General features: G+C 36.2%; 5 protein-coding genes across 7 annotated transcripts; 2 read left to right on the top strand and 3 right to left on the bottom strand.

Moving 5' to 3' along the window:
• The first annotated feature begins 1,503 nt into the window (after window positions 1-1,503).
• On the top strand, window positions 1,504-13,387 carry LOC113054246 (serine/threonine-protein kinase 10-like). The gene is made up of 17 exons (XM_026219658.1): window positions 1,504-1,653; window positions 5,692-5,856; window positions 6,097-6,145; window positions 6,238-6,387; window positions 6,482-6,554; window positions 6,797-6,991; window positions 7,071-7,245; window positions 7,400-9,187; window positions 9,271-9,401; window positions 9,474-9,597; window positions 10,398-10,577; window positions 10,663-10,792; window positions 11,313-11,437; window positions 11,554-11,739; window positions 11,839-11,964; window positions 12,050-12,163; window positions 12,248-13,387. The coding sequence occupies exons 1-17, from the start codon at window positions 1,504-1,506 to the stop codon at window positions 12,371-12,373; spliced, it is 3,987 nt and encodes a 1,328-aa protein (XP_026075443.1). The 3' UTR covers window positions 12,374-13,387.
• prnpb (prion protein b) lies at window positions 13,134-16,376 on the top strand. Its single transcript, XM_026219683.1, has 2 exons — window positions 13,134-13,228; window positions 14,437-16,376. The coding sequence occupies exon 2, from the start codon at window positions 14,444-14,446 to the stop codon at window positions 15,983-15,985; it is 1,542 nt and encodes a 513-aa protein (XP_026075468.1). The 5' UTR covers window positions 13,134-13,228; window positions 14,437-14,443; the 3' UTR covers window positions 15,986-16,376.
• Window positions 16,377-16,784: 408 nt separating this feature from the next.
• sprn2 (shadow of prion protein 2) lies at window positions 16,785-18,824 on the bottom strand. The gene is made up of 2 exons (XM_026219722.1): window positions 18,719-18,824; window positions 16,785-17,675 (listed from the first exon to the last, which is right to left on the bottom strand). The coding sequence occupies exon 2, from the start codon at window positions 17,661-17,663 to the stop codon at window positions 17,244-17,246; it is 420 nt and encodes a 139-aa protein (XP_026075507.1). The 5' UTR covers window positions 17,664-17,675; window positions 18,719-18,824; the 3' UTR covers window positions 16,785-17,243.
• Window positions 18,825-19,402: 578 nt separating this feature from the next.
• On the bottom strand, window positions 19,403-24,948 carry rassf2b (Ras association domain family member 2b). Its single transcript, XM_026219709.1, has 10 exons — window positions 24,356-24,948; window positions 23,411-23,496; window positions 23,245-23,320; window positions 23,011-23,162; window positions 22,290-22,348; window positions 22,021-22,169; window positions 21,793-21,946; window positions 21,593-21,714; window positions 20,085-20,182; window positions 19,403-19,989 (listed from the first exon to the last, which is right to left on the bottom strand). Exons 2-10 carry the CDS (start codon window positions 23,464-23,466, stop codon window positions 19,926-19,928), a joined length of 930 nt encoding a protein of 309 aa, XP_026075494.1. The 5' UTR covers window positions 23,467-23,496; window positions 24,356-24,948; the 3' UTR covers window positions 19,403-19,925.
• An 899-nt stretch (window positions 24,949-25,847) lies between these two features.
• On the bottom strand, window positions 25,848-44,348 carry LOC113054282 (calsenilin-like). Of its 3 annotated transcripts, none has more exons than XM_026219715.1 (10): window positions 44,230-44,348; window positions 43,573-43,663; window positions 38,286-38,466; window positions 30,706-30,830; window positions 30,543-30,612; window positions 29,935-30,005; window positions 29,515-29,622; window positions 29,325-29,429; window positions 29,180-29,242; window positions 25,848-26,262 (listed from the first exon to the last, which is right to left on the bottom strand). In XM_026219715.1, the coding sequence occupies exons 2-10, from the start codon at window positions 43,576-43,578 to the stop codon at window positions 26,215-26,217; spliced, it is 777 nt and encodes a 258-aa protein (XP_026075500.1). In that variant the 5' UTR covers window positions 43,579-43,663; window positions 44,230-44,348; the 3' UTR covers window positions 25,848-26,214. The 3 variants fall into 3 exon arrangements, with proteins under 3 accessions (XP_026075500.1, XP_026075501.1, XP_026075502.1); XM_026219716.1 differs by lacking the exon at window positions 44,230-44,348 and adding an exon at window positions 44,042-44,188; XM_026219717.1 differs by lacking the exons at window positions 38,286-38,466; window positions 43,573-43,663; window positions 44,230-44,348 and adding an exon at window positions 31,892-32,210.
• Between the last annotated feature and the right edge of the window lie 17,614 nt (window positions 44,349-61,962).

Here is a 61,962-nt window from a genome sequence, read left to right as displayed (position 1 = left end):
AAATAGCAAAAACTAAGACTTTATTCATCATTGTCTTCTCTTTCTGGTCTGTTGTGAGAAAGTTCAAAACAAAGCAGTTTGTGATAACCGGTTCGCGAACGAATCATTCGATGTATCCGGATCTTTTTGAACCAGTTCACCAAATCGAACTGAATCGTTTTAAACAGTTAGCGTCTCCAATACACATTAATCCACAAATGACTTAAGCGGTTAACTTTTTTTAATGTGGCTGACACTCCCTCTGAGTTAAAACAAACCAATATCCCGGAGTAATGCAGGGACTGAGAGCTCTCGGACTAAATCTAAAATATCTTAAACTGTGTTCTGAAGATGAACGGAGGTCTCACGGGTTTGGAACGACAGGAGGGTGAGTTATTAATGACATCATTTTGATTTTTGGGTGAACTAACCCTTTAATTGGCTTTAAAACTGTTTTCTGGCGATTTTTGTTAAATACTGTACAACATGTGGCCAGATGCCTTAACTTAGATTCGATTTACAAATTAGTCATCCATTTCTGGCCAAGAAGTCTGGCCAAATCTAGTCTAAGACATAAATGTAGCTGTGTTTATGCCATCAATCCTGCTTTAACCCTGTAAATCCTACTGTATCAAATTTAATATACAGATCTCTCAGGCCTCTTAAATTATCAACTTCATGAAAACTTCACAGAAAAACCTGATGTGCACAACCTACAACCGTGATCCTCAAATCTGGCTCGCGAGATCCACTCTCCTGCAGAGTTTAGCTCCCACAATCCTGATCAAACACACAAGATGAAATATGTGAAAGTGGAACCAAAGCGACATCTAGTGGTTAAAGTATAGGACTACATCTCTCAGATCATCCGCATGCTTCAGTAAACAGAGCAAACAGTGATGGTTTGTTTCAAGACCCATTGTGGATTTTTTTTTTTCATTAATTTTTTTAAAAACTTATAAAGTGGGTGGTTTTGAGCTAGTAGGTGTACAATATGTACAATTTGGGGATCCTCTTATACACTTAAGCACTTAAACACACACATAAGTAAGAACGGGGCCATGTGCACTCAATGCATCTTACTGCACAGAGCAATCTACCTTTATATAAAACTGAACACAATATATTCACTCTTAAACCAAAAATTAATATCTGTATCAAAATCATTATGCTTTCTTACACAAATGATGGCATAATGACTGGCTGCTGTAAAACACGCCACAATAGATAACACAAACTAAATACATCTCTACAGAAGAAGAGTGCGTCCTACACATTATTGTGACACATAATTTTGCAGGATGTGGTTGTTACTTGCAGCTTCCTGTCGTGCTCTGAGGTGCGCATGAGGAGCGACGTGACAATCAAAAGCATCTGCCCTTTAGAGATTCAGACTGTTGTCTTCTGTGTTGTTTTTATTTTGGGCAGGGGTTTTAATTGTGGAATGAAACGCTGAGGACCTCTGATTAGCTGAAGGGACTGGGATTTCTTAAGGTGTTGGGGTGAATTCAAAGGGAGGGAGCCATGACCTCCCTCCTGATGCGTATCTTTCGGTTGGGTGTGGAGAAAAAGCGAATCCGGCACTTTGAAAACTTGAAGAGGGATGTGGATCCACACCAGATGTGGGAGACTCTGGGAGAACTGGGAGATGGAGCATTTGGGAAGGTGTTTAAGGTAAGGGATTTAAATCATGATTCAGAGGTTCAGTTCCCTGCGAAATAATGCAAAATAACAGAACCTACTTGTAATGTATAATATAATATATAATAATATGAAATATAATTGATCGGGTCATTTAATGCAAGCTGTTTTTAAGGGTTTATATTTAGGGTTCCTTAAAAGCAGTGAGTGTTTAAAAAAATAATAAAAACAAGTCTAGGCCTTTAAATTGGCACAGCCTGATCAAATCATAATTTCAAGGAAATCCCTTCTTCTTCAGACTGGCATGTCAGCTAAAGTGGTTATATCTTTTTTTGTATATATATATCCTATACCTCTTTCCACGTTTCATGCTCATTCTAAGTTATAACAATGAATGATTCACAATTTAAAAATAGTAACTTTTGTCAGACTGTTTGACTCCATTGACATGTTTAGGTATAAATCTAAATATAACTAAGAAATATATAAATATGCATATATATAAATATCACATGAGAAAGAGTGCTGCTGTTTACAGTATTTTATTGCGATTTACAGACATCACAGACACTCGGAACAACATCACGCGTGCAAATTTGATTTCCTGATACAGTAGTTAAATAAAAAAAAAAAAAAAAATCATTTTGAGGAACTCCCATTTTAGAAACAATCTTGCCAGTTCCCTTCCAAGGGAACTCGAACTGCGACCTCTAGCAGTCTGGGGACGCCTTCAACATGACCTGTGTCTGATACAAACATCTAAAGATAGATGCGTCAGACGCCGGCGCTCTTCAAAGCGACCGCTAGAGGACGCAGTAGTGATGTCATAGGCTTTTAAACGCTCGACGGCTGTGGACAAGAGTGAGCTGCTGGATGAGGAAGCAATTTCTCTTACATCAATTATTACATCCGTCTAGTGCTCTGTTGGCTTCTGGCCAGGAAGAGCAGGAGATCGCTGATGTGGATGAATATGTTGAGACTGAGTCCTCTCAGCCCTCCTGCCCTGCGTACGCTGAGCTGTTGGAGGTCACAGAAAGAGGCCACTGTCAGGGCTCTGCAAACAGATGCTTTTTATGGTCAAGTTTAGCAGTGCTCTCCTCACTGTGAGAAGATTATTCTTGAACCTGCTGCTTCCAGAGCAAGAATGTGAGTGAGTTCTCTTCTTGATCCACTCCCAAGGCTGTCCACATGAGCTTGGTGGTGCTCCCTTCAATGCGGGAGGGTCACTTTTGAGCCTGCCATTTCCGGATGGAGTATGTGCGATCTCTTTTAGAGCCAAGAGCCTAGGATTTGAGAGCTCTGTGTACAGTCTATAATATAGGCTGTGCCGTTCCCTGGAGCTCTGGGAGTTCTTGTGGTTGAGTTAGCTGTGCTCACTTCACTCACACACAAAGGGTCACTTATGAGGGTAGTTTATGTTGTTTCAGGGTTGGCATCATCTGAGTTACTCAGAGGGGTCTGCATCATCTCTTTTCAGGTGTTCAGTCATCACAGGGGCTTGTAAGGGCTGGATCCAGATCGAAGCTTGTGTAATTCATAGTTACCACGGGATTTCAATCCTGTGGCATAAACAGAGAAACAAATAAAGACATAATTAGTGTAGCTGCTGTTCCAACCAAGCAAAAATGATTTGTTCAACTCAAGCTAAAGAATAATAATGGGTCTGAACTCAGAACGATATCAGGAAGGCTATTCCAGAGTTTGGGAGCCAAAAGGGAATCTCCTTTAGTAGACTTTGCTGTCTTAGGAACTAAAAAAAGTCCAGAATTTTGTGACCTCAGGGAGCGTGATGGATTGTAGCATGGTAGAAGACTTGTTAGCTACGCAGGAGCTAAACCATTAAGGGCCTTGTAGGTAAGTTATTATATTTTGTAACACATACGGAGCTTACAAGACAAGACAGTGTAGCCTAAATGAAAAACATAAACCTGCACATTTTTTTATTTATAGGTTAAGGTGATAGAAGACGGGGGTTTAGGGCTACATTGTGGTTAGGCAACTTCCTGTTAAACCATCAAAGATGGCTTCCTGTTAGCGATCTCAGGCCCATTAAAATCAACCTTTCTTTCTATGGCCATTTCTGAAAATGATTTGCACCTTGCGACTTTACAACTTTCAGCGTCTTTGCAGTGTGCATGTCTTTGCGTCATAGCCTGCAGCTGTAGCTGTCAAGTTCTGCTTCGGTGGGAGACATATAAGCCTGAAAAAAGTTTTTATTTTTTACTTCAAATATTAGGCATAAAAAATATTGAGTTGTGTTGTCCTGACTCTTGCATTTCCCAAAATATATGTGGGCTTTTAGATTTTGTATTTCAAATTGGATTTATTCACCAATTTGTTGCATTCGTGCCTAAAATTGTCATATGGTGTGACATAAAAGTTATTCTATATAAAATGAAAATGGAATATACTCTGCCTAAGTAACTAATTTCAACATAAATTGTTATCATTACTATCTTAAGATGAAACATTTATTTTGTGTGGATGCATTAGATTTTGTATTGTTTTTCTAAATCATCATGCAAAGTAAGTCATCTCTTCTCAGCCTTTCCAGATATTTTAGATTAATTATGTTAAACCCGGTTATAAATCTATGAAAATGCTTGTGACTCTTGCTGATAATATTTCTCTTGTGTTCCACTGACTTTTTTATGATTTATAATTAAGAAAGTATTTTTACTGGCACAATTCTGAATGTCACACCAAATTATATAGTGTCACGCTATATGATGAACTGCGCCACTCCACAATTTGCATTCAATTAATTCAATTCAGTTAACATTAATAAGACAAAAAAAAAACAAACAAAAAAAAACATACTAACATTGTCTTAAAACTTTTTAAATTACAAGAAACTCAGAAATATGAGTAAATCTAACACCATATCATTTCAATAACATTCAACATAAACAAATTAAAATTAGAGGAGAGTGTGTGTTGTAACAACAATTCTAATTGTTTAACAATAAAAAACGAATACATTTACAATTAGTTGAATGTTTTAGATTGAAAATTCATAGATATTAGTAAAATCAGATACAGTATAAAACATACAATGTATCATTTGCCTATGAATTATACAATGCATCTTGAGACCTCCTCTCTCCTTGCATGGTCAGCATTGCGTCTTTTCCTGCATTTTTATTTTTGTCCTCTCTTTACCTGAGATTTCTGCCTGACAGACAAAACATTGCATCTTTTAATAAACAAAGCATTGCAAATATGGTAAAACATGGTTAAATGAAGTGTAAAATTGAAAAGAAATACATTAATTGTATAGGTAATTTAATGTTCACTATTACATTCATCGAATATGTTTTGAATAGTTATTTATTTATCATTAAAAAAGGTGTATGTAATATTGTGTGACAAATATATCATATGGTGTGACTTAGAAAAACAGTCACACCATATGATACAGTGTCACACCATATGACGTTTTGTTCAGTTAAGCTAATCTCTTAGATACAGAGCTTTTCAATTAAAAATGTAAAAGCCAGAACTCACTTCTTGATCTTTTAAACCCCTCCAGAGATGACACTGCAACTTCCTGGTTGAGTGTTGCTTTCTTCATCATAATGATGTCCAAATGATTGCCCGTTCAAAATATAAATTGCAGTGTCACACCATATGATGCCCATTTTACAGACAAAATGTATTTGGCCATAACTTGCTTTAAAATTATACACAGACATCAACACTTTCTGTGTCTGTTGAAATAGCCTAATTCTGTTACTTAAACTATAAATCTATAAATTATTTTTACTTTGCTGATATATAATGTCATATTAGTAAGGTCACACATAGCCCGGACAGTCACACCACATGACAAATTTGATGTTTAGATACAAATTTTAAGTAGAGGTCTTTAAACACCAACTAGAACTATGGTATGCTGTAATCATATCTTGTCAGAGAAACAACATGAAGATATATATTTTTAACAAATACTCATTTTTATTAGGTTATGACATCATGGACAGGTAGAGTTGCATGCCATGTCTCCCACCCTCTTGCACTTTTATTAGAAATGACAAAGGTAAGTATTACAGTGTTTACTGTTGATCTCAGGCACACAATCAGACTACGGGGGTCCTGGCAGCTGTTAAAGTGATTGAAGTGCGCAGTGAAGAGCAGCTGGATGACTTCATCACTGAGATCGACATCCTAGCATCCTGCCGCCATGCAAACATCATCTCGTTGATGGACGCAATCTTCTTTGAGGGCTGGCTGTGGGTAAGGAACATCTCTTTTAAGGTGTTTTTTGTTCTTTATTTCTTTCCAAACCACCTTTATGTGCCAAGAAAGTGAAGAAAGTAACATTTTTGTTATACACAACTCTTTTGGAAGGACTTTGCACAAATTTCTGCTACTTTCAAATGGCCTTTGTATATATAGTTTTACCCTTGATTTGAAAGTTTTGAAAGGGTTTTAACTTTCCTTAGAGTCTGTATGCTTTTTTTTTTTTTTTTTTAGATCCTGATCGAGTACTGTCCCGGAGGAGCTCTGGATGATATCATGTTGGGTGGGTGTGGAACAGACTTGACTCTTCACTAATCATTTCTGGTAGGATCTGTGTGGCATTTTCATACTTTATCCATTCCATGTGTGTTTCAGAACTGGAGCGTGGCCTTACAGAGCAGCAGATCAGTGAGGTGTGCTGTCAGTCTCTGCAGGCTCTGTCTTACCTGCACCAGCATCACATTATACACAGAGACCTGAAGGCGGGCAACATTCTGCTCACAATGGATGGACAGGTCAAACTAGGTACAGATATACTGTCCTCTCACATTTTTTTCTTGGCCTACATACACTCTAAATACAGTCTGTGCTGTATTTATTTATATTCTTTTTCATATAGCTGACTTTGGCGTGTCTGCAAAAAATGATAATACCTTCCAAAAACGATCAACTTTCATTGGAACTCCATACTGGTGAGACCCTTTACGTTTGGTCAAATGCTTTTTCTGTCACCATTTATACAAGTCATACATATCAACATGAGGCTGAGTAATAGAACGAATGCTAATTTTGGGTGAACTCTCTCTTGAAAGCAAAGTCTATCCTATTGGACGCCATAAAAAGAAGCATAATTTAATTACGTTAACGTTGATGCCTTTACTGAAAAGAACTCTTCTGCCAAAGAACATTAAAACTAAATATTTTGTCTTTAAAGGATGGCGCCTGAGGTGATTATGTGTGAAACGTCTAAGGACAATCCCTACACGACTAAAGCTGACATCTGGTCACTGGGCATCACTTTAATCGAGGCCGCTGAGATGGAGCCTCCTCATCATTCTCTCAACCCCATGAGGGTCTTGCTGAAGATCACCAAATCTCCACCACCCACACTCTCCAATCCTCGCCAATGGTGGGTCGCCACTTCTTCATCCCCTCGCTAGTCCTGCCGAGGTTTAGGCTTAACCTTTATCCTGATTTTTTGCCGCCAGGTCATCACATTTCCAAGATTTTCTACGGAGGACCTTGCAGAAGAACCCTGAGTCTCGTTGGGGAGCCCAACAGCTCATGTCCCACCCGTTCTCTTATGCGGGACGAGAGGGACGAGCTCTTAAAGAACTCATCGCTGAGGCCAAAGCAGAGGTTACCGAGGTCATAGAGGCTGAGGTAAATACATAGGTCAATGACATAATGTTCAAATATACTTTCTATTTCAGACAAGTGCTCTTCTTTTGAACTTTCTCTTCATCAAAGAATCCTAGTAAATGTAGCATGGTTTCATGGCTTAATGCATCTTTTTCTGTATCTTTGTCATCTGCAGTCTTTGATAGATTTCCAGTGTCCTGCAAAGGAGATGATCGCCGTAGAGTCAGAGCAAATAGTGCAACAACCTGGACAAGCAGTTGAAGAACAAGGACCAAAAGAACTCGAGAGTCCCCAGAAGACCTCAGTTCCAGATGCTGTTCCTCAATCTCCCACCAACTTAGAGCCAATAGCTGAGGTTAAAGTAACCCGCAGGGCTTCCCAGGCCACAGAAAAAGCTCAGAAGAGGGCAAGACGCCTCTCCGTTCCAGGAAATCTCCTCTCGTTTCTGACCGGTGGCGCTCGCCGCAAATCTGGATTCTGGGGCGACAGTCCGCTTGTTCAAGGAAATAAGGGCTCAGAAGTTTTAAGTGCAGCTGTGGGAACTTGCCCTTCAGATGGCAAAAAAAGAGAAAGCACTGATAAACTGAAGGAGCAAACATATGACTTAGTTGATGCTCCAAGTAATATGGCTGCTGACACCATAGATAAGGAAGCTAAAGTAGAAATTAACAAGGAGGAAGCTCAGATCTCAAACACACCACCACGAACAGAGTTACCAACAGATTCCTCTGAAAAGGAAACACTAGGTCTTACCAAAGAGGACATTGACGCTGAAGAGGAAAATATGATGATCCAGTCTGATGATTCAGGAAACAATGACCAAACATTTTGGAAATCACTCCAGAAACCTGCTATTATTGACAAAGACACAGCACACCCACTGAACACACAGGTTGTAGCTTTGTGCTTGGAGACACCAGCAGCTAAAAAAACTGAAAGGAATGAGGGAAATTATAAATATGAGTACCTTGACTTGGCTTGTCCTTTGAAAACTTGCAATTCTTCTCCAGAGAGGCCTTCTAATAATCTTCCTGATGAAGTTCTTGACCTCGAAAAAACACAACAGACAACCGAACCATCCGAAAATGATGTTGTTGACAGAAGAACTGAAGCAGAAGTAGAAGAAGCAGAAAAACTGGAGACAAAAGATGGAGGAACCGGGGATGCATCGAAAGAGGAAAGCAGTGAAAATGGCAAGGATGTTGATGTAGGGACAGAAGCACATAGAACCAGCGATGGAGATCAGGTTTCCATGAAAGCAGAGTGTGGAGATGTCAGTGAAGCCGTCAACCAAGAGCATATTACTACTGAGATAGTCTGTGAAGATGTCAACTCAAGGAATGAAAAGTCAGAAGTAACGGACAGCTGTGAAAAAGACCAAGATCGTTGGACAGAAACCGAGGACAAAAAAGATGTTACCACGGAGGCTGATCATGAAGATTTAGACTCGAGAAATGAAAACAGTGACAACACGAGAAAATCTGATGAGGAGATGGAAATACCAACCCAAGATGAGACGACCGGTGATTCAGGAATGACAGAGATACCAGAAGGAGATGAACAGATACCTGAAGGAGAAAATATCACCATTGGTAAAGAAGAAGATGCTGCAGGTGATCAAAACAGCGCAAGTCCAACAGAAATCTGTTCTAAAACGATAGAAGAGGAACCTGAACAAGAGCTTCAAACTAATATTAATCATATAGAGCATGTAACAGAAGAGCAATCGAACCATCTTGGTGAGGATACAACAGATGTTCCTGGGGCAAAGCTGAAAAAGCAAGTGATGTTTGCAGTTCAAGAGGACAAAAATGAGCAAGAAATGCCACTTGCAAGTGACTCGAAAACTTTAGACTTAATACTGCCTCATGAATCTAATGGATCCACACTGAAAGAATCTAATGAAGACATAATTGCACCCATTTCCCCTACTGAGGCTCCACTGTCTCCTGGGTTTGAAGGGGTATGTCTGAAACAGATGACTGGCTATAAACAACCAGAAAAATTCAACATGCACAAAACTGTTCTCTTTTTATATTAATTCAGGAATTGCACCCAAGCCGGCGAACCGTAAAAAGGACACGTAAATTTATGGTGGATGGCCGTGAGGTCAGTGTCACCACTTCCAAAGTGGTTAACGAGGGGGACAAGACGGAGCAACAAATGCGCTACAACAGGTAATCTTTATGCTTTATAGTGGACATAAGAAAATGGAAGTGTCACATTCATACCTTCTTGGGTGATTGCAGACGGCAGGAACTGCATGCGTTGAAACTCTTGCAGAGAGAAGAGCAGAGAGAACATGCCCAACTTGAGCAGAAGCTACAGCAGCAGCGAGAGCAGATGTTCCGCCACATAGAACAAGAGATGACTGTAAGCCACAAGCACCAAAACCCTTTACCCTCAGTTTACAACTTTAGTCATGCTATTAAAAAGATATGTTTCCATTCGGGCTCTTGTCTGAGAGCAAAACCCCCTTTGTCAACATGCTCTTTGTTTATGGATAACAATTAGTTAATTAATTTTCTTTATATTAAAAAAGAAAAAAAAAAACCTTTGCTAATATAACAAAAGGAATATTTATAAATTTTTCATACTGTACATTCATTTTGCATTGCCTAAATTAACTTTTTTTTCATTTTTAATTGTTTCTAATAAAATAATTGTTATTGTTTAATTAATATAATAATTGTCATTTTTATTTAATTTTGTCAGCATATACAAATGAAAAAATGAAAAAATGTCATTTAAAAAAAAGAATTTTTGCCTTTTTATTGTTCACAAGGCAAAAACATTGTGTTGTTATTGTAAATTAAATCGATTAAATTACTTTTTGTTAATTGAAATAAGCTGAAATAAAATAAATTATTTATATTAGAATAAAAACTAAAAATTAAAAAAATACAAGTGGTGCCTTGTCAATGAAGCTGAAGTTGAAGTACAAAAATAAGTTATTTTGAATATATTTTTTTTTATTCTTGTAAAAAAAAAAAAAAAAAAAAAAATATATATATATATATATATATATATATATATATATATATATATATATATATATATATATAATGACCACAAAATTAATCAAATAAAATATATACCGTATGAGCACTAAAAATAAAGCTGCTTGCTGAATAATAACCTGGGTCCCAGCTGAATGATTATTCCTGTTGCAGAGCAAGAAGCAATACTATGACGGTGAACTTGAGAGACTTGAGAAGCAGTACCAGCAGCAGAGCAGTCAGATGGAGGCTGAGCACACATCCCGGCTCAGGGAGGATGCACGCAGACTCAAGGCTCAGCAGGAGAAAGAGCTGAGCCGCAAGAGCAGCGCACTGAAAGCAGACCCTAAAGAGGTAAGGACTGGTGCACTAACCCACACACTTAGACAGCATTAGGCTCACATGCATGAAAACAGTTGTGTGTCTATTTGTGCTTTAGGAGCAGCAGTTCCTGCAGAAGCAGCAGCAGGAGCTGAATGAAGCTCTGCAGATGGGCGTTCAGGAGCATAAGAGGAAGGTGGCTTCCATGGAGTGGGAGATTACAGTCAAATCTCAGCAGCTCAAGCGAGGTAAATATGCTACTGCTAATACACTTATTTATTATGTTATTGGTACAAAAATGACAATTTATGGCTGTAGTAGGTCATTCTTTAAAATACACTCTTAAAAATAAAGGTTCATCCTTCCAAATCCGTGTCTAAAAATATACTTGAATTTAACAATAAATAATAAATCGAGAGATAACTTTAAAATGTAAAAAAAAAAAAAAAGCATTTATTAGTAATTTTACAAAGTGATAAAATGAAGGAATCATTAACCAAATTTGTGGTTGGATTTTGGATTTGTGGATCCTCTTTTGCGGATCTTCTGTATGCACGAACAGCTTTTAACACTCCTAAGGCAAAGGAAAACATGAAATCGCATCATGTGACCCCTTTATGTCATTCAGGTATTTCATGTGCACAATAGTTTTGCATGTACTGTGCACAGTAATAGTAAATAAATAGTGTAGATCGTATACATACAGGATACAGAAGAAGGTTTGGTTATATGTGATTCTAAACATAATCCACTTCCTTGCTTATCAAGCTCGCGAAGCAGTTATTTGGGAGTTAGAACAGCGCCATCTACAGGAGAAGTACCATCTATTCAAACAGCAGGTGAAGGAGCAGTACTCTCTACAAAGACAGCAGCTGACCAAAAGGCACAACAAGGTAAATCATGCTGTAACCTCTAAAAGCATTCTCGTTTCAGTTTTGCATTTATCTTCTGTATTTTACTGTTCTTTATCCTGACTGGTCGTCTGCGGTTCTGTTCTCTCGTACGGTAGGATAAGGAGACAGCGTCTCGGTTCCAGCAAGCTCTACTGGAGGAGCAGAAGTCATTGCAGGCCCACGAGAGAGTGTCCTTCCAGAAGGCCCAAAAAGCTGAAGCAAAGGCCCATCTGAATCAGTTCAAGCTGGGGCTCAGAAAGCAAGGTCTGAGCGGTCCTGAGCAGCGACAACGTCTCACACAGGTTTGGATTCAGAAGAAACAAAGCAACACATAGTCAATTAAACCTCTACTTGATGAAACAAAGCAGTTGCAACTGGTCTTTTCTGGTCTGCCCTCTTAGTTTTTGTCAGAGGAGGAGGCCAGACAGAAGGAAGAGAGACAGAGTCTTCAAGAGAGTCATGAGAACCAATTGAACGTGGTGCAGGAACAATGTGATGCCAGTGCAGCTGAACTACAGCAGCTTCAGGTACATCAACGTCAACTCGGGAACAGCCTTGCAGCATTTCCATGTTGAGAGAAGGTGGTTCTCAGTGTCTGTGTTTGGATTTTAGAATGAGAAGCTCCAGATTCTTGTGGACATGGAGAAGAAAAAGATCAAGACTCTGGAGGATGAACACACCCTGGAACTCAACGAATGGAGAGATAAGCTTGCATGTAGAAAAGAGGTATTGGAGTGAATAGTAAAGCTAAGAGGTTTAAAGCTTTTTAATTGGGAAAAAACTTGACGACCGTTGTATGTTTCTGTTCAGGTGTTAGAAGAAGACCTCGCTCGCAGACGTAGAGAAAAAGAGGGAAACAGGAGACGAAGCAGTGAGCCAGAAAACCGACATGCAGCTCGCCGTTTAAAGTTCTTACATAATCTAAGCTTTTCCTGACAAAGTGAAGAAATACTCTAAACCTCTAAATGTCTTCAATAACAGTAAATGTAGACTACTTTTCAAAAGTTTCATGTCACTATGATTTTGCTGTTTTGCTTTGTTTATTCTAGAAAGGGTGCATTAAATTGATCCAAAGTGACAGTAAAGACATACAATGTTCATGTAATGAAGAGTACAGAAATAAATAACATTTTAAAATATATTCAGATAGAAAACGGTTGTTAATAAAATTTCACACTATTACAGTTTTAATGCAGCCTTGGTAAGAGACTAGTGTACTTTGAACAGTCTTGTATGTGTATGTATGGGACTTCTTGTCACATGGGGAAAATACAGTTATTTTAATAATTATTTTAATAAGTTTAAGTTTGTTCAATGGTATCAGTAGTTAAAATAATGTTTTTGGCTGTTTTTAAAATTACTTCACCCTAAGAAAAAAATATTACTAGCCCTGGTAAATATATACTCAAATATGGACATTTGGGTTAAGTTGAAAAATATTTTTGTCTGGAGTTTGTATATTATTGTAAATATGTTTAACATCTGCTAAATCATAAATCCTGTGTAAGTGTATCTTATAGCCTGAAGATGAAATTCCATGTGTACATTTTTTTTTCAAACTATTTCAGACAAAGAGTCTATTCAGATTATACGAATTCTGGTTGATTTGTGAGAAGCCTTTGAACAGTCATTGTCATGCACACAAAAATAAGCCTAGGCTGTCTGTAAGGCAGTGGAGAAAATTATTACATAAAACCACACCCCAGACAAATATCTGTCTCTTGACTGGAGTCAATATGATTACTATTGGGCTGCTGGATAGACGTTTTCATCTATAGCAGCTTCTTTATGGTAAGATAAATGCTTTCATTTAACTAAACGTGTGGGTAGGTGAAAGCTTGTAATGTGACATTTGAATTGAATGCAACAAACGGGAACAATATTAAATGTAATATATACTGAAAATATTCATTTTATTTAATGCATTAAAATGTTATCCTGGTTTATGTACATATGACTCATTGTCATGTCACTTGAAGTTCATATCATTATGAATACTGTTTTATTGCCTTTTAAATTACCTTTCATTTTATTAAAAATGACAAAATCATGTAAGTCTTAACCTAAAGTCTTGAAGATAAATATATATATATATATATATATATATATTTGCCTTAAGAAAATGTTTGTTAAGAACAGAAGTAAAACCTCCTGACATGCAATTGCTAATATTACATGTTTGAGTGTTACAAACATCTAATATTAGCAATGCTAATTTATTTAGAAGTATTCTTTTGTTACTGTTGCCAGAAAAAAAAAAGAAAAAAAAAAGAGATTATAGCTGTATGCCCTATGGGAAATCTTTTGTCTGACATTAATCTCCAACAGCATCATTCACTTGGATGGCAAGTTAATAAGAAATTCCTCAATTAGCTTATCGCTTGTGGGATACATTAACTTATTTTCAAGATGTTTGATGTACAGTAGCTTGTTAATTTTTTTTTCAGTGAAATACTTTTATTTGAAGTATACCGATACACCATAGATAAAGGAGCATGCTTACTTTAGGCTTTTACAGTATGTTTCATTTCAAAATCATTTTCATGGGCTACAATCTGCTAAAGTGTAATATGGACAACAAATAAATGAGCTGAAAGTGCTGTAGGGCCATATTACTCTATGCTTTCCTGTCCATTAATCTCTTGTGTTTCACCTCTGTGCAATACCTAAACACTAAAAGGGTCCTCCATTAGTGCTGTAGTAAACACTGACTCCATTTTAATGACTTTCTTTTACAAACAATAAGATGTATCTTTTAGATCTCTTATAAATGTAGCTGAAATGTCTAAAGTGCATATATTTTCTAGCAATTACTTTCACAAGTATACATAATGTTAGAAAATATAATTCTTTCTCTCTTGTATATAGTGTCCATTAGGCTATTGTCTTGTAATATGTAAAATTGCCTTTGCATTTCAGTAAGCTTATTTCTTGAGTCCTAAACTCTGAATTGTGTGCATGTCAAGTTTATGCTAACTCAATGTGTTTCAATTTGTTAGGACTAAAATGGGGAAGTTATGCAAACTTGTACTTTTCGTTATGGTTCTGATGGCAATGCTACACAGTTCATCAGGAGGAAAGAAGTTGCTTTGGAGCAAGAACACCCCTTCCAAGAAGCCATCCGATAAGCCATCACAAGGGACCAAGACACAACTAAACTATCCCAGGCAACCCTATTATCCTGGTGCAGGAAGTAAGCCAGGCAACCCTAAACAGCAATATCCTGGTAGAGGCAGCTCTAGTCCGGGAGCAGGCAGCTATCCAGCTGGTGGCAGCAATCCTTCGGCTGGTGGCAACCCAAATCAGTATCCTGGAAGAGGGGGATCCAACCCAGGAGGATATCCCAACCAGAATCCTGGAGCAGGTGCCTATCCAGCTGGTGGCAGGCACCCTTCGGCTGGTGGCAACCCCAATCAGTATCCAGGAAGAGGGGGATCCAACACAGGAGAATATCCCAACCAGAATCCTGGAGCAGGTAGCTATCCTGCTGGTGGCACCTATCCTTTGGCTGGTGGCAACCCCAATCAGTATCCTGGAAGAGGGGGATCCAACACAGGAGGATATCCCAACCAGAATCCTGCAGGAGGGGGTTACTCTAATCAGTATCCAGGTAGAAGTGGGTACAGCCCTGGTGCGTATCCAGCAGGTGGATCTTACCCAGTAAGAACTGCAGGACAGCCTGTAGGATACCCAGGAGGACACCCTTCCATTGGAGGGGTATATCCCAACTGGAACCCCAACAATAAGATTCTCAGTCCACGCTATGGAGGCTCATTTGGAGGTGGTAGATTTGACAATGGTGGCTCCCCTTTCTCTAATACAGCGAAAAGCATGGGCTTTGGTTCTTCTCTTAAATCCAAAGGCTTTGCAAAAAAGGCAATACTAGCTGCAGGCATTGGGGCAATGGCAGGAATGGCTGTAGGCTATGGAATTGGAAACTTTCCACGCCCCAACTTCCAATTCAATAGCCCTCATGAGGAGCGTCAATACAACCACTATATGTACGAACGTCAGGGCATTCATTCTAAAGGCAGAAATAACCAAGTAGGACCAAACTACACATCAAAGCAACCACCCCAGTCATATGAGCAATTAATGAGCACATGCATGAAGCGAAATGATCTTCTAAAAGAGCAGGACACTACAGATTCTGCGGATCACAAGAACATTCAAAGAGATGAGCCACTGACTGATTATGCAGCTATGAATATAGACTACTTAGAGAAAGCTGGGCTGGAGAAGAATGACACCACATCCCCTACAACTGTCAATAATTATCCAGAGGCTGCTGTTATTAGTGAGAATGATGATGACACAGTGAGTATCATACAGATTGGTTATCCAGCTCTCATTGAGCAGATGAAAGCTCGAAAGTGTGTTGAGTTGTACTTGGGTTACTCTGAGAGCTTAATGGAGAAGCAGAAAGACGATAAGAAGGACACAAATGAAAGAAAAGTTTCCAGTCCTTCCAATAACCATAATGGACACCGTGTCTCTGAAGTGCTTCTGATACTCACTGCTTTCTTTATGCTTTTTAGTAGCACTTAGTAGAGCTGCCAACATTGACTATATACAAAGGAATACAATTGCCCATCCTTTCTAAATCTAGGAATCCAAAGGTGAAGTTACATTTTAAATGTTGTGTATAGGTCTTGACTGAAGTTTCTCTTATATGCTAAAAATGTAAAAAATAATAATATATAAATAAATAAATTTCCTCACTGGCTATTTAAACATACAGTACACGGCAAATGTATTGCATACATTTTATGAATGTATTTTGTTAAATTACAAAACTATTGTTATTATTATTCCTGGGAAATAAAATGTTAACCAATGTATTTATTCATATGAATTTAATGTTATGGATCTATTTAATCACAGTAACCATTTATATTATTTACAAAAACATCATAATCATCATCATCTACAACAGCAACCACCACCATCATAAACAATACATTTTCTTTGATACGTTTAATTAAAAAAAGTGTTAACTGATCAATTATTTTTATTGTTTTTTACATGTCTTTCTGTAGTTCTCTCTAAATGTTCTTTCCCTCATGAGTGTGTGGTGTACATTACTTTTTAATATTTCAGAGATCAAACAATTGCTGGTCTGTTCAAAAGTGCCCCCAGCAAAATGAAGACCATTGCTATGGCAACATGACAGAGCACACTGAGGCCTTCACATGATACATGTGGCATGTTGCTAGGAGACCAGCCCATTCAGAACTGAACGTCATGATTAGGAGAAAGCTATTGGAGGTTTAGCAAACAAAATGGACAGGAATAAGCAGAGTCAAATATTTATTCATGTACACTCTGGAAACAGTACAAGGAGCAAACAGTGACAGGGTTTAAAATACCTGCCAAAATACACATCAAACCCCAACAGAGGAGTATTACATGATATCACCGGAATGAAAGGAACAGCAAAAGCACTTTTTTTTATTTTGTCCATCCCATGATATTTCAGGTCACAGAGTTTGCATCAAATATTTTCAAAGAATGCGAATATTAGCCCTTAAATTAAAGCTGTTTCTGTTGTATTAAGTGTCTTATTTAAAATTTGTATTTATTCCTGATGCCAAAGCTGAATATAATTACTTTAAAGATTTACTTTTGTAGTGTGTGTGTGTGTGTGTGTGGTCTAATGTCATAACTTTCTAAAATTTCATATTTCTCCAAGTATATTGCTAAGATCACTCAGAACACTCAGTGAAAATGATTGCATCCTTTGTTTAAAATTAAGCCTTTCTGCATCTTGTCTGTCTGTGACAAGAAATGCCTCAAACCCTGAAACTCATCCCCACATAAAGATGTGTGCAAGTGCTCCGAGTATTATGAGGACGCTGGTCACGTGCTCTGAGCTGCCTGCATTCCTGTAATTCTGCCAGTCTGAGCGATTGTATCCCGGTCCATCGGGGTTGTAGCGCCTGCCCTCCTCCGAGGCGCCATCATAGCCGTAGCCATATCTCGGTCTGCCCAGAGAGCCCAGCCCATAGCCGATGGCCGCTCCACCGAGAGCCCCCGCGGCTGCAGCACCTGCCAGCTTCAGGCCCTGCCTGCCTTTGCTCTGGGAAGGAGGCGCTTTGACTGGCACACCCACTCCCTTGCCCCGTCCACCAAAACCTCCTCCACGCTTGCAGTGGGCACAAGGGCACAGCGACACCCACAATAACATCCACACCCAAATGATCAAGACCTTCTGATTACCCATCATGACTGGGGGTCCCTTCAAAAAACAAACAAAACATTTGCGTAGAAACAATTTTCACTCAGGATTGCAAGCAGATTTTACAACTAATTAGAAGGAAAGAAAACACACTGGAAGAAACACATTGAATTAAATGTGACATTTTAAAGTGGATTCAAAAGTCTTTTCTTGTAAAACATACTCCAGGAATCATTATTTACAACCTTAAAAATCATTATTTTTACAGCGAAGAAAATTAAAGAAATTTGACAAAAATGGTTTGTTGCAAATTTGAGTTTCCAATAATAATAACATTACATCAATATATCAATCGTTTTCAAATAATAAACAAGGCTCTTACTCAATATGACTCTAAAAAACATACAATATTTTATTGATCTATTTTTATTAATCTATCTTTATCTATTTGATTAATATGTATTATTTATTTAAAGTTTAAAGTTTTTTTTTATCAAAATGAAACATTTGTTTGAGCTCATTTATTATTGTTATTTTATTCAACATAACTATTCAGACACCTACAGTGCGGTGGGTGGCACAAGTCATCTGAGTCTAATTATACGCTCCATTGCATATGAAAAGACGAGTGCTGACCACTGACAACAAGCAAACGCTCTGAATGATGTATCAATTGTCAGACTCACCTAGAATGAGTGCTGTGATCTGCATTTGCTGACACACAATGACCCACTTGTTAGCATTGTTAAGTATATATATATATATATATATATATATATATATATATATATATATATATATACTACTTATATTCATTAACATAAATTTATTGAATTACACAGACATTTATGTTGATACCATAATGTTCATTTCAAACATATAATATTAAAAAAATAATAAAATGAGTGAAATAAATTACAATTAAACCAATTTAAATCTTTAGGATATAATTTACTGTATCTCAAAATACATTACATATTACATTAGATTTGATATATTAAATGCTTCATCTCAGTATTTAGTTCTAAAAACATTTGTTCTCTTCCGTATTTTTGCGAATCTCATCAAAGCCCCATCTGTTGCTAGAAACAGAAGCATCTTACCTGGTGATAGTGCTGATCACTGGCTTCTATTCACCGCTTGAACTGCTCAACCTCACTGTGAGGAGCTGCTCTGTGTTGTAAACAACCACCTTACGGATCTGTCACTCACTCAACAGCAGCGAATGACCGATCAGGGATGCTGAACAGCCCCGCCCACTTCCAGAACAAAGGCACAGCAGAGAATGAATAACAGCCTGGTACCAGTCTGGCTTTTATTCATTTTAAAGCAATTTCTATTAAAATGTACACCCCACTGCCCCTACACTCTATTTTAACCTTTTGTGTCTATTATCCTTGACCATTAAGTTTGCACATCTCAGTTGTAATAGTAACAGATCAGTGCTTAAGAATAATAAAGAAATTAATAAAATACATAATGAGATATCACAAGTTATTACAAACAGATTTATGTCATGTTGAGCAATGGGTTAATGTAGTGTAGTGCAAGAATGAACTGTTTTTTATTTATTATATTCAAATGTATATTTGTCATATAAATGTCATATATATATATATATATATATATATATATATATATATATATATATATATATCATAAGCATTAAATGCATCATACTAGGGACAACTAAAGGGATCAATAAAAGGTAATGAGAGCTTTTACTGAGGTTAATTTGCATGCAAGTTCATGGAAACAAATATTTCAGTAATTGTCTCAATGTTTTTTTATTATCAATGGTAAAAATATGCAAAAAACTCTGTGAAATACATTACAAACAAAATATATTAAATACTTTTAATACCAATAAACATCATTACAAACATTCTGCAGTAAAACAAGGCAAATACAATAGGTTTTAAAATGATTTTTCTTCATATTGTCTATTTATTCACATAATATGGGCTCTACATTAAATCAAATTTTGAATTAACATTCTTACTGATTATTATTATTGTCGTTGTGCATGCGTGAAAGTCAAACAATGTAACTTTTTTTCCCGACCCATTTGTTTTCCTTTGTGAAAAAGATGGCTAAGTAACACTCTGCTGTTTATCCAATGAAGATTATTTAGAGAAAGTCATGGTACCTTTGGACATTGCTGTATTATGATATTATATAACATGTTAAGATAATAAAAGTAATAATTTAGCTAAACATATGTTCCTTTTCCTGAGACAGCACCATTTTGTTACTGTGGGTGCTTTAAAGATGGTGTTCAGATGCATGATACATGTTTGAACAGCTTCATCATGTAGTTGAATCAGCTAAAGACCGCATGTATTTCTTGATGATACGCTGCATATCAGCATACCTGAAATAATAGGAAACAAGGGCACAGAAAAGAAATGAGGGCACATGATGATTTCAAATGCCTCTAAAATGTATAACGTGTGACTCCGTCTGTACCTCTTCTTCAGTTTCTGCATCTCTCTTTCTTCTTCCTCTTGCAGCTTAGCAATGAAGCTTTGTAAAACAGGAAGCTCAAACTTGATGTATTGTGCCACCTTGAGGATAAAACGCAAGTATTATTACAGTATATGAATACGAACTCGTACTGTGTACTTGTCACTCTGGCTGGATTCAGTACCCTAAACATACTACTCTTACTGTTTCTGTAATAAATAGTAAGAATTCAGTACACAATTTGTCTGACCTTCTACTTAAGCCAAAATGTGCAGTATACAACAAGACACATATTGTAGAATATTGCATCCCACAATGCAATATGCCTGACCTTCCATAACAAATGTAAAAAACGAGATGTAATAAAAAAGTGAATGATTTGAATATAAGTATCTTAATTTATTCTTTATACATGTATATCTGAAATATATACATAAATAGATTAAATAAATACGGCTCTAGCATCCTCTATGCGACAAAATTACTCAAAATGACATAATTTAATTAATATTTCAATAAATAAATATTGAGCTATTTGGACCTAAATAAGACAAACAGTTTGGAAGGTACTGTAGGTGGGTAGGTGAGATAGATAGATAGATAGATAGATAGATAGATAGATAGATAGATAGATAGATAGATAGATAGATAGATAGATAGATAGACAGACAGACAGATAGTTAGATAGATAGATAGATAGATAGATAGACAGACAGACAGACAGACAGACAGACAGACAGATAGTTAGATAGATAGATAGATAGATAGATAGATAGATAGATAGATAGAAACAGTCAGATAGATAGATAGATAGATAGATACCCTTATGAAACAAAAATATATTGCAGTATATTGGGAAATATCATGTAATATATTAGGCATATATTCTTATATATGGGATTTAATATTTATTTTTTCCAATATATTGCAATATATTGAAAGCGGCAATCATTTGTATATTTTGCAATATTATATAATATATGTTATGTATTATCAAAATATTAGTAAATGTATTCAAATATATAATATATTAGAAAATAAAAAGGGAAAATAATATATTACGGTTGCACTTTATTTTACAGTATGTGTACTTACATGTATTTATAGTGTACTTACAGTGTATTTATCTAAGAAAGTTCTGGTAACACAAGGTAACTACATGGGGTAGGGTTAGGTTTAGGGGTAGGTTCAGGGTTAGTACCTAGTTATTACATAGTTATTGTAATTACTATAATAAGTACATAGTATGTACACGGGGAACAGGACTGTAAAATAAAGTGCTACCTATATTACAATATATTTTAAGAAATATATTGGTAAATATATTTTACTTTCGTAAGGGTAGATAGATGGATAGATAGATAGATAGATAGAAACAGTCAGATATATAGATAGATAGATAGATAGATAGATAGATAGATAGAAACAGTCAGATAGATAGATAGATAGATAGAAACAGTCAGATAGATAGATAGATAGATAGACAAACAATGTGATATTTTGTCTCTTACATCATAGGTGACCTCTTCCACCTGGTCTGTCTCCATAAGGAACACTTTGCTGACCTGTTCACAAGGGCCTCGCAAAACTCTGAGCGCCAAAGGATGGTCATTAGGCTTCAGCCGATGTCTCTCTGAGCACAGAGACAGAAATATGAACTCACGGACAAAGAAACTGCAATATGATTCATTTCTTCTCAGTCCGGACGTACCTCCGCTCGTGTGGACGAAATAGAGGCTGAATTCATCAGGACTGTTCTCAATCTTGAACTTGTTGAGCAGCACCCTCATGACCTGTGCTGTCGTCATACAGCTGTTGACGCGGACATTGGTCACAGAGCCGAACGCTGGGGTAAAAACGGCCGTCTGATTGACAGAAACAAGTGTGAGCAAAAGTGTGACTTTAACAGCATGTTAATATCAGGAAATACAACGCCTGCCTTGAGGTTATAGAAGTGGCCGTTGAAGGAGCATCGGTTTCTCTTGACTCTCCTGATTCCAAGCCGTCGTCCGCTGATTCTCCTTCCGCCGACATCACTCCTGGTCCTGGGGAGACGATCGGAGTGTGTCGACTCCTGTTGCTCCTCACCTACCAGATGAAACGTGACAAATCCAACGAGACAGACAGTCGGACAGTTCAGATATGAAGCGTAGATAGTGAATACAGAATTCAGTCATAATATAGATAATGCAAGAATGTATTATTCACCTGCCTCTTCCTTCTCTTCGCTGAAGTCTTTTGATTGGTCGCCTGCTGTAGTGACCTCACTGGAAACAGACAGCTCATTTGTTTCAGGAATTATTGATTATCTGTAAAGTTGGCTAAATTTTCCTTTAAGCAGCACAACTGTTTTCAATATTGATAATATAACTTTATCAGCAATCTCCGTAACAAATTACGTTTTAAAATATATATTTAAACCTTAATTTATCATAATTATATTTCACCATATTATCTTCCCTTATTTTAATCAAAAAAGTGCAGCCTTTGTGAGCATAAAAAACTTAAAATTCTCACTGGCCCTCAACTTTGTAAAGTAGTATAAAAAGTTTTACGTAATTTCTATTTAGTTCAACACATAATGGTTAAGTAGGCTATATAACTGTGGTTGTGCTTTCTAAACTACAGATATAAATGTGCATTAAAGCAAAGTTAAAGCAAAACAATGAGCAAATTTTTGCTTTTTTTTACAAAGGTATTAAATTAATTCACATATATTGTCAAGGTAAACTTAAATATAGCCTAACCCAAAACATTAACCCAAAAGCACCCTTAAAAATTAATTAAAAAAAATGAAATAATTCAAAATAGTTAAACAAAAATGTATTGATAAAAGTACATATCTAATCCTTTGCATTAAAAATGTGTGACGGACTGTTTTGTATGTAACAGTTTCTACATTGTGGGTTAGTGTGGTGTAATATCTGACTTGAGTGAGTTGATGTCTGTTTCGGCACTCAGAGATGTGAGTGAGGGGCGTGGCCTGCCTGCCTCCTTCTCGTCCTCCATCTGCAGTCTGATTGGCCGCCGAACGCCCCAAAAAACATTGAGTAAACCCTCTATGATCATCTCGCCTTCCTCCTGTGAAAACCACATAACACTTATGTCATCAGTTATATGTCATTAATACAACCCGCTGTAATTTACCAACTGACCAACTAACCTCTCTGTGTCTCAACTGGAGGGCTCCTCCTTTGTAATAAAGGTTGTATGTGTTAAGGTGTGAGAGGAGAATGCTCCTGCAACCAAAAAGTAAAAAGGAAAGAACGACATATTTACGTAAACGGTGGGAGAACGAAACCTTGCAGTACACAGCAAAATGCACTCACTTGTTTACAAATTTATCTTCGCCAATCTGGACCTTGTCTGAATCCTCACTGTCCATGTCGAGTCAGCAGGAAAACACGAGGAAGGCCTGTAAAGAGTGAAGGGATAAACTGAAAAAGGTTTCCTCAGAGAAAAGAGTAAAGGAGCATCTCATGACTGTTCACCTTATATTGCAAAAGGACTCCAGGCAAGATATTCACACACACAGAAACACACACGCACAAGCTGGATAAAAGATGAGTTGAGTTGTCCTATACACACTAGTAAACTAAAGAACGTAAAAACAATTTTAGGTCTAATATTTCATATTATTCAATGATTTACTGTGCCATATTTAATCCTTTTGCTGCTGATGCAAAAGTAATGAACAAGAAATGACTAGTACATCACAACCAAGCAATAACGTACAAAAAATTGCACTAACACTTAAAAATATAGGTTCTTCATTGGCACATGGTTTGATGAAGAACACTTACAGTGATAATTCACCCCAAAAGGAAAATTCTGTTACTATTAACTCAATCTCATTTTGTTCCAAAAACTGAGAAGATATTCTTAAGAACACTGGCAACCAAACAGTTATGATTACCGTTGACTATCACGTCTACACATTGATTGGTCAACATTCTTCAAAATATCTTCATTCATGTTCTACATACAGCCATGGAAAGACATGCAGGTGAGTAAATAATGACATACATGTATTTTTTTTGGTGAACCATCCCTTTATATCAATGGAAGATTTCCATTACATTAAAGGTTCTTTCAATTTTTTAAAATGTTCTTCTTCACGCTTGTTCTTTTAAGAAATGTTCACTGAGAGGTTCTTTGAGAAACCAAAAAATGCTTCTTCTATGGCATCACTGCAAAGAAACAACAACTTTGAAATCATATAGTTATTTGGTAATGTACCTATAAAGGTCAAGATGATAAAGCAGGTGACTTACTGTACAAGCAGCACGTGGGAGAATCCAGCAAAGTCAGCGAAATCAACTCAGACTCTGGCACACACATCAGATGATGTGACTGTACCAGTCAGCAAATGTGGAAGTCTTGGAAGTCAGCTGGTCAGCATGAATACAGCTGTATCGTGGATGCAAGCGTGGCGTTGACAAGCTAAATGAGTCTCTGTCCCCTCTCTGTAAGACTCTTCCTCATTGCAAACGTTCAGTCAGGAAGTAACAGCTATTTTCAGACTTCCTCCCATATGCCGCAGATGCACACAGTGCCCCCAAAATAATTACTAGCAATGTAATAGCCAATGTTCAAATGTTTTGCTGGGCCAGACAGAAAGCACACTAGGTTGAGCACATAAACACGCCTGTGGATTGTCCATTGGGGCAGATGTTAACACACTGCCACATGAATGCAATACTAGTGAACACAATGTTCTTCACTTAAAATACACATGTGCTTACCAAATAATTCACAGAAATATGCATCTTTGTAAACATCTTTGTATATTAGTCCTTAAAATCCAACTATTGTGAGTGTTGAGTGTGCAGGAAGGCATCATTTCTACTCAATCTCAACCAAGTGCATTTCTTTCTCAAAATGAAATGCTTTCATTCTGTCTAATAAAGTGAACTGAATGGTTTCTCTGTGTTTAAGGAACAAAGTGACCCAGACAAAGGAACAATGCATAGATAAAAAAGGCTTAAACTTTCATCTGTTCCTCTGAGAGCAGGCAGGTTTGGGCGCAGTGTTACCACCTTGTGGAAGCTAATAGAATTACAAATTGATTCATGATCTCTAGCTCACTGTCATACTCTTTATACAGCGATTAACACTCTGGACGTTTAAGCCACATTGGATTTTGTAAGATGTATAATATCAAAACTATCTAATGCAAAACTCTTAAGCGATTCCTTCCAAATTAATAAATAATAAGGGTTAATAATATTATTAATAAATAGATAACAATTAATAATGCCGATTGGTGCTGGATTAATGGCAAGTAATTTCTCTCTCTTTGTTAAAATGTATATTTTATTACTTAATATTTAACATAATATACTGTGCCACACCTTTGAATATAAATAAATGTATGAATTTAAGCCCCAAATTAAATTACTTCCAAAATAAAACCAACCAAGCAAAGAAAGAAATACATCAATACAAATAAAAATACATTTATACAATTAAATAATTGTCTGGATTAATGCAAATCTCTGATAATGTTTTTGTCTCTCTTTGTTAAAATGTATATAATTAATTACTTAATATTTATTTAACATAGAAAATACTGTCACAGTGTTGAACTTGTCATGGCAAATAAATGGAAGAATTTAAGCATATTCCTTCCAAACAATCTACATCCTTGCTGTGTATTTTTATAGTAAACTTTTTGTTTCCTTATTACATTAAGTGAAATAATAAATAAATATATAGTTTTACAGAATTCCATATATACAGACATCAACACATCATGGAGTCATTCACAGATGCCTTTATTTCTTTGAAAACAAAAAGCAGGCAAACATGCAAAAGTTAATTAATCTAGGCAGAAATCAACCAGTTTTAAGAGCGCAGATTTATCTACATATATACAAATGAGCATTTACAACCGGTCTTGAATGCTTAAGGTTCAACTGAGACACTCAGACGGCCCACATCTTGTTGTTAAAGCATTCAATGCAATCAATCAAAATATTCATTCACATGCTATAGATGATGTGCAAGGCCTAGGCACAAAACACAAGTGTTTCTAGAGAGTCCCTGTGGAGCGCTCGAGGACTAATGGAGTGATGCTGAGAGTCGATGTGGAAAAAGAGCCAGAGGATCATTCTGCACTTCACGCGGCGCTCTAGATGACATTCTCAAACAGCTGCATGGAGCTCATAATGTTCTTGTCCTAATAAAACAGCAGAGAAAGAAAAAGCATCAGTCGCAGATTGTTGCTGACAGCTTCATGTTAGAGAGAGTTTAGACAACGTCTGGCTGTCACACACTGACAGTCTGTTTCAACATAAATCAGTCCAGTGTTGACATTTCTCTGACATTAACTCTGATGCTTTTGTCTAAGCATGGTGAACAACCGCAGATACTTCTAGACAAAAGATTTAAAGGGGTATTTTGTTTCTGCTTCTAAGTTTTCACTTACTATATATTGTTATACAAGATTTTTTTTGTGCCAAAACAACTCAGAATTGATTATTTCATAACCATTTCACAATGACTTTTTTATCAGGCTGTTTATTTCTGTTTTTCTGTAGAATTTCATACACATTTTCCATCCTCTTATAAAAAAATGTTGATTGTTGCTGGCCCTGTGATTAGAATTTTAAAAGTATTTCAGAATTTGTTATTTTTGTTGCTCGGTCTTTTGATAAATGTGACCCTTGACCACAAAACCATAAGTCATAAGGGTCGATTTTTCGTAATTGAGATTTATATATCATCTGAAAGCTGAAGAAATAAGCTTTGCATTGATGTATGGTTTTTTAGGATAGGACAATATTTGGAATCTAAGGGTTAAAAAAAAAAAAAAAAAATCTAAGTATTGAGAAAATCCCCTTTAAAGTTGTCCAAATTAAGTTCTTAGCAATGCATATTACTAATCAAAACTTAAAGCTGCGGTAGGGAACTTTTGACGCTCTAGCGGTTAATAAACAGAACTACTTGCGTCTTGCGGAAGAACATCGTAGCCGGAACTACTTCTCTCTGTTTATGTCTATGAAGAATCACAAAGGTACTGGGTTACTCCGCCGCGGTACCCCCGAAGCAATCTAAAATAGTCCGAATATAAACACTTATAGGCAGGGCCGTTTGAAGTAATTTGGGGGCCCCAAGCAAAATGGACATAGAGGCCCCCCGACAACAACCCCCCCCCCCCCCCCCCCACACACACACACGCAAAGCCTACAGGAACCACATCATAGCCATACAGTTTAAGTTCACCCGCACCTTATATAAATTAAAAAAAGTTTACAGTGCAAATACTGCTTGAAAAAATAGTTTGGTGGGAATTCAATAGTGATTTGCACTGTTTTTTTTTCTTCTAATAATATGACAGCACATACTTAGTTTAAACTCTGGGCTGTGCAGGATATCAGCATAGAGCTTGTGGATGCATCTGTTGATGTTGAGGATGAAGTTGATGGTGTAGCTGGGAAATTATTGAAACAAAAATCTGAAATGACCTGTGAAGTACGTTTTACCATTTCACTGTTAGCATATTGAAAGAGGTCACTATTACCAGCTCAGGGGTGCGTTAAATGAAAAACTAAGTTTCCTTTTTTAGATTTTTTTTTAATGCATAGAATGCAATGGCATACAAAAAAAAAAAAAAAAAAAAAAAAAAAAAAAAATTAATTATTAATAATTGTTTCTCTGTCTGTACTACTTGTACTTTGAACAATGACAATAAAGTTGACAGATGAATTAAGTGCATTTAAGTGCCATTCAGGTGGGTTTTTAAATAAAGCATTTTCTGATATGCACATTAAACACCAAACATTAATTTATCTTTTAATTATTGAAAATTAAGCAAACTAAAGTTTTTTTTTTAAGAGCAGTTCTGTAGATGCTGTTCATGCGTTCACATTCTTATTTAGTGAGACATCAGACGCGAGACTGAAATCACCGCGAGCGTCACGCGCGCTTCAGTGCGTCTTCAAGGAACACGCAGAACATGCAGGATTCATATTTAAACAGACTGTTCCTGCTTAATATTTACAGATATTAGTCCGTATCGTGGTTTGATGTAAGCGCAATGACCTATTTTTAATTCATTCATTAAAAATTTGGCAAATTACGTGTCATTCTGCGTTAAACTGTAAATTCCGTTTTTATGACTGGATTCCGCGATTCTTGCAATCGAAACACGCCACGACGTTCTCTTTATGTTTGCCTGAGCCCTTAAATCAAAACACTGCTGACTCCTTGCAGTCTGCGATTTCTGATCTGCGTTTTCCTTATCCCGTTAAAAAAAAAAAAAAAACATATTACAGTAACCATATTCCTTCCCTTCGAAAAAAAAAGAAGCAGAGATCACTTGACTTGGTTGGCCTGCTGCTGTCAGCAACAACTGAGTGGGGCCCCCTTGAGGGGGATCCCGATAACAGTGTCATTACACATTACTGCATTGACGATCAAAGGGGCGCTCACACAGTGTCGTTGCATTTTATTCTTAACCAGTCGTTGTCTTGGGGCCCCAGGTCAGCTCGGGGCCCCAAGCAATTGCTTGGTTTGCCTGCCTTGTTGCGACGGGCCTGCTTATAGGTGCACCCTAGTGATTCAGGACAAGCCAAAAACACGGTTTGGAAAATGGATTCATGGTGTACTCGCTTATTATATACATTTTTCTACATTTTGAACACAAACAAAGTTACGGACCGCAGCTCTGATTGGTTATTTTTTACCGGGAGCGATGGAGTTTCTGCAAATGGCAATAGGACCACTGGGAGGAGCCAGAGGAGCTTGATTTTTTTCACAGATTATCTGTCTCATATTCTACTGTCAGGACATAATGACAGGTTTAATAAATATGTAAAAAATATTTTTTTTTACAAAAGTTCCCTACAGCACCTTTAAGTTGTAATATATTTAAAGTAATAAATGTAATAAATATCTTCATGGAACATGATCTTAACTTAATTTCCTAATGATTTTTGGCATAAAAGAAAAATCTATAACTTTGACCCATACAATGTTTTTTTGGCTATTGCTACAAATATACCCCAGCGACTTGAGACTAAGGCTAAATATGAACTCTTCCATGCGAAAACATTAAGAAAAGTTTTATTATGACTTCTTTACATCTGACCTACCTTCTGACAGGTCTCTATGAATTCATCGATGGTTACAACACCATCTCGGTTTCGGTCCATTTTCTATAACAAATATTTCTTCAGAGGTCAGTGATGATCATGGCTGGCTGACATCATTTCTAAGGGATTGTTAACCGTTTGTTACCTGGAAGAATTTCTCCACGTGTTCAAATGCAGCAGCGTCTCTTACATAAGGAAAGGTGTACATGCCCATCATGTCATAGATGGACTTCATAATAGCCAGCATTTCCTGTAGAAAGTGAATGTTAATTGCGGTAACAATGCCAAATGCATATTTGTACTAATTTAACAATGTTAACACTGGTGTTTTGTACCTCTCTGGTGATGGTGCCATCTTTATTAATATCATAAAGGCTAAAGGCCCACCTCAGTTTCTCTGTCACAGAACCTCGAAGCAGGACAGACAGGCCGATTACAAAGTCCTGCCACAACACATATTTTACAACTGATTGAAGAACAAAACTAAATTTAACATTGTCAATTGTGATTGTCTGTTGGGCTAACACATGTTCTGTTGATATTGAACCCAAAGATGGAAGTTTAAAAATAATAGTTATAATTAACCTCCTTTTTGTTCCTCTGATATAAATCTAGTAGACTGATATTATTGCTAATCTGCTGATTTATATCGATATAAACATTTGACTTGAATAAAGTAATATAACATGGAGCTGCAGTCGTTCAAATTATTATTATTTTTTAAATTGCTTGAAATTTGTAATAATGTTCCTTACCTCAAAACGTATAGAACCATGCCGGTCCATGTCAAAAGCATTGAAAAGGAAGTGTGCGTATGTGGTTGCATCTAGAAAAAAGAATTGATTAACTCTATTCTTAATATTTGGATTTTATTTCTAAAAAATGGACACCTACTCATTCTTTACCATGACTTTAATAGATTTTATAACAAGAGTCAAGTCACAAATAAAAAAAAAATAGTAATGTAAATATATATATATATATATATATATATATATATATATATATATATATGTATATATATATATATATATTTAAAACACCTAATTAAACCATTTAAAACTATTTTAGTGTTAAAAATAAAGTTAAATAAATGCATTAATAAATTAAAACAAGAAGATAACAACAATTACAAATTAAATAAACAAACAATTAAATAAAAAAAATAAAAAATAGATGAATTAATTAATGAATGAGTGAGATAATTTTAATGAATGCTATTCCTTTAGAGCTATAGTGCAGAAATTCTCCTGTAGATGCCTGACACGTCCCACTTACATAATGTAGGCTACTTGAACCAAGATTATATCCACACTAATCGAGATCCACCAAATAAGAGTCAGAAATGTGATAATCACTTTACCTCCTTGAGGGAAGAACTGCGAATAGATTGATTTAAACGTCTCCTCATCCACCAATCCACTGGGACACTCCTATTAAGAAACATAAGATGACCCTAATATCCTAATCTAGCATAATATGGAAATTTCACTTGTGACAAACTTGTTTTTCTTAAGGGGTCTTACGTTTTTGAAGCCTCTGTAGAGCGACTGCAGCTCCTTCCTAGTGAACTTAGTCTGAGCCTGGAGCTGCTCCAAGCCCTTGGGCTGATGTCGCACCATGGACAACTCCAGATCCCTGTCAGCGCTGTCTGAGAGAGAGAGAGAGAGAGCATGAGGATGAGGAAGAGGAGGAGGGGAGTGACTGAAATCAGTTGGGCTGCACTAAGGACAGGACAGAAACAGATAAAGCACAGAGTACAGGTGAAAGAACAGCCACACATTTGGGTTGAAAAGAGGAAGACAAAAATAGACACTGAATAAACCACAGAAGAGGAGCTGAGGAGCTGGGACCAGGATGGATCGATATCACTGATTCTCAACTGGCTTTGCTTCAGGGCACAGAATTTTAATTGGATGTCAAGTGGCGACCCAAGACCCAAAGTACCAAAATTGGTTAACATACAAAAATGCCCTAAAAATAAAACACTAAAATCTGTCACTCTTTTAAAAGACCTACACTTGCTAAAGTAGAACATGAATTTATTGTTTTGGGACATTTACATGTTAAGAGTATATTAATAAGAATTAATATAAAAAGCAATTAACTGAAACTGAATTTCCTGAAATATGTTTCTTTGTATTTTATCTTTGTTTCCCCCGACAGCCTTATAGATAACCTGCAACCCACCATCTGACATCTACTCGCCATCTATGAGGCATGCGAGAACATAAACAGGGAAGGGAAGAGATTAAGAGAACATAGAAATAAGAGAGAAATAAAGAGGAAGCGATGCAAAAACAACAGTAGCTGGACTGTACCACAACTGCAAAATGATATTAAATGTATACATTGGCTCATATTCTGAATATAGCTGCTGTGTTCTTCTTAGATTATGTGAAGTTGTTACCACCTTGTACTTGTTTGGATTTTTTCAGTTAATTTAGATTCGTTTCCACATGCAGCAATTTTTTTTTTTTTAAGTTACCTGACTAGTGTAAAGTGTGCATATATTGCAAATAGTCACATTCAGTTTAAATCATAAAGGATTTCCATTTCAAATAAATGCTGCTCTTTTGAACTTTCTATTTATAAAAGAATCCTGAAAATATATAAAAGTTTAAGAAATGAACAGCAAATCAGCATATTGGAATAATCGACACTTTTTACAGTAAACTAGGGCCAACATCAAAACCATACGGTGGTTCTTACCATCCAGCGACTGCGCCTCCGTCATGCCAAACTGTTTGAGCACCATTACAAACATTAGAATCACTACAGCAACTGCAAACACCTCCATGCCCTGAATATCCATTGCAATGAGAGCTAACTGCGATCAGCTATGCGATTCCTTCAAGAAAACTGACTAAGGTCAAGAGGTCATGCTAGAGGAACGATTTTAGGAATAGCAACTCATCTTGTTTGATGAGAAGACAAGTTCTTATTGTCTGCAGAGCTCATTCCCGGAGCTATTCTGAATTCCTGGTGCATTAGGCTATAAACAAACCACAAATGTAAACCGTACAGTGATGCTGGCACCACGGATCATTTAAAATAAAGTCAACATTTAAATAAAGTCAACAAGTTACAAATTCCTTCACTTCCTCATCCATGTTTGTCTGTAACAACATCAAGCGTACGGGAACGTCCTGCGGCTTTGGTCTCCACGGACTAGTGTGTCGCGGTCCTCTTCAGTCTATATATTCCTTACAGAGTACTGAAAGAGTCCGATCTCAAGACACAGACACTCCCTCTTCCCTCTCCATCTCTCTAGCAATAACACACAATGATGAGCCAGCCATAATGTATGTTTAGGTGCAGTTGAACTGGTGCATTCTTCATTTATTTGCATGATACAAAACTACAGAATTGATTAATATACCTGGATATACAAGAGGGGTCTTGGATCTCTGTAAAAGGGCTTTAAAAGGGGTTTCTTTTGTGATAATGACAGGCTGACTGTACATTATCCCACTTATTACGTGGCTACTTGCCAAATAAATAAAGGAAATATGATATACAGAAGCAATATGAAATATTAATTTCAGTTTAACTTATTTGATTATGTGAGAAGGAAAGAGACCACGCAGTGATATAAGATACATGATGCTAGTAGAGATATAGGAAAATTGGTTGCCTGAAGCAATTAAGTGAGAAACCGAGCGTTTAGTTGTCATTACACCAGAATATCTGACCACTGAATCAAGATTCAGGATCAAGTATTCCAAAACATCATCTAATAAAACTTGATTTAAAGAACTTTATTATGAAGTTGTAGTGGTTTGTCAAAAGTAGACATCTATAGAGTAATATATATAAAGTAAAAAAATATATATATTTAATATGTAAAACACATAATTTATTGAAATGGCAGAAACTGACAAATACAGTAAAATATTGTAAAATAGAAAAATAAAAAATAATTATTTAAATAAAAAAAAATACATCAATCAATCAATAAATAAATTCATTTACAAATTAAATCAAATTAAATAAATAAAAGTGACATATGGCAAACACACAAACTATAAAAAGTACAAACTCTTAAGTTTTTATGCATTAGCTGAAGGACATTATGACTATTTTACATTTGTTTTAATGTGAAATCTTGACTGTGCCTCTCATCAGCTGCTGGAAACATGAAACCAAAAGCTTCATGCCTGTTCAAATTAAGGAGCAGAGTGAACTTTGAATGTTGTAAAAAAAAAAAAAAAGTGACATTCATGCCTTGAGATGCTACCTCAGACATATGGAGAAACTTGACTGCAAAATGCACTGCAAGTCAGCGATATATTTCAATGAAATTATATGAAAAAAAAAAAAACTATTTCGACCTCTATTATGTTTTATCCATTTGAATCAACTGGAAGCTTGTTTCTATTAATATGAGAATAATGCATCAGAATTTATACTTAAGGAAGCTATACTATTCACTAATAACATGGAAAACTTTACCTATCATTCAGCCTGAGTGCAGGAGGGGAAAGATGACTGCTGATGAGTTTGTACTTATTAATGCATGAGTTTAAACCGGGCGCAGGCATCAGAGAGTCAGGGGGAAATCAATACATGCCTTGGGATGTGCCAGAAACTAACTTCAAAACACTCTCAACTTCCTCTTAAATCTCTGTCTGCATTAAGTTAAAAAACAAACAAGAATCCTATGACATTTATGCAAGAGTACGAGGGCTGATATAAGAAAGCTGGGAAACTATCCATTTTGTGGCACTAAAAGCAGGCTAAAATTCACTAAATCCATTCTAAAGTTCTGCATTTATTTGACAAAAAATACAGTAAAAAACAGTAACATTGTAAAATATTATTACACTTTAAAATATCTGTTTTCTATCTGAATATATTTTCAAACGTAATTTATTTCTGTAATGTAAATCTGAACTTTCAGCATCATTCCTCAAAGTCTTCAGTGTCACGTGATCATTCAGAAATCAGTCTAATATACTGATTTGTCATTTAAAAAAAACAGTTATTACTATACATTTTGAAAACAATTGTACTGAACTGAACTTAAATTTTTAATGGATATTGTGATATATATTTTTTTACAGAATTATTTGATAAAACATTTTTTTTTAAACTGCATTTAATTAAACTTCTTAATGAATAATAGCATTCTTTTTGTGTAATTTGGAAATAGCTGTGCATGTTTTTTTTTTTTTCATAAGCAATGCATTACAGACTTTATAGTATACATGAGGGTGAATATTATCTCTGGGGATTGTCTCCATATAAGTGATTAAAACTCAGCGCAGCTCTTAATTTAATAGCCTTGTTGCTGAGACAGCATTATAGTCTTTACATCAAACATGAGGCATTATTTATAGACAACTTGGGTTCTTAGTTTGCCTGTAATTATTACTTAATGGATTCTTCCTTTATCTGATAATACTGTCAGCATTTCTCTGTGGTTGTCAAGTAATATTGCATTAATAGATCACATTTCCTACATTCCGTATAGGTGTCAGGGTATTGCATCATGGAATGTTGCACTTCAGAAGTCTCACTGCTGTGGGATTTAAAAGAAGACTCTAAATAATAGATATCCGAGATATCTATGAAAATATGGAGAAATCAGAAGCAGAAGACTGGAAGGCCTGAGGTGAGTCAAAAAGCCCGGATGGCACTGACTGAGGGTGAGCTGAGGCCTGGCCAGCGGAGGCAGAGCTGAGGAACTGCCTGTTTTTTAGGAGAGGAAGCAGGAGAGGGAAGCTGGGTTGGGAACACTGGAGAGCAGGATTTAGGAGGAACCAAGACACATGAGGTGAATGCCTAGTGTTGTTGTTTACCAGTACCTACTTCACACATGCAGCGAAATCATGTTGAGGACCACTCCCTGACAGCTTTGCTCAGGAGCATTCACTGAGGCTCGAGAGGTAATACACAGAGCGAGCGGGCTGGGAAGTGCTTCAGGTTCGCCAATTCAATGAAGTCCCTGGTGTGAATTTCCAGGGAGTCATCCATCTGCTCCAGACGGGACGGCAGGAAGGGCCATGGTGACGGAGGATATACACAAACAGAAAATGCCATAAAATAAAACAGTTTTGGTCCTTTCTTCTGTCACAGGGTGTTGCCAATCATATCTCACCGAGACGAAATAACAAAGAAAATGGTCTTTAATCTAACTTATACAAAGGATACAGAGAAACAGGCTTCCAAAACACGACATAAGATGAGACCCTGAACTCAGGAAACATAGGACTATAAAAAAAGTAAACCAAATGAATACTAATAGCCAATTTTTTTTATAGTCCCTTGTTTCCCATGTGGTTATTTTGTTATTTCGTAATAGGTTAACAGACAACAGTTGAACTAAATACAGTTATCACATGCACACACTGGGAAACTATGTCAACCGAGGCATTGAAGACAAAAATGAAACAATAAAGAGAACATACATGTGACAGAAGGGTATGACACTAACTTTGTTCGACTACTGACATGATCATGTACAGAAGTTGGATTTTTACTAGTTACAAAGTGTACACTAGTTTATATAGCATTTCACTACACTCATAGCCTAAAGGTAATAGTATTCATGAAGGCTCTCCAGTTCATATTTGCCATCTTCAAAGGCATACTGCCATCTGTTGGGCTCACACTACAAAGTACAGAGAGAAACAACTGAAGTCAGTGGAGCTCAGCTGGACTTTGACTACTTGGGATTCTGTCCTGGCTTTTCGCTCTGATCTATTCATCTCTTTCTTTTCTGAGCCACAGTTTCATGTTTGCCAGTTCTTCAAAAACAAAATATTATAATTTCTATAAAATCAGGTAGCGTTCTTCTTAGTGGTATATAGTATTTGTTCTACTGTTGTACTGCTATTGTATCAATAAAACGGATTTTTGCATATTTTTGTCTGAGAGCGCAAGAACAATAGGCTACTTCCCTCATTAGTAAAAACCAATCAGAATTAATATTTCAAGGTTCAACTGCTAATTAGATTAAGTTCAATTCTAATTATTCATTTCGTAGCATTAAAATGGAAAATTGCTGTGCTTATTTAGTTTTTAGAAGTAGCGCTTCTCACTGCTCATCATGTGCCATCAAATGCTGGGCTCACAAAAAGCACTTCATGCTCTTCTTTAAATTAAAGGGTGAAGCAATGAGAAAGTAATTGATAAACAACCTGATTTTAACAACCGGTCACACTTCATTTCACTTGCACAAAGGCAAACTTTTTGAGGCTGCCTGGAGTCCCAGATGGCTTGTTTGAAAAAGTGAAGCAGAGTCATATTTTGGCACCTGATTCAGCAGTATGTTATTTTGGTCACTGGTCCAGGGAGCCTAAAATGAACCAAAAATGTAATAATTTATGCATTTCTTATTGTAAATGCATATAAACAGACTGGAAATGACATTAAGAAAATCAGTCTGATTATTATTTTTTTTTAGTTTTTTGATAAAGAGAGCCCAGGCAAGAGCCAAAGGCTTGTCTGAATATAGAAAAAGAAAACTAGATGACTCAAGAAATGCTGATGGGACGGAGGGATGAAAGTGAACTGGGGTCTCAGCCCTGCAGATGTAAGTGCACACACATGCTACATTACTCACTGTCTGCACACACAGAAGTGCTCTGTCAATTATTTACACTGGATTTTGCAGCTCAGACACACATTGTCCCCTCACATGATCCCTGAGCGGTCTGACACAGGTTACATATTAAATGCAGGACAAACTCTGCATAACACACACTAAAACATCTCTCAGTTATTACAGAGAGATAATTAACTAACATCAGAATATTATTGTGAAAGAGATGCAAAAGTGGGAGGGTCAGTGAAAAATGATGAAAGAAAAAGTAGATGAGGAGGGAGAGAGCGATGCTGTAAGAAGAGGGAAATATGACATCAGGTTGAGTATCTAGTCAGGCAGTGTTGCTGAACAGCGTTGTGCCTTGAGCAGCATCAGCCCTTTGTTAGATAGTACACACTATGTGGTACGTATATACAGTTTAGTATCCATCAAATTAATCAAACATGACAATAAAGACATTTATAATGTTACAGAAGATCTCGTATTTCAAATACATTTTGTTTTTCAAAACTTTTCTGTTCATCAACGAATCATTAAAAATGTATCACGGTTTCCACCAAAAAATATGAAGACTGTTTTAAATAAAGAATGATTTCTGGAGGATCATGTGACACTGTAGACTAGAGTAATGATGCTGAAAATTCAGCTTTGCTTCACATAATTAAAGTACTTATTGAAATATATCAAAATAGAAATGGTTCTTGCTTTGAATTTGCTTTATTAAACCTATTAATTAAAGAATAAAATAAATTACTTGTGACTACTTTAATGATTTTTTTCCCCAGAAAAAAATAAATAATAATAATGTAAGTTTTATAACATTTTGTTGATGACAATCATGGCAGAATTTTATTGTTTTTGGTTAAGAAAACACTTTCGGAATGATTCAGTGAGACAGTCACTTGTTTCATTCCTGAATGAATCCACATATGAATCAGTGAATGAGTGAAACCCACCACTAATGACTGTATTTCTGCAACATCAACAACTACAAAAAAGTGAAAAATACAGCGGAAAACGGTGTTGGACTAAAATATAAGCACTCACAGAATGCTGCTTTACCAATCAAATGACTAAACAGTATACTGTATATTTAGTCTAATTCAACTGGTCCCTAATTCAATCATTGTATTGCTTGCTTGTGTTAACAGCACAATTGGAAACTATAATGGAGTGTTTTTTTAAATCCTGTTTTTTTTTAATCAGTTCAGGACCGCTTGGAGCTGCTTTTTGTCCACCACTGAGTAGGGAGCATGAATTGAAAAACTCGGTGTGAAGCGTATGCTATACCTTCAAGTCATGTCTTGATTTAAATGATGCTACATATGAGCCAAGCACACATAAACATGACCATAAAGTCTTTTCACTTTAAAAAAAAATTATGGCAGAAGCAAGTAAATACCATATACAGTAGATTTCTAAAAGGCCTGTATACAATTTAATGCATGCAATTTTAAACCTCTCCTGTCTAATTTATTCCCTCCACTCCTCCATCTGGATCATGGCTGGCACACAGTGTTCAAAACATTTTTCTGTTTTTTTTAGGAATCATACTTGTGCCCTGGGGCGCCGCACTGGCGATGATCCTTTTGACCAGACAGCATTTCATGAGGGACTTGCGGGAGATGTGCGGCTTCTGCCACTTCCCGTGGTTTTCCTTCTGCCCGCTGGGGTCCCTGTCCCGCCTGTTGGCATCAGGCAGCAGACCTCCATCACAGCCCTTCTGTCCGTCTGCCTGGGGGAGAAAGACAATGAGAAAACACAGAACTGCACAGAACTGAAAAGCAAGTCAAGTAGTTCACACAGAATACCATGTCTTTGAATGTCCTTTTGTAACAACACTCACTGTCTGCTTCGACATTTTATTTTTAGTTTAAAACATGATCATATAAATATCTTGCGGATGTTAGATATCAAATTAAACTAGAGAAGCCGATTCTGATTATACCAGTTCTATCATTTAACATTCATTAACATGATCATAAATCCAATTTTGAACTCAATGTAAACATTTTCTTTCTCACCTCAAACCTGAATTCTTTATATTTTAAAAAGATTCCAACAACTTCCATTGTCATGTTAGGATGGTGGGGATTTTATCCCTGTAATTCATTTTTAATTGGTTAAACTAAAGGTGTTGCAACTGGAGCCATGTTACAATGCTCCCCAGCCACCCACAGACAGTTCTACTGTCAGCAACACAGAAATTACAAACACATCAAAGATGAGTAAGGTGAGAGAGATGTGCTCAAAGAGATATAGGAGATAAAATGAGTAAAAATATAAACGTAAGAGTGAGGAAAGTTTCTAGGGAACGGCAGCTTTAAAGAAAAATATTTAACACGCCTTCAAAAATGCATTTGTCTTCATGGAAATGGACATATCTGTGAGAATTTGCTTGCATGTGCAAAGTGTTGTTCATCTTGAATGGCATGAGGAATCCTGTGAGGGGCCTTACTTATTTTCTTGTTCTTATTTGTATATGAAAAGACAGTGAGTTTTGCTCTGAACATTTACAGCATTGCTAAATAATTATACCTCCCTAAAAACAGCATCAATAAAACATCAGGGGCCGGCATCATTTTTGAGGGCCTGCATCTGTTAAATACTGCCATGAAAGATAATTTGTATTACCCACTGAGAGAAGTACAAAGAACATTTGTAATTCTCCAAAAATACACAGAATTGTAATATTTCATAGTTGTACATACCTACAAGTACTAAATTAACTTTACTACACATCTGCCCTGACATGCAGTGGGGAGCGTTACATAATCACACCAGAAAATTCACTGTAGAGGGCAAGTTTGTTTCTTTCCTAACTGTATTTGTGTGTTTTACTGGGATCTAGTTGATAACAATGCTCGAAATCATGTGGGCATGTGTGTTTTTGGGATGCACTGTCATGTGGTCACCTACAGACCTTGGCACCTGCTGCATTACTGATATGACTATAGTGAGTCAGTCGAGTATATCATGTACAGTAGGCAATGTCAACATAGCAGGCTCCAATAAATCTCTGGCTTGACCACTGTGACTGCTCAACCTGTCCCAAACAACCACATAGGGCACCTTCAACATAAACAGTCCTTGATATCCCCACAAGAACTCCAGGGTAGCTGCATCAGTGAAAACAGAGCAGCATGACATAAAAATGATTTGGGTGAGAGTGATTCTTGCCTATAAAGATTGCAGATATATTATTGCCTTTACAAACTTTAATCGGCTCAATCCATTTGTCTTTACCTCTACCTATCGTTCAATACATCAACTGCACATGAATTGAGCAAGTACACAACAATGTGACAACACAGGAAATCACAACAGAGCAAATAACCAAAGCAAGGCAAAACAAGTTTATTTTTAACACCATTCATTGTGGTCAGGGTGCTTTACAGAAAAATGATAAGATAACGATTAAAAAAAAGTGCACTACTAGTTGAGCAGGCTTGAGAACCAACACAAGTTGAGTAACAGTTTAACAGCTCTGTGTCTATTTTAGAGCATCACTATCTGAAAAGATCTCGAAAGTCAAGCAGACTTTAGAGCATCACTGAAATTATTCTAGAGCAGCATTATCCAACAGGTTCTAGAGAAAAAACTATCTGAACAGACTTTAGAACAGTGCTATCTGAAATTATTCTAGAGCAGCACTGAGCTAATTGTAGAGTGAAGCCAGCTGAGCAGACTTCAGAGAAGCACTATCTGAGAAGATTATAGTGTGACACTAGATGATCAGACTTCAGAGCAATGCTATCTGAAATTTTTCTAGAGCAGCACTTTCCGAGCAGATTTCAGAACAGTGCTTTCTGAAATTATTCCATAATTCTAGATCAGTGGTTCCCAACCAAGTTCAGCACTGATGTGCAGAGAGAGAGATGAGTTGCAGGGGACTCCTGTAGTCAACAATACTCTCTTTTGTCTTGCTGATGAAAAGAGATAAGACTGTGTCTTCTCACACGTTATGTACACTGTCTTGTTGTTGTGTGCGATAAGGCCCACCAATTGTATCACCAGCAAACTTGATGATGTTGATTGTTTTGATTGGTCAACACAGTCATGAGTGTGTAGCTGAAACAGTATGTGGCTGAGAACACAGCCCTGAGGGGCACCGGTGTTTAGAGTGAAAGAGTGCAATGTATTGTCGCAGACCACTACTGCCAGAGTTCTGTCAGTCAAGAAGTCCAGGATCCAGTTGCAGAGTGTTGAATGCCAATCACTCAAAGCATTTCATGACGATGAGTGTGAGTGCCAAAGAGGGACAGTCATTAAGGCAGGTTATTGATGATTTCTTTGGTACAGGGATAATGGTGTCAGTTTTAAACTATATTGGGACCACGGATTGTGATGGCAAGATGTTAAAGATGTCTGTAAGAACATCAGTCAGCTGGGTCAAACGTCCTTTCAGAATCCAGCCAGAGATGCCATCTGGGTCAACGGCCTTACAGAGTCCTTTTTTCTTCAGCTGCTGTGACAGACAGCATCTGGTTGTCTGATGGTGGCTCCCCAGGTGTTCTTGGATCTTCTGGGATCTCCCCCTTGAAGAGGGATCGAACCTCTCCATGGTTAAAGTGGACAGACTGTCTTTTTTATTATTTTGTACTGATCTCTGCGGTCCACTTATAATGTTTAGATTTTTACATAACATTTTCATTACTGTCTGATCTGATACAGTCTACACTGCATCATCTTTTAGTTTCAATCTTTTTTAAATTCTGTGTCGAATTGTACCTTGTTTGTAAACAAATCTGCGAACAAAAGTGAACAAAAGACCAAGTTCTTACTGATGCGGGCTTGATTCTTCATTGAAAAAATAAAGTTCATCCACTCTTTCCTAATGTTGGGACCAGAAGGAAGGCAATGCAAAGACTGTTTTCCCACAACTTGCCACTGCACAGTGTTTTGTTGTCTTCGGATCAGTCTTTAACCTGTTGTTTACACTATGCATGAATCGCTGAGCAGGGCTAAACAGGCAGAAATGTAGAAGCAGGTGTTGAACTTCTGCGGATGCGGGTTTAGCCACACTATTACATCATAAAGTAAAGTAGTTTTGCTATATACAGTATAATCTATTTTTAGACCAAAGAGAAAGTTTTGAGCTCTGAAACTTGCAGGCTGTTTTTAATAGTACAATGACCTCTTATATACGAAAAGATCAAGATAATTTTTATTTCGCAGTTCATGACCCCTGGAGTCCACTGGGGTCCACAATGTCAAATGTCTGACATCTTAAAAATGTCCACACGTTCACAGTCTAAATCCCAACAGTGACAGACAATCAGTCCACTTGTTCGCTGCCCGCCCAATGATGTTGCCTGTGGGCTGTACCTCGGGTGTTTCTCAAGACAGATTCTCTGAGACCAGAGAGTAAGAAATGTTGTCATCTAGAATTTGGCGAAATGTTTACTGAATCATTAAATACTTAGAGTTATGTTATGTTTGAATTTTAAAACAGATGCAACATTACATCAGTTTAGAAACAGAGGCACCCCAGTGCAAGCTGCATCTAATTTTTCAGGAACCAAAGAAGAACCCAATTTCCTTCCTCCTCTTCCTTGTATGATAAAATAGACAAGGATACCATGGAGTTGACCAAGATAAGCCAATTATAAAATTCATACTTATGTCATGCAAGTGTCCCATTTTGATATTCCAGCAATACAATGCTTGCTTTAAATATCTGGCTAAAGGTCAAAATAGAAACATAGGAAACACAAATCTGGCTCAATTCCAAAAATATATATATTTTGTGCATTTGAGCTGGATTTTTTAAAATAACAGTACAAAATGATTTCAAACTGTAAGCATACCTCTGGTTTCTCATTTTGAAACAATCATCAACACCAAGAGAAGAAAATATATCCACTAAGTCACCAAATACTGGTTCCTGGGTGTTCCAGGAGAACAAATTCTTCAATGGATGGCAAGCTTTAAATCAGGGCTATTCATTACTATTCCTGGAGGATAACAACTCAACAGAGTTTAACTCTAACCCTAATCTCCAAATCAAACACATCTCCATGCAATAATCAAGGATTCCTGAAAACCTTGATTGTCTTGTGGCCCTCCAGGAATGGATTTAACCAGCCCTGTTTTAAACTATCAAAGTATCAATTAAAAACAACAGTCATTTGGTCATCTGAGTCTATGCTGTTTTCTTGTCTGGCATATCTATGTTTAAGTGGATAACTTAAGTATTTGTGTATGCAACTACAGTATAAATATCACCAGATTGGTGGGAATATTCATAGCAATAATGTGTAATATTAAAAGCAAACGTGGCTAACATTTCCCAGAATTTCTTTACAGTCCTCTCACTTTGATGTTGTCTGACCTAAGATACTTACTGAAATACCATTAGTAATTTGTTATAGAAATTGAAATATTTATTTCTGGCCCTTTTCCCGGTTTCCTCCAAATCCTCTTATATTAAGTTACCCAAAGGACATGAAGGGCATGATATCAAATTCCTGACACAGGCTGTTCTAAAGTCTAAAGGAGGCACAGTGTTACATAATAATTAGTTTTATAAAAGTCACTATCCACCAAACTTTGTAGATGAAAATGGCTGAGGGCTCCTCTTAATACAATTTTAATACACTTTAAATCTCTCTCTCTCTCTCTCTCTCTCTCTCTCACACACACACACACACACATTCACACACACGCAAAGATTCCACTGCTTTCAAATTCACTAGAAAGTGTGACTGAAGACAATTTTAGTAAGCAGGTAAAAACGACTCAAATCGAAAGTTACCTGAACAAACAACAACCTTTTATCAGTTGGATCACTAACATATATTCATATTTTTTCTTTGCCTTCTCAGGAAAAGCATCTTACCTGCATAGCCTGGAGTTCAGGATGTCTGTATCGATGACTAAAAAAAATATCTGCGGAGGGATCCTTGAATACAGCAGAACAGAAGAATATGCTGCACGATGTTTTTAGTGACAGAGGATGGGACGAGAGAGAGAGAGAGAGAGAGAGAGAGAGAGAGAGGTGGATCAAATGGTGTCACTTCGATTGGATTCCAATCAGATATGAATAAAAATCTGATTTTGACTGATTTGTCTTTTTTTTTTTTTTCGGTAAATTCAACATTATCAAAAGATTCACACAAGAAGCGATGTTCACTTTATAATGTTATAGTTTTGTAATTAGGCTATTTACAATAAATGTTAGGGTTATAGCCTACTGTGCATTTGTTTTTTGATAGGCTTTAGGAAAAGAATAATCATTATTATTAACTTAGCCTATTTTTATAGTTTGTTCATTAATGGTGATTAAAATAATTATTAGCTATTATTACATTTAATAGATTAGGCCACAATATCACAGGCTACTGAATCATTCAATCAACCGATTCATTCAAACACACTGATTCTTGCAGAAATCTCTACTGTGTTGCTCGGAGACAGTTTTCCAGTCCATTTCAGCTCTTTGTTTCTCTTCTAACGAGTCGCTGAGTTAAAGCAGGTGTGTTTGAGGGAGGCATACCAAATCTGCAGTGTTGGGTGAACTCCAGGAGCAGGGCTGGGAAACACTGGATCGTTTTATGCCATGCCCAAAATTCACCGGAAGCTACTGAAATTACTCCATTTCACTTGTGCTTTGAAATTAAGTCGAAACACGGATAGTGATTAAGTCCATTAAATTAGTGGTATTCAGGTGCTCAGTAATTTTCATGCATGTTAAAAAAGGTGAAAAAGAGTATAATAAAGTGGTAGACAGCGTCTTCATTTGATTGGATAATTAACTCAGCGGAGGAGAAAGGTCCAATCGGTGTAAGGTTTCTCGTTAAACTCGTTCTGTTTTGTACAAAAGAGCTTTTACCTATGGCTCTCCACCGGTGCTTTGCGAGTTTAATGAATAATTTCCCGATGAGTTCACCACCCTGTTCTTTAATTTGACTGCAGAAGCAACCTTCTTAAATCTTGCCTCAACTGTAGTATGTGGGGTGAGTGAGAATTAGAAGATAATTTCGTATTTTTCAGTTGGTTGCTGGAGGTTTGCTTGAAGGTGAATTCCTTCTATGGGCAAAATTACTTGTTCAATTTGTATGCCTGGTAGGGTGAGTTTTAGCCTCGCACTGGGAATGCAATGGGGTTGAAGACTTGAGCGCCCTCAGATCTGCACCATTAACATTACCATTTATCACCTTTGGCTGAAACCTCTTTTCAATCTCTAAAACTGCTTCTGGCAATGTTTCACAAATTTTACGTTGGTATTTCAATGTATGATCATGTTTCAAGCCATTAAATAGATTTCTACTTCAAGTCTGATCGATAAGACAGCTTAACTGCACCCGAGTGCACTCCTAGACTGTCATTCTCTTTAGAGGAAGGTGAAGTGATATTAGAAAGCCAAATTTAGGCCTGAAAAGAAAAATTAAGACCTTCAGTCTTAAATCCATTATACATTTTTTTAAAAAGATAATAATAAAAACAAAGCCATAATAAAAAAAATAGCTTCATTAAAAAGTATTGTGTGTAAATAATGCATATACATTTTAAATTTTGAGTGTCTCTCAGTTACTGTGTCATTTTCACCAAAAAAATTTTTTCTCTTATATTATAATTTTTTCCCCCCACACGATAGTTTTAATGAAGAGCTTAAGATGAAATATGAGATAACTGAGATAAACATGAACTAAGGTAAAAAATCACTCATGAAAATCCATTTTATTTCTACAAAAAAATAAAAGTTTTACTGTGTTAAAGCATCCGTTGTAAAATACTCTATAAACTCACACCTGTGATCTCGTTACATTAGTATTACTGCACTGCGTGATGCATTGCTGAATAACTACATTGCTTGGTGGAAGAGCTATTTTTTGTTATCAATAAATTATGAAGTTTTTGTTGCTGCTTGTTTATTTTATGAAATAACACCAAGTATATGTATGTTTTATATGTGCTCCGAGTTGTCTAACAGAGCCCTCAGCACTTCTAATGTCATAGTAATTTCATCTTCTTGCAACTTATTGCTTTATCATGTTACTGTGGCTATTTACAGTCAGTGGTAAATAGTAATGAGTTTGTTTGGTAAATATCCACACAGATAGATCATATCCATAAAGATATGATGAAGGTGACAGAATGAAAGGTAAAAGAAAGATGCAAGCAGGAAGCAGAATATTATTCATACTGTACTTAGCATGATAAATATGAACTGTGTTCAGGACTCGTATTTCAGATCCGTTCAGAACAGTGACAGAATTACAGTCTGTGAATACCTGCTGAATAAAAACTGAATATGAATGAACAAAGGATAATGACTTGGGTCTGACTTAATTGAGAATATTTATGAAGTGATTTAAATCTTGTGCATACTCTGTATTTTTTGTAATCATGACTTCACATTTTAATAATTAGTGCTGAGAGGTTAATGAGGTACTATACTAAAATTACTAACTAAAACATGTACCGTAGTTATAACGAATAAACACATAGGCGCTGCTGTACATGTGCAATTTGAACACTTTTGCTTATTTTCAATTAGAATGCAATTAACACTTTACCTAGCAAACATTTATAACAAACATTCCTTTCCAAACATCCAGAGTGTCTTAATTTAGTTTTGCTTAAAACACATAATGTATATATTTACATACATATATATATATTCTCAACTGAAGTGCTGAAAATAGGATTCTAGTGGTACTTTTGCTCACTGTATGTCTGTGTTCATTCTAGGGTGAAAATCTAATGATAAGTTATGCTTCAGCGGCAGATATACAGCATTGCATTTTCCAGAAGCTGTAATGATAAAGACATATGCCAACCTTTAATTAAAATATCTGGAACTTAATTCTTACACGACATAGCTTTGCTTGTGGAAATTTATAACTATCTCATTTATTCAATAAAAAATTTATTTTCCCCCACAAATTAATTTTACATGATCAAACTGTGTTCTTTTGATTACTTTATTGTTTATTGTAATAATAATAATTAATAGGTATATTAAAATAATATTTAAAATAGGCAAATAATACATTTATCAATGCCCGGGCAAGTACGGAGGCTCATAAGAAAACTATATTTAGTTTATTATTATTTTATTATTATTATTATTGTGTCACAAATACATAGCTTGTGTTTGTAAAAATAAGAAATTGATGTATACTCATTAAATGATCTGCGCAGCACTGCCCTCTTCTGGACTCGAGCGATGAATCTTTAAAAGCTAATGATTTCAACAGGATGATTATACCGAGGGTATACCAAAGTGAACACAAAATATCATAAATAAATTATGATAAAAATCATTATCAATTTAACGTAGCAGTTAGCAGTTCAGATAAGAGCAGACTGCTGGAAAGAAAAGCTGTTCAAATGAACACGACTGAGTCACAATTAAAAGAACCAGTTTAAATAAGTAGTGAGATGAAACATTGGAATCAACATCTGACAGCTATAGCGCAAAGAACTTTGTTGGCTTTAAAAGTAATGTATTTCATTCAAATAAAACCGGCAGCTTAAGTGGAAAGACAAGCTACATTTTTAGAGTATAAATTGATTTTTAACTCATTATAAAGGTGAATCTGAGGTAAAAAGATCTCACCCTGATACATTCAGTGAGGTTAATATTTAAATGTTGTGAGAATCACTTGCTAAATATTGTTCAACAGTTGCTCATTAAACCGTAATTAAGTAGTTTCTATTTCAGGAGCTGAAGTGAACATGAGTAACAGTAGCTTCAGAACATAAACATGATTACCATTTATCATCTTCAGCTGCGGGCTCCACTCCATCTACTGTATGACTGGCTTCTGGCTGACACATCCTTGATCTATATGAATTTGATGCGAAGACCATGCATAGCGCTGGCTGTACTGGGCTTGGTTCAAGGCTGAAATCAAGCCCAGTGACATTTGTTTGAGGCCTGAAGCTACTGAGACAGGGAGAAGACGTCACACCCACAGGGTGATGATGAAACAAACGGTTGGAAATGTCATGAAGAGCTGCACAGCACCAGAGGTGACAGCTACACTCGCCGTACTCGTCTCGTATGGGTCCAGTCAGGGTCACTGACCCACTGTCACTAACAAAACCACATCCCATAATGATTTAGCCAAGATGACATCAGACCAACAATATAGCTTGACCAGTGTTTCTTGAGACTGAGACTATCAGTTACTATTAAATTAAAGAGGCGATTTACAATTCTGTTAATTAAATTACAATTCTGTCTTATTACGAATACTTTCTGAATCCTATATCAACCATGACCACTTGAACAATACAAGAAAAATCATGAAACAGCTTTTTTAATTCTTTCAAATAAATTATGTAAAATTGCATAAATTATTCTTGAACTGAGCAAAGTATTTAAAGGGAGAAGGTTACATTAAAAACATACATTTTAACATTAGATCTTACACTTTGAAGTTAAATCCACTATTGTTTAATATACAGTCCATGCAATACTTAATGCAAGTACATCTGAAATATTAATAACTAAATATAGAAGAATGAAGTAATCCTTTACCTTTTCAAGGGAAGATAACAAAATTACAGTAATTAATTACCTAGTAGTGCATTACACCCAATGCTGCTAATGCTAACTATTGCCAAAACTGACCCGAACATAAATAAAAAAGGACACATTAGTAATCATTTTAGTTGTGCTACAGAAGTCTGCATTCAATGTGCATAAAATAAACGAATAACAAAGTTCTGCAGAACTATTTGGTTATGAAACCAAAGTTTACGCAGATAAAAAAAAACAATCACCCTAACAAGTACACAATGGCCTTACAACTGGCCTCTAGTTGTTAATCACTGCAATAACTAGCGCATTTTCTGGATAAACATCCCACAGTTATGGGTTCATTAATCACGTTGAGAATTAAGGAGAGCTGAGAAAATGAAGACTAAAGGGCATCCGAAAGAAGCCGAGGCCCAGTAAATGCGTGAATAAGAGAAAAGGATCAAAGCAATATCCAAGTGCTTGGATGTCGCAGTGTTTGTTTAATTAGCAGGAAGAGGGGGCTGCAGCCATACTTGTACCCATTTCCAATTTACAAGCAGCAACTATATCAAGCTTGTTCACATCACACCCAAGAGACTGATTCACTAACTTCTGCTTTCAAAGAACACAGTATGGACGCCTGTACAGAAATAATTGGCCTTTAATTGTAAATAAACAACATTTTGTTTATTTTGATGGAGAAATTGTATTTTTAGTGATAGTTCAAGGATAATCGCATGCAAGTAGACGAGAAATAGCTGAAATAATAATTGTAAACATCATGTTATGAAGCTGCTATGCATCAGAAGGCAAAATATACTGCAGTGAAACACTGCAAATGAAATGTTTGCTTAAACTGGGGAGGAAGGTTATCTTTCAGCAGGTCACAGACCCTAAGCACAAGGAGGACTAAACACTAAAAGCCCAACAAGCCCAATCTGAGCTCTGATCTCAACCCAGTTGAGAAATCAAGGCACCATTTAAAAAAGTGTGCTGCACGATCTTTGTCTGACTAACCCGAACAACCTTGAGCAAATCTTCACAGTATTTCGGGCCAGAATCACACTTGACTGGGGTGTGAATTTTGTAATTGATGTAATGGTGTTTAAAACAGAATTGAAGTTTTCTGAAAACAGTGTGGGAGGTGATTGCCCTTTTTAAAGACTGCAGCCCCGATGCCAGTTTGTTGTAATGTAAATGGCTGCCAAGATGCTTTTATGCTGTTGTTAAGGTGTTCTGAGTGGTTTAGGTGTGTTGCTATGCATCTATGCAGTACTATGGACTGTTAGATTGAGCCTCCATGCCAGATATGTAAGATCCAGACGCCAGATCCTTTCAGAAAAAAAATCAGTTTTGTGTGGTGTGTGAACTAGTCAGCAGGTTTCTAATACCTAATACCTGTTAACAGCAAACAGTTTTGTCTTGTACCTAAAACCATCGTTCTGGCTGATATTTGTATAAAGCCAGAGACAAGCAGGAGACAAAGTGATGATGATAAAAAAGCTGATTGAAGTGCTGTTACCCAACTGCTCTTCTACATCACTAAAATAACCTTGAATTTGCAAGACTCCCTCTCACATCTCATTCAACAAGACATTTCATTCAACTTCACAATCAGACGATTAAACAATAATAGAAAAGCACCACATTCAAAGAAAATGATAAGAAATATAAAAGATGAAAACAGAATAAAAATATGAATCAATTATTAAATGGTAAACAATCCAATTCAAAATAAATGGCTAATGATTATAAATGATTACATGATGACATAAAGGATTATAAATGAATAGAATGGTGTGTTATCGCTCTCTTAAAGCAACATAAACATTTGCGTCTGAGGATCCTTAGATCCTTCAGACCCAAAAAAATGTATAAATAATAATAATGAAAAACAGTAACACTGACACTTACTGTATGAGCATGTTTGTATCGTTTAAAGAATACTGTATAACATGTTTATGATATTTTATAAACGTCATGTCTTATCATTGACTAAAACTATAAAAATAGTTTTGTAAACCGAAATGAAGCTGGATTAAACTAAAATACAAATATATGGCTTAAAAGATCTTACAGTAAACTGTTACCTAAACTAAAATAAGTTTAAGATAAACTATGAAAATTAATAAAACTACTACTACTTCTACTAATAATAAAAAGACACGCAACAACAACAACAAACAAAAAAAAAAATCACAAAAGCTCATAAAATTGAAACTTAAAATAAAAATGAAAATATAAAGTTAAAGGAAAATATTCAAAATAGTAATAAATATGATAATAGTATATAAATAACACAAAAATAGCACTGCAGTATTAATGTAAATAAAAAATGGAAGATAATAAAAATAGAAATAGAAATAAAAATGAAATTCTGAAACTGTATTCCCTTCTTATAAATGAAGTATGGTTTATTGAAGTAAGGTTCAGTATATCAAACACAACACAGTATTCCTTCAGTTAGCGATCACTGCTGATTTACAAACACCAGAGGATGATCTTTTGATCATCTTGAAATTATTCTGCTAATATGGATATGGCAGGACTAAAGCCTCATTAGGCCTTTCAGCACAGGCTGTCAGGAGCGGCAACTGCATTTGCTCATCTCCAAATATCATATGCCAGCTGCAGACTACAGTAGCTGACCTTTCCCCCTTTCTCTAATACCCCGGAGCATCACCATTCTGACATTTCCAGTGTTCGAGAGGATGGAGGCGTGCATGCTGTCTTATTCCAATAGAGGCCTTTGTGATATTTAGACAGAGAATGAGAACGCCTTGATCTTTGACAGATGAATATGAGTACAGGGACCATTAAAGGTTTTAATACACTGCCATGACCTCTCTAATTAAATCCATGTCTGTAAGAAAGCCGTGCTCCGTCTGCACGCTCAGGGTTTGGGACTTAGACAAGACTTTTGAAGAACACGTTCAACTTAGCTTCTTAAAAAGCTTTTTTGAACAAAACAAATGATTTCGGACTGTTTTGAAGAGTATTTTGAGAGACAATAAACACAAATCAAAATCATTTTACGTTCATAAACATGCCTGCCGTTCCTTTCCTAAACACTTGATGGCAGTATAAGCAGGAGTGACTGTGTGATAACAGAAGTCCTGTTGCATCTTCATATGCATTGAGCATCTTGACTGCATCAGGTGCAACATGTCAACTTAAAGATTTACATAGCCATCGGTATTCAACATATTACTATTGCCCACCGACTTCAGTGTATACAGTCTATTACATATAGAAGTATTGCATTGTGAGATAAAAGCTGTAATACAAACATTTAATCTTATTTAACGGTGATCTTCATATTTGAAGACAAGGTAAAGTGGGAATTAGAGTCGTATGAACTCTGGCAGACCATAGGAATGAGAATATTAAAGATTAATAGCTCTGTATTAGAGAGCAAAGTTATGAAGTGTCTTGTAGAAGTTTATTTCACAAAATAATTCATCATATTTGAAGTTGAGCTTTTTGTGTGTGGGTGTGACACAGTATGCTGCTTTTGTTTATTGAAGGTGTCACACTATCAGCTTTGGTTAAAGCTATGTTTCTTTTATAAAATACACTCATATAGTTCCCTAGCAACAAGTGCTGATGGCAACCGCAGTGCAGTAAATATTTGAGTATATTTTCCCTCTCTCTTTGACTAAAAGACACTCACTTTCATGTTGCTATTCTGAATACAAATAATAGAGTCAATTTTATACTGTTTGCCTGAAAACACTATATGGAGGAAAATGAAAAATTATACTATAAAAACGTATTTTAATTAAATTTTTAAAAAGAAGGCTGCATTTACTAGTCACATATACAGTAAAACAATAATATAATGTATTATTATTACCATTTAAATCTTTTATATATATATTTTAAAATGTAATCTATTCCTGTGATGGCAAAGCTGAATTTTCAAACTATGTGGCCACACCTATTCAAATATTTCAATACATTTTTGAAGCATAATTTGAATCGGAAAATCTTGCATGCCTACTAAGGCACCATAATAAATATTTTAGTGAATTGTTGGTCTTCTGGAAAGTATGTTAATTTACTGTACATATACTCAATACTTGGTAGGGTCTCCTTTTGCTTTAATTACTGCCTCAATTCAGCGTGGCATGGAGGCGATCAGTTTGTGGCACTGCTGAGGTGGTATGGAAGCCCAGGTTTCTTTGACAGTGGCCTTCAGCTCATCTGCATTTTTTGGTCTCTTGTTTCTCTTTTTCCTCTTGACAATAGCCCATAGATTCTCTCTGGGGTTCAGGTCTGGTGAGTTTGCTGGCCAGTCAAGCACACCAACACCATGGTCATTTTACCAACTTTTGGTGCTTTTGGCAGTGTGGGCAGGTGCTAAATCCTGCTGGTAAATGAAATCAGCATCAGTCCATTCCTTGTGAAGTTCATTCAAATTTTTGAATCAATTTTGCTTGACAATCCTCATGAGGCTGTGGTTCTCTCGGTTGGTTGTGCATCTTTTTCCTCCACACTTTTTCCTTTAACTCAACTATCTGTTAACATGCTTGGATAAAGCACTCTGTGAACAGCCAGCTTCTTTGGCAATGAATGTTTGTGGCTTACCCTCCTTGTGAAGGGTGTCAATGATTGTCTTCTGGACAAGTGTCAGATCAGCAGTCTTCCCCATGATTGTGTAACTTAGTGAACCAAACTTAGAGACCATTTTGAAGGCTCCGGAAACCTTTGCAGGTGTTTTGAGTTGATTAGCTGATTAGCATGTCACCATATTCTAATTGGTTGAGGTAGTGAATTGGTGGGTTTTTGTAAAAAGTGAGCCAAAATCATCACAATTAAATGAACCAAAGACTACTTCAGTCAGTGTGCATTGAATGTATTTAATACACAAGTTCCACAATTTGAGTTGAATTACTGAAATAAATGAACATTTCCACAATTAAGTGAGATGTACCTGCATATGTGTATGTATATTATGCACATCAATTTCATATACCAACAAAAAGTGGTGTCAACATACATATACACTTACAACCACAGCATGGAATAAGAATGATTAAAACTGCACAGCATCACTGCACTGAGTAGGATATGTTAGTCCACCAAGGTTATTGACCGCTTCATGAGGTGTGTAGAAATGATGAAATAGTTAAGTAATGTAATGACGCACAGTATATATAAGACACGGACTGTGCGAGATCAGTATGCCACGGTGAAATGAAACAGAAGATATGGATGAGCATTGGGCTGGATTTCCCACAATTACTCCCCCTGGGAGCTTCCAGTTCAACACAGCCTGTTAATTTCAGAAGCACGCTAGATTTTATTCCCCGGCCTGACTGTTGGTCTTCCACAGCCCTCAGATCCAACACTTTGCTCAAATTGCAAGTTTTTACACTACAGCGTTGATTCCCTCACTCAGGGAAATTCCTGCATCCCTTCATTCAGAAGCATAAAGAGGACTAAACGGCAACAAATTACAGAGAAGGACATTAACTCTGACGAACACAACATGACAAGAAAATGTTAGAGACTCTCGCCTCCCAGCTCCCTTTCTCGCCCAAAGAGATTTAAATAATAAAAACCGTTGGCTTGTGAACAAACAGGATAATTATGGCCTGCAGTCTTCCTGTCGCTGGTCAGGCACAGCAGAGCAGAAAGAAACACGTTATTACCACTCAAAGCTTTCTTCCAAGGAATTAGGGAACATCAATGTTTCATGGAGTCGCTGCGTTTAAAAGGGGACTAGTGTTGAAAAATCAAGACATTATGACCAGATGTCTCTTTGTTGCATTTTCTTTCACTGTGAAAGTCATTGCATGTAAATGCGGTGTCTAAAAATCTCAAATAGACTGTAGAAACATTGTAAAGAGACATTATGCATTTGGTCAAATTGGATGTGAAACTGGCTCATATGCACTTTATTTCAGTAAATTAGAATAAAAGATAAAAGCAAATATTGATACCATGAAATTAGAGCACTCATTGCACAGTGTGTTCAAGTAGCCAAAAAAATAAAAATAAATAAATATGGCTTGAACATCTGAAATGAATATAGCACCATGACAAGATGTGATTCTCTAGGGTTCCTCTTTTTAATAAATAAAAAAGTTTATATTCTTCATCTCCAGTAAGTCAATCCATTATTTGAAGAACATGCAAATCAATCAAAAAGAATTTGGAAAACGGTGACTGTTTACAAACAGGTTTCCTGAACATTCTGACTGTTTTCCATTGGTTGGTCAAACTTAATGCAGAGTCTTATGCTATTGGTTGAACCATTGTTGAGATGTTAAAACAAAGCAACATTTTGCAAGTTCCACCATGTCCACAGCTTTCAAGGGATTCAGCCTGCAAATGGCTTACTTACGGTTGTCTCTGCAGATTAAAAGTGAGATGGGAGAAAGATTTATATAACATTTAACAAATTAATTATTTCACCTTTATTATGGCTCATTACAAAAGTGGTTCTAACAATCAAATTTATTTGCCTGAGCTGAAATTGTTAATTAGCACTATATCAGCTTGAGTTTGATAATGATCATGATAATATTTGTCTTGGTATTACTATATTTTTTCCCATGAGAATATGATAATTAACTGTCAAAAAAATTTACACGGATAGCTAATGAACCATTCAAAAAATAAATCATTTATACCTCTGACCATTAACCACTGATCTTACCTGAATAATGTATTAACAATGACCTCTGATTATTTCTGAGTGTAGAGTGAAGGTATGGTGAATGGCACTATGTGTTACAGGAACATAACACACACACACACACGCACACACACACACACACACACACACACGCACGCACACACACACACACACACACACACACACACACACACACACACACACACACACACACACACACACACACACGCACACACACACACACACACACACACACACACGCACACACACACACACACACACACACACACACACACACACACATATATATAATATAACTTTTGAGACCACATGATTTATGTTTATATAATGTGATATATGTATATGTAATGTGTGTATTAATACATTATTAATACAATTTTATGAATTGACTCAGTCAGCACATTAGATTTATATGAATATAAAAACATTAATTTGTATTTTTATATATACAAATGTTATGAATTAATTCACACCACATTAAATATTCAACCTGACTTGCTCATTTATTATGTGACATTTTAAAAGATTTATTGACCTCTGTCTGTGACATAATGTCCTGTTTTATGTATTTTATTTTCTGCTTGTTTGTTTGGACAACATGACTGTGATTTTAGTTTTTAAGTTTTTGAAAGTGGAATAAACAGTGAAGCAGTTTTATTACAAATATTATCAGTATAATATTATTTTCTAACAAATTATGATTATTGTAATACACAATTATGTTATTTTCACACCAGTTAAGTGTTAAATTATTTTAATCATACTCTCTCTTTTTTCCCTCTTCATTATGACATCAGGAGAGTTGTTTCACCCAGGCATTTTCAATTCATGCCTTTTAAAAAGTATGTAATTTAATTTTAATACCAAGATTAAAACATGTTCCTCATAAAATAGGTGTTGTCAAACCATGGCATGAGTGAACTGCATTTGAAAGTATTTTTAGACAAAGAAAAAAAAAGGAAGCATCATTTCATTTAGCATCATTTCATTGACCCCATTTCCTATTTGTAGAATCACAATTGTGCAACTTCTGGTTCAAAACCTTCAAAGAACATCCTATTGTTCCCGAATCAAAGCACTTTGTGTAAAACCTACTCTTCCATGAAGCAAAACAAGCACCAAACCATCCCCTCTGCTTAGTCTCTCCTGCTAAAAATCACACGTATTCCCCCGGGATCTGCCCGGGTCTCAAACACACACTGATTCCGGCTCTGCCTGTTCCTGCTCTAAATAGTTTAATCAGAGGCGGACGTGAGCAGCACTATGGAACCTGTCCGCTTGGGCCTCATGTCTCCATCCAGCAGATGAGGCTGCCAGCGGCTGAGTGTAAAGAGGCAGATGGTGTACAAGCAGACAGATACGCTCTCCATCAGCGCCGGCGCTCTGACGGCTGAGACACTGTCATCGACTGCTACCTCTAGTCTTACTTTGTTACACCATCGTCCCATATGACAGCCAACATGCTCTGCCTTAGGACCTGCATTTATTCTCTTACACACCATTGTTTCCAAGACTCCTGAGAGTCTTTAGCAGGATCACGGGGGTTTTGTTCAGGTGGTAGTTAGCATTGCAGTGAAATTTGTTTGTTTGAAATTCCTGAAAGGCAGGAGGTTTAATACAGGCTAAATTATTTTTGAGCGGCTCAATAAAGCTAAATATCACATACATTTGCAGTGCCGTTGCAACCTACGGGCAAATGAGAAGTGCGCAGCCTCCAAAGGGCATCGGGTCCTTCATATTCAGCTGGAAGCTTTGCAGAGAGATTGTGTTAGGGCCTTACTTTGAATATAAATGAATATTGCATGCTCTTTTTCAAATGTCATCTTCCTTGCATGCCAGGTTTACACTTTCCATTGCATATTTAGCCAGGGGAATGCATAAGGACCTTTCAATCAAGGAAAGGCACCTTCTTCTAGACTTTGTATTAATTATGAAAATGCATTCAGGGCAAGGCCATCCAGATGTCTAGTGGCAATTGGAATTTAAAAGCTTTTTTTTTTTTGCTTGTTATTTTGGTCTCTACAATCTGGGAAATCCCAGATGCATCACTGGGGATTGCACTCGCAGTCCAATTAGCATTTCCAGCAATTACAGCAAAGAAGGCCATGGTCATTTCAGATGCAAGAAACTTGCAGAGTTTCAGGGCACTTTAGACAGGACTGGGATGCGTGAGATTAAAGCCGAACATGGAGTAAAACTGAAGGAAGCTGAGCGGCCGATTTGAGAAGCGATGCTCAGAGACAGGACCACAAAGAAGGTCAGGGATGCAGACGTGTGATGAGAGACACTATAGCTCCTAAAATGACACTGAATTATAGAATTGCTCCGTAAAGGTGGTCATCAGAAGTGGGAAAAAAGTTTCAAACAACGTTCTTTTAATATCAATTGAAGCCAGTTAAAGTCAAAAAGCAATTTTTCTCATTCTATATACAATATACAATATATATTTATATATATATGTGTGTGTGTGTGTGTGTGTGAAAAAAGAGTGAAAAAAAGAACATTCTAACTAAATTACAAGAAACTTTAACTAAAATTAAAATGAAAAAATATAAAACTAAAAACTAATAAAAAATATTATAGTATCTTAATGATACTAAAATAACGCTTTGTAATCTTACGGTAATATACAGTACAATTGACAAATCTTTTCAAGTACAAACAATAAATTACTGTAGAATTTTTTGGAGAAGGATAGTAAAAGGAAATTCCCAATAATACAATCCCTGCATAATACATCAAATGTAATCATATTTTAATTAAATAGTTTTATGCATTATTTTAGTGTCATTATTTTACCGTTTTGTTTTTGTTTTCATGACCCTGTGCTCCATCTACATACAAGTACATCTACAGTACGTATGTTTTATGGACACTTTTACCGAATGAATAATGAAAAAGGTTCTCATAAGAATATCATAACTTATTACAGAAAGTCATTTATTATTTATACAACAAAACAATCGTGAATAGATTAGATTTGAGTCATCTGTTTATGAATCAGACATCACATGCTGTGTTTGTTCTTGTGTGCAGGAAACACTGTTTTACACAAGATGCCACATTTCTATAGTAATACTGTTTTACAGTTTTTTCCCTCAATTATTTATACACAGTTGCTGAATCTAAAACGTTCTTGCATGCAGGAATCACTGATGTGCAAAAGATGCAAGATGCAGAATTGGAATGTGAAATTATTCTTTAAATGTTTAAATTAAGGAAATAATTCAATTATTTAAATTATGCTCACATATTTTGTTTTTTTTTTAAGTCCTGTATTTTGCAGATTTTTAAAACAAAATTCTTGTGATTGTCTCAAGATACAAAACAAAATAAATTAAACAAATCCTTTGACACTGTTGAGCAATTTCTTGTGTTGCTGATAGTGAAAAATAGCAATTTAAAACGTCTTACATTTAGACAAATCAAAACCCCTCAGTCAATAAAACACTAAATTGTGTTGCATAAAGTAAGCCCCAAGTGTATTTATAATTCAAAATAAAGTTTTCTCATGGTGGGAGGCAATCTAACTTTGCCTAAGTTTGACAGACAGAAGCTATTCCAGTTGTACATACAGTAAGTAGATACTACTTGGGAATAATAGAAACTAGGTCAGGCGGCACATGCAATCATCTCACAATACACAGAAATATGACATCATGCCCTGACAACAATGTGCAATGAGAGCAAGAGCATGGCACATTGACTTGATAATAGTACTGCTGATGAAGGCCTGAATGAAAGGCTATAATCAAGTGCATATAGAGGACTCAAGACATATGAGCTTCGCATTGCGTTTCTCCTCTCACATAATGTTGAAAGCACACTTCAAATCAATAAAACTGAGGAGAGCCACCACTGAAACGGTTTTGAGGGTGTCAAAAGTGTGGCAGACCAACAAAAGGATGAGCTATAAATTGCTTGTGTTACAAAAGAGGCAACAGCTGACCTGTGAGAGAAAGGTAAATATTAAAAGTACCAGCCCTCAAAAAATGCCATTACAACCACAGTTATCAAACTTTTTATTATCAGTTATTATTATTATTTTTTGTTATTTTTTATCAAAGATACTGTAAAATTTGTATTTTAATATAAACTAACCCTATATGAACAGTATAACAAACACAATATGTTAATATGGGTATATACAATTTGTATTAAAACATTTCAATATTCTATTAAAATAAGACTTTGGTAACACTTTAGATTAGAGAACACTATTCACTTTAACTAACTTCTTATTATTAGAATGCATATTACTAGCATATGCATTTTCTGATTGAATATTGAAAACAGAAACTTTTTTATACATATAAAAAACAAGAATTCAAGATTCATTGATTTTTACATTTATGGGTAGAAAATGGATACATAGCGCATGTGTGCACATGTGTACGGTAATGAAACGTCCCTTTCGGCTGATTGGTCAGGCGAAGATCAAATGGTGCTGTCATCATGTCTTCTTCAGTTCCGTGCAACAGAATAAAAGTCCTCCGCTGCTATAGTTTAAGCATTTATCGTGGCTTCAGTTCATCTCTTTCTCATCAGAATACCAGACTTACCAAAATTACTTGGCACAAACTGTACTAGAGCAGCACTTAGTAACTTACTACACTTTTTAAAAAGTTGATGCATTTAAAAAAAAATCATAAAATTTCAATCAAATTGTAATTTTACTATTGTGTCCTCACATGCTCTCCAGTGTAAAACTGAAAGCAAAACTGGTGTAGACTGTTCACAGACACAAAGTTTAAAATGTTTTCTGCATAAAAAGCTGCACAGAAAGGAATCAGTGCCTTGAGCGTCTTGTGGGGAAAAAGACTGCAGGAATAATGGTGCTCTGGCACTGAAGAAAAGAACAAAGAGGAGGGTGCAAAAGGGTTTGATGTGAGACGTCACAGGTAAAGACAGCAAAGTGAAGGGCGGGACAGAGATGAGAGAGAGCGAGGGAAAGATGGGACTAGAAGGTCAGACAGAGAGAACAAAAAGAAGGGTTCGATTCAGCTACGGTTGAGGAGAGAGACGTAAATAACAAGACTGGCAGGTGAATGGAGGCTCTTTTTTGTGTCGAGTCTGTATTTATAAGTATGCGCAGCTGTGAAGTTCACTTTAAGTGCTGACAAGAGAGCGTGAAAACAGAACATACCTGAGAGAGAAACCATCGAGGGCTGTGAAGTGCTGTATGGGGAGAAACAATGACAATATGTTGACATAGCTGATAGGACAACGCTAAATGTGTTGATGGTACAAAGGATTTACAGAGGTCTTAGTGAAAGAGACATCCGCATACACTCTGCTCAACAACCTCACACTTCAACATGCAAGCAAACATGCACACAACAGAGAGCTCAAGTGCGTGAAGAAGATATAGTCTCTTCGCAAGTGAAAAACTAGTTTCAAACACTGTCAAATAATTAAAATATCACCACATCACAGTATACTACACTCACAAAGAAATCTAACTCTTAATATGTTGCTCACTGGGAGTCTGTTGAAATACATTCAGTCTCAAATTATGTGACGGAACATTACATTTCAGTCTGGCTCATTCATTTACTCAAAACTACATTAAAAATGCAATTTGTATATGACTTGAATACACCTCCTATGGGCATGTTGTTAATTTCATGTTTTTCAGTGCTTTTATTTTTTAAAGGGAATGAAGTCAAATATGCCACAGTGATACAACAGAACTGTATGGTTTTTTTTTGTATGGGAATATTCAAAATCTGTTAATTTTGCCAAGAAAAGGTAAATTGTAACATAAAATTTAACAAAATGTATGAAACAATAATACATAATAAAAAATGTACTTTCTATACTGAAAAAAAACTTTTATAAATAATGATCATGCATGTATTAAAGGTGCTAGGAAAATATATATTAAATATTTGTTGAATCTGATTGTTATACCATAGTCATTAAATTCAAACTTCATGACAGTATTTTAATAAAATGCTATCTTTTATTATTTCTAAATATAGTTTTCCAAACTCATACTATTTCTTTCACCAGTTTCTCAGGAGAATGCAATGGTTTTGTAAGCAAAAGTTTCTTGGAAGAGCATAAAATATTGGCAAGTAAGCACACAGTTTCTCAGTAAAATATTTTGTGAGTGAACGAGTGAAGTTTTCATGAGAACGCAAAATATTTGCAAGCGAACACAAAATTAACTGAGGGAATACAAAATATTTGCTAGTGAATTCAATTTCTCAGGAGAATGCAACAGGTTTGGAAGCAAACTAAATTTCTTTGGGGAATGCTAAATATTTGCTAGTGAACACAGAATTTATTGGAAGAATGCAAAATGCAAATGAACTCAAACATGTTCTCACAAAACAACTTTGTGTTTTCTTGGAAGAGTTTTGCGTTCTAAAGCAAAGTTTCTTGGGAGGACACAAAAGCATTCAAATATAATTTTCCCTCTCATATCATATTATTTCCATCACCTTCACATTTTTTTTTTTGCACTATTAGTCACCACCAAATACACAAAACACTGAAATATAATTTTTCCACCCATCTCTTTTTTTCCCACCACCATCACATTTTTTGCACCATTAGTCACTAACAAATAAAATGTAAAAATAACGACATTAAAAAAACAAAACAAAAACAAAACATTTTTTTCTATACACTCATCTACCATTGGTCACTTTTACATTTTCTTAAGAAAATGTGAGTGCTGCTTACCCCTGCAAATCCCCTGCATGATGCACATCAGTTGTGATAGGTTGCCAGGGTGTTCCTAGGCAGTTATTGCACAGTGTAGGTTATTTTACTTGGGTTTTATGGGGGCATTTGCCCAACAAAGACATCAGACCTAACAAACACTCAGCAGTCTCCTCCGCAGCCCATCAACACAATTCCACACACACTCTATTTCCAGCTGCTGTCCCCATGATTCTCATTCAGGCAGAAGAAGCATGTCTTTTAATTGTTCCCATATACACATTTCCTAAGTGTGCCCCTCTGCCAGCGCTCAGAGATTCGGAGGGGGTGGAAGATCCCATGAGGATTGCTGGGCAGACAGGGCCGTAAGGACCGCAGAAAGAGAAATGCACAACACTATAAATACATTTATGGCA

This window comes from Carassius auratus, chromosome 35, assembly GCF_003368295.1.
Source record: "Carassius auratus strain Wakin chromosome 35, ASM336829v1, whole genome shotgun sequence".
Classification (NCBI taxonomy): Eukaryota; Metazoa; Chordata; class Actinopteri; order Cypriniformes; family Cyprinidae; genus Carassius; species Carassius auratus.
Note: the sequence above shows the minus strand (reverse complement) of the source record. Positions and strands in the feature narration are given on the sequence as shown.

What these genes read in the sequence shown, in the direction of transcription:
- LOC113054246 (XM_026219658.1), top strand. Translation starts at nt 1,504, where the DNA reads ATGACCTCCCTCCTGATGCGTATCTTTCGGTTGGGTGTGGAGAAAAAG. An exon ending in TGTCTCCTGGGTTTGAAGGG is followed by an intron (nt 9,188 to 9,270) that starts GTATGTCTGAAA and finishes ATATTAATTCAG; the next exon opens with GAATTGCACCCAAGCCGGCG. An exon ending in TGACCAAAAGGCACAACAAG is followed by an intron (nt 11,438 to 11,553) that starts GTAAATCATGCT and finishes CTCGTACGGTAG; the next exon opens with GATAAGGAGACAGCGTCTCG.
- prnpb (XM_026219683.1), top strand. Translation starts at nt 14,444, where the DNA reads ATGGGGAAGTTATGCAAACTTGTACTTTTCGTTATGGTTCTGATGGCA.
- sprn2 (XM_026219722.1), bottom strand. Translation starts at nt 17,663, where the DNA reads ATGATGGGTAATCAGAAGGTCTTGATCATTTGGGTGTGGATGTTATTG.
- rassf2b (XM_026219709.1), bottom strand. Translation starts at nt 23,466, where the DNA reads ATGGACAGTGAGGATTCAGACAAGGTCCAGATTGGCGAAGATAAATTT. An exon ending in CGAAGAGAAGGAAGAGGCAG is followed by an intron (nt 22,170 to 22,289) that starts GTGAATAATACA and finishes TTCATCTGGTAG; the next exon opens with GTGAGGAGCAACAGGAGTCG. An exon ending in TTTCGTCCACACGAGCGGAG is followed by an intron (nt 21,715 to 21,792) that starts GTACGTCCGGAC and finishes CTCTGTGCTCAG; the next exon opens with AGAGACATCGGCTGAAGCCT.
- LOC113054282 (XM_026219715.1), bottom strand. An exon ending in TGCGGCGCCCCAGGGCACAA is followed by an intron (nt 30,831 to 38,285) that starts GTATGATTCCTA and finishes TCTCTCTCTCAG; the next exon opens with ACAGCGCTGACAGGGATCTG. An exon ending in TCTACAGAGGCTTCAAAAAC is followed by an intron (nt 30,613 to 30,705) that starts GTAAGACCCCTT and finishes GTTTCTTAATAG; the next exon opens with GAGTGTCCCAGTGGATTGGT.